Source organism: Mugil cephalus, chromosome 7 (assembly GCF_022458985.1).
Source record: "Mugil cephalus isolate CIBA_MC_2020 chromosome 7, CIBA_Mcephalus_1.1, whole genome shotgun sequence".
In the NCBI taxonomy this organism is placed as follows: Eukaryota; Metazoa; Chordata; class Actinopteri; order Mugiliformes; family Mugilidae; genus Mugil; species Mugil cephalus.
The window spans coordinates 25,902,709-25,957,803 of NC_061776.1; the positions used below are offsets into that span (position 1 = coordinate 25,902,709).

Consider the following 55,095-nt stretch of genomic DNA (forward strand, 5'->3'; position numbering starts at 1 on the left):
GAAATCCTCCTCATCAAAAACATGACTTTGATCTGCGTCCTCATCTGGACTCTCCTCTGCTGCTGCTTCACAGGTAAAGTCCAGAGAATCAAACTCCTCTCCTCTATCAACATCCATCCCTCTGAAATGAGCCCACAAAACCATCAAGCTGCTTTATGTTTTTGTCTCTGTATCCTCAGAGTCCAGAGGCCAGTACACAGTGACTCAGCCTGGAGTAGTGAGGTCTGCTCTGGGAGGATCAGTCACCATCACATGTAGGACTAGTCAGAATGTTTATGGTAGCAACCATTTAGCCTGGTACCAACAGAGAGATGGAGGAGTTCCTAAACTCCTTTTTCACTATGTTGGTAGTCGAGTATCAGGGACACCAAATCGTTTCACAGACGGTGGATCAAACTCTGACTTCACTCTGACCATCAGTGGAGTCCAGACTGAAGATACAGCAGTTTATTACTGTCAGAGTTTTCATGTCAACAGTCAGTGGGTGTTCACACAGTGAAAAACCGTCGTACAAAAACCTCCCTCAGTCTGACTGAACAGAAACTGAAGTGACTGCTGCAGCTGGAAGATACTGTACAGACTGATACAGTTCACTGAACACACAAACCAGACGTTGGTTAAAATTTTCAAACAGTGTCATAAAACACTTTTGTTGTTAGATTCAACATAAGTGACTTCAAATATGTCGTAGACAAAGATGAGTTTTTTTTTCCGATGTGAAATCTGATTGTTTCGATTTAAAAATCCATCAACATCTCATCATTCCCAACATCAGAAAATGACGTTCTATTATATTTCACAAAAACCTCCACCTTCCTGTCAGTCAGTTATTAATCAGATCCAAAAATCAAAGTTGCCTTTCAAACTCTCATTCCAATTTCATACATCCTTTTTAACTGTGTTTGTTAATGAGAAAAATCCTTGGTCATGACCTTTGACTTCAGCTTCATGCTGGATCACAGCTTTCTCACTTTAATCCCATCAAAAGTAAAAATGAAGACACAGATCAACATCATAAATGTTTTTGATCAATAATCATTCAGTCATTATGGGGGTGGTGGGGATTGTAACCTGACTAAGATATGCCCAATGTGTCAAGTCAGTCTGCTCAGGAATGCTGCTTGTGGTGACTGACATTTCTTTTTGAGTGAAGGTGTCAGGAAGAGGAAGGAAGTTGCCGCTGTCCATTGCTGAAACTTCAAGTCCTGATACCACATAAGTTGGGACAGACATTTCCTGATTCAAGGTTCACAGCAGGGTGTGGGTCCTTTTGCCTTTGGCGTTGAGCTGTGACACGAGCTCCTCTGAGCAGGTGGCAGAGGATCCAGGATCTAAGAGAGCATACACTTGGTGGACATGGGTGCCCTGTGCTGCCTTGACTCTGACTGGAACGATGGGAAGCACGCTCTCTTGGTCTCCAGCCCCTATATGACCACATAACTCTGCTGATGCACTGCCTATAACATCAGAAAGCCTTTTTGGCTCTCTAACCGTGCTGGCTGTATTTATATGGTCTTTGGGTTCAAGGTGAAGGGTGCTTGGATGAGCCTTCTTGCATATGTTGCAGGTGAGACATTTTTTACAGTCTTTACTAATGTAACTGCCTATGGAAAGCCATCCAAAGAAAAATGCCCTTAATTTACAAAAAGCTGAGCTTGTCTCTGTGGGTTTTCTTTGCAAAGTCTTTACACAAATCTAAAGTGTGGTTTGAGCTGCAGAAGGGGCAAGAATGCACAGGCTTTGTTTCTTTTATTTTGGGGAAAAAGCCACATTTGTAACAAAGCTGCTGCCAGATGAATTTAAGGCCACCCATGTATTGCAGGTCCTCCATAGCATCGCAACAGCTCCTGAGAAACATGACATAATCCTGCAGGACTTTGGAACCCTCAGATTTCATTTGTGGCTATGATAGAGCCTATTCCAGATAAACACAAAAGATTTCATATTCATTTTTTAAAGTTGTCCTTGAGTAATTCTTGTGCTTTCACATAAAATCTATCTGGTGTCATGTACTCACAGCTCTTGACTAGTTTTTGTGCCTGGCCTTTGGTGAATAAGAAACTGTAATCTGTCCCTGTTGTTATCATTTATACGTTCAATCAGATTCTCAAAGGAGTGAATGCATGATCTGTACTACTTAAAGACTGGAATGTTTCTTTGTGGTAAAGTAGACAACAGTTGTTGCTTCATCACCTTGATTTTCCAACATCTTGCTTATGTGACTTTCCGGTGCTTCTGCACCTAGCACTGGCATTGGAAGTGGGACTATATCAATTTTATCAGAGTCATACAAATTAAATTCAGCCTCCCTCAAATAGTTGATCTAAGCAGTAGGGGCTTCAATTTCTGCTCAATCACGTGTTTCTCCTTTAATTTAGATGCTTTAAATAAGTCCACTCACTCGGTCTCAGCATTAATGAGCAATGATGTAGATGTTTCACTTGAGTCTCTGGATATACCTGAGTGCACATTAGTAAAGTCAAGGTTGGGGTTGTCAGCAGAATCGGGCAGACGGCCTTCCACTAACACAGCAGAAGAAGTGGCCTCAGCTAAGATGGGGGAACTTTTCCTTTTACCTCATCAATAAATTCCTCTCCTGCCATCAACTTACTCATGATGTTCATTCTCAGAGTGATATGAGACATTTTTCCTGATTGTGCCAAATGGAGACGTGCTATTGCTTCATCCATGTTTGCAGTTTCTTGTTCGTTTGTTCCAGATATGATTATCAAAACGAAGTTCAAAAGGCCCCAGAAATATTAATCTTCTTTCGAACAATGCAATATCACTCAGAATGTCAAAAAAGAGTCTGCAGTATTTCAATACGCTCATCTTTTTTACTATCCACCAAAAATCAGGATCTCAGTGCATAAACTCAAAAATCTTCATCCAATTCAATATTATTTCACAACGAAGAAATCATTCAGGATAGTGTCATTTCAAGCATATATTCTGCTTCCTTGGTTCAAGTCGATGCTTCAGGCCGACATTTCCTATTGTCTCCCATATGCACAGTTTCAAAAGTTTCCTGCCAAGAAATCCACAGGTCATCACTGATTATTGTAGTGGCGGCTATTCAAACAGTGGCACCATCACCAACTGTAGAGGGTGGACACTCACAAAGACAAAGACGTAGCAAATAATGGAATACAAATAAACTTAAATGTGGCTCCTACAATTATTGTCAGCAGTGTAACAGCTTCCCGTTCACACAGTGATACGACGTTGTCCAAAAACCTTCAGCTGAAGAGGAACTGATCTGAATCAACAGCTCCTCAGAAACACAAACACAATTATTAACTGATCATTTCAGACCACAATTAAAACAGCTTCAATACTTTAACATCAATACTCTTAATATTCAAGCACTGTGAGCATCTTTTAGTTCAATAAACATTCCCAACAAAATATTTTATTCAGAACAATTCATTAAACAGTCAAACACAATGAAATGGAAATGACAGTTTGTTCATTCTGCTGACAGACACCAAGAGACAAGGACTGAGCTGTTGTTTTTACTGTTAAAATCAATTCTCTCATTTGGTTTAAATTTAAATATCAGAATAGTCTTAAACCACTTAATGCTGATGATATCGTGCTTTTAGATCTAAACCTGAGAAATGGATTATTAATGAATTAATGTAAATATACAGCATCAGAATTATTAATATGAAATAATTTAGGACAAATAACAAGAATCTGCCTCTAAAAGAACAGACAGCTGGATGATTTAACACTGACATGGTCTGAACATGGATTTGAATGAAACCTGATCAAACTTGACCTGATCAAACCTCCTATAAACGTTGACATTTTTCTTTTTACAGTGTCTTCATTGTTGTAACGGATGTTCTTAATTTAAGTTCATGTAAATAAAGACAACTAGTCAAAAGAAGTTTGATATGTTTTTATTGCTTGGAAACGTATGCACTTACAGGATTACATCAAGCAATGAACAAGTGAAGAAAGAGATTAGAAGAAAGAGAGAGAAAGCAGAGAGACAGTGGAAGCAGTCTGAGAGTCCCAGTGAGTCAGGTCCAGGACTGGGAACACTGGTCTCTCCTCAGTGTCTCTGAGACTCTCTGAGTCTGGGAGCTCTGGCTGGCCTCACAGCTCACAGAGACCACCTTGCTCCACTGGTCTGCAGGGAGCCTCAGGGTGCTGCTCCAGCTGTAGTGGCCGTTCCTTCTGCAGCACCCCGGGGCTCCTGCTCTCCTCCCACTTGAGGGTGCTGCTGCCGTCCAGCTTCCAGGACAGACTCCAGTCTGAGGGGAAGCCCTTGTTGGCCAGGCACGTAACGGTGGCCTTCCCCTGCTCCAGCTCATCCACGGAGGGAGGCAGCACCGTCAGGGTGGGGGGGGCATCACCTAGGAGGACAGGGAACACACAGCTGTCAATCAAACAGCAGACACTTGGACACCTTGACTGTGAGAGAGTCCATTTCCTCCTTGAAGAACTTTCTGTCAGATGCTTTTTCTGCTCCACCAGTCACTCACACACACATGGTTTCACTTCCCTTTCACAGAGCTCTCATGAATATCAGCACAGAGACAATCATCATCCAGTTTGACCTCAAATATCTCCAACTACACTGGAAACTAAAGAAGCACATGTCTCAACATTTCCAAGAAAACTTTGTCTTCAACATCATCAACATCTGAACCAAACATGACTTCAATGGATTTAGTGGAAACAAGTAGAGAAAAGCAGCTCACTGCCACAAAATGATCTTCATGAGGAGTTCAATCATTATTTAACAAACTCTTGACATGATTTTAAAGTAAATCTCAACTTAAAACACATTTACAAATCCACATCTTTATCTTCACTCTGTCCAGTTTGACGTGACACAAGTCAAATTGAATCCATCCTAACAACAGTTATTTTGATGTCACATTAGAAACTGATCATAGGAGGAATGAAGTTTGATCCTTTTTACTCTTCAAGGTTTGAAATTTCACTTTGACACAAACATGAGAATCAAACTTCATCAACGCTGATCTGAGTTAGTCTCCATGAGGAGATAGAAACATGAAGACTGAAACTGTTGGAAATAAAAAAGACACATTTAACTCTTCTTCAAACAGTCATGAAAAGGATTTGAAAAGATGAATCTACAATATAGTATTTAGTAAATACAGTAGAAACTTACTTCCAACTTCCAGTCTGGTTCCTCCACCGAACGTGTACCACAGTTATAAAAACTCATTAAGCCGCCGTACAAAAACCTCTGACTGGAGAGAGACACGTCTCTCTGACTCTATCAGACTGAACTAAACCTACAAGCTCTCGACATTCAACTTGACCATTGAAACCACAAATAAGGATTTGTCCTCTGAATCACACTAATGGTTTATATTCATTGATATGAATCTTAAAGAGGTGAAGTTAACTTTGTCTCTTGGTGCAGAAATATAAATAAAACATATCACATGGAAAGATGTTTAGATTTCCTGCCTGATGAATAAAAGTCAAGAAAATAAAAAGAGAATAGTTTGTAAAATAAAACAGCTTCAAATTTGACTTACTTCCAACTTCCAGTCTGGTTCCTCCACCGAACGTCCACCACAGTGATACAAACTCATTGAGCCGCCGTACAAAAACCTCTGACTGGAGAGAGACACGGCTCTCTGACTTTGAAACAAACAAACTCAACTCAGTCATTCACTGTTTGGATCATTTTGTCAGCTGATAAGAAAACTGGAAACAACACAGTGAAACACATTTAATGGATTTATATTTTTATTTACAATTAATTTCATATTAAATTATTTTTTTAAAGTCACATGGAATTTAATTTATTTTGAGACAGAGATTAATTTAAAAACTGATAATATTGTAACTCATTCACATGGAATACATTTGAATAATACACGCACATATTTGAAGACAAAATATAAAATATTGTTCCAGGTCTGATACTTATAACTGACTGATCATCTGACTGACAAATAGGAGGATAATGAGACATTTTAAAGAAAGATACGTTTAAATATAATATAAATTTTTCAACAACTTCCTGATCAATACAACAATGAAGTGATTGATCCATTGATCAACAGCATGATCAGAGTGATCCAAGTCCCTGTTGGAGTCTCTCAGATCATTTCCATACAGAGTCACTTTGCATCAGCAGCACCATGCTCCAGTGCTCTGGGAGACTTTATAGTCCTGAGAGTTCAACACTGGATGACTGACAGCTGTCCTTCATGACAACAGAAGCCACAGAAATCCTCCTCATCAAAAACATGACTTTGATCTGCGTCCCTATCTGGACTCTCCTCTGCTGCTGCTTCACAGGTAAAGTCCAGAGAATCAAACTCCTCTCCTCTATCAACATCCGTCCCTCTGAAATGAAGCCCACAAAACCATCAAGCTGCTTTATGTTTTTGTCTCTGTATCCTCAGAGTCCAGAGGCCAGTACACACTGACTCAGCCTGGAGTAGTGAGCTCTGCTCTGGGAGGATCAGTCACCATCACATGTAGGACCAGTCAGGATATTTATAGCACTTATTTAGCCTGGTACCAACAGAGAGATGGAGGAGTTCCTAAACTTCTCATTTACTACATTAGCACTCGACAATCAGGGATTCCAGATCGATTTTCAGGTAGTGGATCAAACTCTGACTTCACTCTGACCATCAGTGGAGTCCAGACTGAAGATGCAGCAGTTTATTACTGTCAGAGTCTTCACTATCCCAACAGTCAGTATGTGTTCACACAGTGAAAAACCGTCGTACAAAAACCTCCCTCAGTCAGACTGAACAGAAACTGAAGTGACTGCTGCAGCTGGAAGCTACTGTACAGACTGATACAGTTCACTGAACACACAAACCAGACGTTGGTTAAAACTTTAAACAGTATCATGAAACACTTTTGTTGTTAGATTCAACAAAAGTGACTTCAAATATGTCTTAGACATGTGAAATCTGATTGTTTCCATTTAAAAATCCATCAACATCTCATCATTCCCAACATCAGAAAATGACATTCTATTATATTTCACAAAAACCTCCACCTTCCTGTCAGTCAGTTATTAATCTGATCCAAAATCAAAGTTGCCTTTCTAACTCTCATTCCTATTTTATACATCCTTTTTAACTGTGTTTGTTAATGAGAAAAATCCTTGGTCATGAACTTTGACTTCAGCTTCATGCTGGATCACAGCTTTCTCACTTTAATCCCATCAAAAGTAAAAATGAAGATATAGATAAAAATCATCAATGTTTTTGATCAATAATCATTCAGCCATTAATATTAATATCACTGAGAATGATCACAAAGAAAATATTCCAGTAGAAAGTCACTGGATCAGTTTCCCAGCAGACCATCAACATCCTCTACATGTTGTTATGTGAATATGTAAATATGTTGAGTATTAACAGTGAGAGGGAAACAGCATGATATGTGTTGGACAGCTGCAGCTGATTGACCCTGTGTGTTTGGACATGTGTCCTGCCTCTGTCCAGACGTTAAGAGGCCAGTGTTGATCAGAGCATGTCCAGGCTGTCCTTTCAGAACCACTGACACACCAGCAGCACAATGATGATGTCACTGACTCCTCTGCTGGCCACCCTGGGGCTCCTTGTTCAGGGTGAGACTCTCTGCTCAAAACTCTGCTTCAGGATGAAACCAGGTTGAACACAGTGATGGAGAAACTTTGAACCAAGCAGCATTGAGCTTCTTCCATGCGTTCTCCATGTCCAACCAATGATCCTCTTCTGGTTGGACGTTGATCATCTTTCTCCAAGCTGGATTTGTCTCAATATCTCATCTCCTCTACTTCATCTTTTCCAGGTTCATCAGGAGAAATCATCCTGACTCAGTCTCCTGGATCTCAGTCTGTTCTTCCAGGACACTCTGTCTCCATCACATGTAGAACCAGTTCAAGTGTTGGTGCATGTCTCAGCTGGTACCTTCAGAAACCTGGAGAATCTCCTAAACTCTTATTTTATTATTCTACAACTCTTCAGTCTGGAGTTTCAGATCGTTTTAGTGGAAGAGGATCTGGGACTGAATTCACTTTGACCATCAGTTCAGTCTGAAGATTCAGGAGTTTAATATTGTAGTGGAAAAAATTCATTTTGCTTTTTCTTGTAGAACTTTATGTCCAGTTTCCTTTGTCTTACCACGTGGAGAAAGCAGTTGTGCAGTGTCAGACTGATTGATGAATGAAGCCGCAGTTTGTTCTTTTTAGGGTGGTACACCCCATGATGTGGTAAGTACCAAACCTTTCCTGGTGGCTGTGTGAGTTCCTCCTGTGGGATTTCCTCAGCATTGTTGTTCTTGAGTATGTCACTGATGAACGTGACATAGTCCTCTTTGAATGGCTCATCCTTTTTCACTTTCTTTTCTTTATTTCCAGTTTCCTTTGTCTTACCATGTGCAGAAAGCAGTTGTGCAGTGCAATTATTTGTAAAGTCAATAAACACAGAAAATAAAACACATTGTTTGCATAAGTCTAATAACTGGTAGGACCACGCTACAGCCAAACTAGATTGTAGCTCCCCATGCAGCTTCACGGGCTGCAGTCAATGATGGTCTCTGCTGGTCTGCTTTCCCCCCTGATGCATGATGGGCGGCTATTCAAACAGTGGCACCATCACCACCTGTAGAGGGTGGACACTCACAAAGACAAAGACGTAGCAAATAATGGAATACAAATAAACTTAAATGTGGCTCCTACAATTATTGTCAGCAGTGTAACAGCTTCCCGTTCACACAGTGATACGACGTTGTACAAAAACCTTCAGCTGAAGAGAAACTGATCTGAATCAACAGCTCCTCAGAAACACAAACACAATCATTAACTGATCATTTCAGACCACAATTATAACAGCTTCAATATTTTTAACATCAATACTTTTAATATTCAAGCACTGTGAGCATATTTTAGTTCATTAAACATTCCCAACAAAATTTTTTATTCAGAACAGTCAAACACAGAGTTATAATTAATTCTCAATCATTTAATAATGAAACTCATTGTTTGTTGTATCTACTGTCTAGATTTAGTGCAGCGACATGTGACAGCACTTCCACATTCATAATATTCACAGAGATAGATGATTGGATGAGTAGATATTTAATATTTTAACATGTTGTCAACATTAGAACAATCAATGGAAATGACAGTTTGTTCATTCTGCTGACAGACACCAAGAGACACAGACTGTGCTGTTGTTTTTACTGTTAAAATCAATTCTCTCATTTGGTTTAAATTAAAATATCAGAATAGTCTTAAACCACTTGATGCTGATGACATCGTGCTTTTAGATCTAAACCTGAGAAATGGATTATTAATGAATTAATTTAAATATTACTAACAACTAACAGCTGGATGATTTAACACTGACATGGTCTAAACATGGATTTGAATGAAAACTGATCAAACTTGATAGAAATATGATGATAAAAAATGCAACAAAAAAAATCTGCTATAAACGTTGACATTTTTCTTTTTACAGTGTCTTCATTGTTGTAACGGATGTTCTTAATTTAAGTTCATGTGAACAAAGACAACTCGTCAAAAGAAGTTTGATATGTTTTTATTGCTTGGAAACGTATGCACTTACAGGATTACATCAAGCAATGAACAAGTGAAGAAAGAGATTAGAAGAAAGAGAGAGAAAGCAGAGAGACAGTGGAAGCAGTCTGAGAGTCCCAGTGAGTCAAGTCAGGACTGGGAACACTGGTCTCTCCTCAGTGTCTCTGAGACTCTCTGAGTCTGGGAGCTCTGGCTGGCCTCACAGCTCACAGAGACTACCTTGCTCCACTGGTCTGCAGGGAGCCTCAGGGTGCTGCTCCAGCTGTAGTGGCCGTCCTTCTGCAGCACCCCGGGGCTCCTGCTCTCCTCCCACTTGAGGGTGCTGCTGCCGTCCAGCTTCCAGGACAGACTCCAGTCTGAGGGGAAGCCCTTGTTGGCCAGGCACGTAACGGTGGCCTTCCCCTGCTCCAGCTGCTCCACGGAGGGAGGCAGCACCGTCAGGGTGGGGGGGGCATCACCTAGGAGGACAGGGAGCACACAGCTGTCAAACAGCAGACACTTGGACACCTTGACTGTGAGAGAGTCCATTTCCTCCTTGAAGAACTTTCTGTCAGATGCTTTTTCTGCTCCACCAGTCACTCACTCACACATGGTTTCACTTCCCTTCCACAAAGCTCTCATGAATATCAGCACAGAGACAATCATCATCCAGTTTGACCTCAAATATGTCCAACTACACTGGAAACTAAACAAGCACATGTCTCAACATTTCCAAGAAAACTTTGTCTTCAACATCATCAACATCTGAACCAAACATGACTTCAAAGGATTTAGTGGAAACAAGTAGAGAAAAGCAGCTCACTGCCACAAAATGATCTTCATGAGGAGTTCAATCATTATTTAACAAACTCTTGACATGATTTCAAAGTAAATCTCAACTAAAAACACATTTACAAATCCACATCTTTATCTTCACTCTGTCCAGTTTGACGTGACACAAGTCAAATTGAATCCATCCTAACAACAGTTATTTTGATGTCACATTAGAAACTGATCATAGGAGGAATGAAGTTTGATCCTTTCTACTCTTCAAGGTTTGAAATTTCACTTTGACACAAACATGAGAATCAAACTTCATCAAAGCTGATCTGAGTTAGTCTCCATGAGGAGATAGAAACATGAAGACTGAAACTGTTGGAAATGAAAAATACAAATTTGACTCTTCTTCAAACAGTCATGAAAAGGATTTGAAAAGATGAATCTACAATCTAGTATTTAGTAAATACAGTAGAAACTTACTTCCAACTTCCAGTCTGGTTCCTCCACCGAACGTGTACCACAGTGATACAAACTCATTGAGCCGCCGTACAAAAACCTCTGACTGGAGAGAGACACGTCTCTCTGACTCTATCAGACTGAACTAAACCTACAAGCTCTCAACATTCAACTTGACCATTGAAACCGCAAACAAGGATTTGTCCTCTGAATCACACTAATGTTTTATATTCATTGATATGAGTCTTAAAGATATGAAGTTAACTTTGTCTCTTGGTGCAGAAATATAAAAAAAAGATATCACATGGAAAGATGTTTAGATTTCCTGCCTGAACAATAAAAGTCAAGAAAATTAAAAGAGAGAATAGCCTGTAAAATAAAACAGCTTCAAATTTGACTTACTTCCAACTTCCAGTCTGGTTCCTCCACCGAACGTCAACCACAGTGATACAAAGTCATTGAGCCGCCGTACAAAAACCTCTGACTGGAGAGAGACACGTCTCTCTGACTTTGAAACAAACAAACTCAACTCAGTCATTCACTGTTTGGATCATTTTGTCAGCTGATAAGAAAACTGGAAACAACACAGTGAAACACATTTAAAGGATTCATTTATGACATTTATAATTAATATAAAATATATCGCTTTTTTATATATGTTAGATTGATTCATTTTAAAGATAGATATAAAAATTTTAAAAAGATAATAATATGACACATGTACTAATTTATATTAGAAATTCATACATATGAAAGAAAAGTATAAAAGAAGAAAATTAGACGTACAGACATATTGCTCATCAATTAGTTAAATGATGAGCAATACGTCTGTACTTCTAAAATAAAAAACATTTTAAAATAAAAGAGATTAACAAAGTAGACAGTGATATAAGATATGTCCTGAAGAGTAAACCTAAAATCTTTCAACAACTTCCTTATCAATACAACAATGAAGTGATTGATCCATTGATCAACAGCATGATCAGAGTGATCCAAGTCCCTGTTGGAGTCTCTCAGAGCATTTCCATACAGAGTCACTTTGCATCAGCAGCACCATGCTCCAGTGCTCTGGGAGACTTTATAGTCCTGAGAGTTCAACACTGGATGACTGACAGCTGTCCTTCATGACAACAGAAGCCACAGAAATCCTCCTCATCAAAAACATGACTTTGATCTGCGTCCTCATCTGGACTCTCCTCTGCTGCTGCTTCACAGGTAAAGTCCAGAGAATCAAACTCCTCTCCTCTATCAACATCCGTCCCTCTGAAATGAAGCCCACAAAACCATCAAGCTGCTTTATGTTTTTGTCTCTGTATCCTCAGAGTCCAGAGGCCAGTACACAGTGACTCAGCCTGGAGTAGTGAGCTCTGCTCTGGGAGGATCAGTCATTATCACATGTAGGACCAGTCAGAATGTTCATGGTGGCATCTATTTAGCCTGGTACCAACAGAGAGATGGAGGAGTTCCTAAACTCCTTTTTTACTATGTTGGTAGTCGAGTATCAGGGACACCAAATCGTTTTACAGATGGTGGATCAAACTCTGACTTCACTCTGACCATCAGTGGAGTCCAGACTGAAGATGCAGCAGTTTATTACTGTCAGAGTCTTCACTATCCCAACAGTCAGTGGGTGTTCACACAGTGAAAAATCGTCATACAAAAACCTCCCTCAGTCAGACTGAACAGAAACTGAAGTGACTGCTGCAGCTGGAAGCTACTGTACAGACTGATACAGTTCACTGAACACACAAACCAGACGTTGGTTAAAACTTTAAACAGTGTCATAAAACACTTTTGTTGTTAGATTCAACAAAAGTGACTTCAAATATGTCTTAGACATAGATGAGTTTTTTTTTCAGGTGTGAAATCTGATTGTTTCCATTTCAAAATCCCAACATCAGAAAATGACATTCTATTATATTTCACAAAAACCTCCACCTTCCTGTCAGTCAGTTATTAATCAGATCCAAAATCAAATTTGCCTTTCTGACTCTCATTCCTATTTTATACATCCTTTTTAACTGTGTTTGTTAATGAGAAAAATCCTTGGTCATGACCTTTGACCTCAGCTTCATGCTGGATCACAGCTTTCTCACTTTAATCCCATCAAAAGTAATATTGAAGACTCAGATCAACATCATAAATGCTTTTGATCAATAATCATTCAGTCATTAATATTAATATCACTGATAATGATCACAAAGAGAATATTCCAGTAGAAAGTCACTGGATCAGTTTCCCAGCAGACCATCAACATCCTCTACATGTCATTATGTGAATATGTAAATATGTTGAGTATTAACAGTGAGAGGGAAACAGCATGATATGTGTTGGACAGCTGTAGCTGACTGACTCTGTGTGTTTGGACATGTGTCCTGCCTCTCTGCTCCCAGACGTTAAGAGGCCAGTGTTGATCAGAGCATGTCCTGGCTGTCCTTTCAGAGCCACTGACACACCAGCAGCACAATGATGATGTCATTGACTCTACTGCTGGCCACCCTGGGGCTCCTTGTTCAGGGTGAGACTCTCTGCTCAAAACTCTGCTTCAGGATGAAACCAGGTTGAACACAGTGATGGAGAAACTTTGAACCAAGCAGCATTGAGCTTCTTCCATGCGTTCTCCATGTCCAACCAATGATCCTCTTCTGGTTGGACGTTGATCATCTTCCTCCAAGCTGGATTTGTCTCAATAACTCATCTCCTCTTCTTCATCTTTTCCAGGTTCATCAGGAGAAATCATCCTGACTCAGTCTCCTGGATCTCAGTCTGTTCTTCCAGGACACTCTGTCTCCATCACATGTAGAACCAGTTCAAGTGTTGGTACATGTCTCAGCTGGTACCTTCAGGTACCTGTAGAATCTCCTAAACTCTTAGTGTATTATTCTACAGCTCTTCAGTCTGGAGTTTCAGATCGTTTTAGTGGAAGAGGATCTGGGACTGAATTCACTTTGACCATCAGTTCAGTCTGAAGATTCAAGTGTTTATTATTGTAGTGGAAAAAATTCATTTTGGTTTTCTTGTAAAACTTTATTTCCAGTTTCCTTTGTCTTATCACTTTGAGAAAGCAGTTGTGCAGTGTCAGACTCACAGTTTGTGACCAAAAAGAATCCAGTGAGAGCTGATTAGTTGAAGCTGATTTATTGTAACTTCAATAAACACAGAAAATAAAAGACATTGTTTGCATAAGTCTAATAACTGTCAGGACCACGCTGCAGCCAAACTAGATTGTAGCTCCCCATGCAGCTTCACACACTGCAGTCAATGATGGTCTCTGCTGGTCTGCTTTCCCCCTGATGCATGATGGGCGGCTATTCAAACAGTGGCACCATCACCACCTGTAGAGGGTGGACACTCACAAAGACAAAGACATAGCAAATAATGGAATACAAATAAATTTAAATGTGGCTCCTACAATTATTGTCAGCAGTGTAACAGCTTCCCGTTCACACAGTGATACAACGTTGTACAAAAACCTTCAGCTGAAGAGAAACTGATCTGAATCAACAGCTCCTCAGAAACACAAACACAATCATTAACTGATCATTTCAGACCACAATTATAACAGCTTCAATATTTTTAACATCAATACTTTTAATATTCAAGCACTGTAAGCATATTTTAGTTCATTAAACATTCCCAACAGAATATTTTATTCAGAACAATTTATTAAACAGTCAAACGCAATGAAATGGAAATGACAGTTTGTTCATTCTGCTGACAGACACCAAGAGACACAGACTGTGCTGTTGTTTTTACTGTTAAAATCAATTCTCTCATTTTGTTTAAATTAAAATATCAGAATAGTCTTAAACCACTTAATGCTGATGACATCGTGCTTTTAGATCGAAACCTGAGAAATGGATTATTGATTAATTAATTTAAATATACATAATCAGAATTATTGATAAGAAATAATTTAGGACAAATAACAAGAATCTGCCTCTGAAAGAACATACAGCTGGATGATTTAACACTGACATGGTCTGAACATGGATTTGAATGAAAACTGATCAAACTTGATATAAATATGATGATAAAAAATAAAAAAATCTCCTATGAACGTTGACATCTTTCTTCTTAGAGTGTCTTCATTGTTGTAACGGATGTTCTTAATTTAAGTTCATGTGAACAAAGACAACTCGTCAAAAGAAGTTTGATATGTTTTTATTGTTAAGAAACGTATGCACTTACAGGATTACATCAAGCAATGAACAAGTGAAGAAAGAGATTAGAAGAAAGAGAGAGAAAGCAGAGAGACAGTGGAAGCAGTCTGAGAGTCCCAGTGAGTCAGGTCAGGACTGGGAACACTGGTCTCTCCTCAGTGTCTCTGAGACTCTCTGAGTCTGGGAGCTCTGGCTGGCCTCACAGCTCACAGAGACCACCTTGCTCCACTGGTCTGCAGGGAGCCTCAGGGTGCTGCTCCAGCTGTAGTGGCCGTCCTTCTGCAGCACCCCGGGGCTCCTGCTCTCCTCCCACTTGAGGGTGCTGCTGCCGTCCAGCTTCCAGGACAGACTCCAGTCTGAGGGGAAGCCCTTGTTGGCCAGGCACGTAACGGTGGCCTTCCCCTGCTCCAGCTCATCCACGGAGGGAGGCAGCACCGTCAGGGTGGGGGGGGCATCACCTAGGAGGACAGGGAACACACAGCTGTCAATCAAACAGCAGGCACTTGGACACCTTGACTGTAAGAGAGTCCATTTCCTCCTTGAAGAACTTTCTGTCAGATGCTTTTTCTGCTCCACCAGTCACTCACTCACACATGGTTTCACTTCCCTTTCACAAAGCTCTCATGAATATCAGCACAGAGACAATCATCATCCAGTTTGACCTCAAATATGTCCAACTACACTGGAAACTAAACAAGCACATGTCTCAACATTTCCAAGAAAACTTTGTCATCAACATCATCAACATCTGAACCAAACATGACTTCAAAGGATTTAGTGGAAACAAGTAGAGAAAAGTAGCTCACTGCCACAAAATAATCTTCATGTGGAGTTCAATCATTATTTAACAAACTCTTGACATGATTTCAAACTAAATCTCAACTAAAATTACATTTACAAATCCACATCTTTATCTTCACTCTGTCCAGTTTGTCGTGACACAAGTCAAATTGAATCCATCCTAACAACAGTTATTTTGATGTCACATTAGAAACTGATCATTGGAGGAATGAAGTTTGATCCTTTCTACTCTTCAAGATTTGAAATTTCACTTTGACACAAAAATGAGAATCAAACTTCATCAAAGCTGATCTGAGTTAGTCTCCATGAGGAGATAGAAACATGAAAACTGAAACTGTTGGAAATGAAAAAGACACTTTTGACTCTTCTTCAAACAGTCATGAAATGGATTTGAAAAGATGAATCTACAATCTACTATTTAGTAAATACAGTGGAAACTTACTTCCAACTTCCAGTCTGGTTCCTCCACTGAACGTGTACCACAGTTATAAAAACTCATTAAGCCGCCGTACAAAAACCTCTGACTGGAGACAGACACGTCTCTCTGATTCTATCAGACTGAACTAATCCTACAAGCTCTCAACATTCAACTTGACCATTGAAACCACAAACAAGGATTTGTCCTCTGAATCACACTAATGGTTTATATTCATTGATATGAGTCTTAAAGATGTGAAGTTAACTTTGTCTCTTGGTGCAGAAATATAAATAAAACATATCACATGGAAAGATATTTAGTTTTCCTGCCTGATGAACAAACGTCAAGAAAATAAAAAGAGAGAATAGCTTGTAAAATAAAACAGCTTCAAATTTGACTTACTTCCAACTTCCAGTCTGGTTCCTCCACCGAACGTCAACCACAGTGATACAAACTCATTGAGCCGCCGTACAAAAACCTCTGACTGGAGAGAGACACAGCTCTCTGACTTTGAAACAAACAAAATCAACTCAGTCATTCACTGTTTGGATCATTTTGTCAGCTGATAAGAAAACTGGAAACAACACAGTGAAAAACATTTAATGGATTTATATTTTTATTTACAATTAATTTCATATCAAATTATTTTTTTAAAGTCACATTGAATTTCATTTATTTTGAGACAGAGATTAATTTAAACACTGATGATATTGTAACACATGCACATGCAATACATTTTAATAATTCATGCACATATATGAAGAAAAAATATAAAATATTGTTCCAGGTCTGATATTGATAACTGACTGATCACCTGACTGAAAAATTGGAGAGATAAGGAGACATTTTAAAGAAAGATACATTTAAAAATGTAAAATCTTTCAACAACTTCATAATCAATACAACAATGAAGTGATTGATCCATTGATCAACAGCATGATCAGAGCGATCCAAGTCCCTGTTGGAGTCTCTCAGAGCATTTCCATACAGAGTCACTTTGCATCAGCAGCACCATGCTCCAGTGCTCTGGGAGACTTTATAGTCCTGAGAGTTCAACACTGGATGACTGACAGCTGTCCTTCATGACAACAGAAGCCACAGAAATCCTCCTCATCAAAAACATGACTTTGATCTGCGTCCTCATCTGGACTCTCCTCTGCTGCTGCTTCACAGGTAAAGTCCAGAGAATCAAACTCCTCTCCTCTATCAACATCCATCCATCTGAAATGAAGCCCACAAAACCATCAAGCTGCTTTATGTTTTTGTCTCTGTATCCTCAGAGTCCAGAGGCCAGTACACACTGACTCAGCCTGGAGTAGTGAGCTCTGCTCTGGGAGGATCAGTCACCATCACATGTAGGACCAGTCAGAATGTTTATTACAGCAGCTACCACTATTTATCCTGGTACCAACAGAGAGATGGAGGAGTTCCTAAACTCCTTTTTTACTATGTTGGTAATCGAGTATCAGGGACACCAAATCGTTTTACAGACGGTGGATCAAACTCTGACTTCACTCTGACCATCAGTGGAGTCCAGACTGAAGATGCAGCAGTTTATTACTGTCAGAGTCTTCACATTCCCAACAGTCAGTGGGTGTTCACACAGTGAAAAACCGTCGTACAAAAACCTCCCTCAGTCAGACTGAACAGAAACTGAAGTGACTGCTGCAGCTGGAAGCTACTGTACAGACTGATACAGTTCACTGAACACACAAACCAGACGTTGGTTATAAGGTACATACAGATCATACACTGCATTTGTTGAGACAAAATGAATGCAAGTTTCAACAGAAGTGATTTTAAAATATCTCCTAGACATAGATGAACTGTTCATTCAATGAACACTTTTCTCAAATTTGATTGTTTCCATTTTAAAATCCATCAACATCTCAGGCATCATCCCCAACATCATAAAATCAACTTGTTTTATTATATTTTACAAAACCTTCATCTTCCCATCAGTCACTTATTAATCAGATCCAAAGTCAAAGCAGGTTTTCTGCTTCTCTTTCCTATTTTATACATCCTGTATAACAGTGACAGTCAATGAGAACAGCTTGGTGATGACCTTTGACCTCAGCTTCATGCTGCATGAAATCCTGTTAAAAGAAAAGTGAAGACACAAATCAACATCATCAAAGTCTCAGATCAATAGCTATTCTATCATTAATATTCATATGACTGAGAATTATCACAAAGTCTTCCCATAGTTCCAGTGTTAATCTCCACCATCATTTACTTTTCACACATGCAGACATTTGTTTGTGATTATCATGCAAACCGGTAACTCTAAATATACTTTTACTAGCTGTCACCTTAATCATACCTATCTTTAATTAACAGTCTCTGTAAACAAATGCTAAAACCAAACTTCAAAACTCAAATATGTTGATATATGCAATCTAGTCCTGAGAAATATAGCTTCCTGAGTTCCTACACAGAGAGATAAAGACACACAATCAGTGTGAACAACAAAATTAAAAAATGATGTTAACCATATAACTTTTTTATGTACTCATGTATAATTATAACTGAAGGTTCTTGTTTGTTTTGCTGGTGAATAAAGAAAAGACAGAGTGGGGCAGTAAAGGTTACTAAGCTTGGTCATGACCTTTTACCTGAGCTCAGTCTCAACTACATCCAGCATCAATAAAATATCAATTAATATAATGAAAGATGATGCACATGGAAGCAAAAATGAGTCACGTGAAGAAGAGAATATTCTTTTAAACCTCCAGTAACTGTTTTCAGTTCCAGTCTAAGATGATCTGTTAGGACCAGTGCCAGTTGTTCTGAACACCCCTTGAGTATACAGCAAAGTATGTGGTCCGGACCTGCAGCTTTACGTGGGTTTGGGTTTTTGTTTTGTTTTTCAGGATCCAACAGACATGAGCTGGGTCAAGACGAGAGATGGGGATTCAGAAACAGTTCTTTTAAAGAACCGGTTCCCAACTGGTTAAATTCATTGATATCATTAGCCTACATGCTTATTGAATCTTTCTGAGCCTAATCTTTACATCCCGGTCCAGACAGTGGCAGTAATGCACCTAAACATTGTTTAACAACCACCATAAAATAAAAGAAGAAGAAACTTTACTTGGATGCACATCTTTCACATTACATGACAACATGATGGCAGAAAGACTGAAATTGGTGAAAATGTGGCTACACATCTCCAGATGAGACTGTAACAGTGCAACATGCAATTTATGCAGCACCGTAATTTCAAGCAAAGGCAGCAACACCACCAACATGCTGAAGCATTTGGTGATGACACACAGCATTAAATACCAAGAGTACCATGTGTTCATCAACACAGCAGCTATTGCTCAGTCTCAGCAGAGCAGCGCTAGTGAGGATCCAGTGACCAATTTCCTGTTTGTTTTTTTACACAAGCTCTCATCTCTTGTTTAGAAACTCAATCAAATTTTGTTGTCTACACAAAAACATGAACATCCACTTTTCTAGACCACATCTTCATAGGAGGAACTGATAAGGGAATCAATAAAGAATCACATCGATAAGCAGAACCAATAATGGCATCGGTATCAATAAAATCTTACCGATGTCCATCCCTAGACTGGAATCAGAACCACCTCCTCCTGTAGGCTGCTTGAGTTTTATGAAAGCAGCTGTTGAGTTCATTCAGGAAGTCAGTGTCGTCATCGCAGGTTGCAGGGGTGATCTTGTAGCCTGTGACAGATTTGATTCCCTGCCACAGTCTCCTGGTGTCCCTGTGATCCTGAAACTGTTCCTGAATCTTATGTCCATGGGCCCTTTTAGCCAGTCTGATGGTCTTGTTCAACTTGGTCCTGGCCTTTCTGAGACACCAGTGTCTCCAGGAGGAGGCGTCTCTTTCTTTCAGCAGGGGATGTATCTCAGATGTCATCCACAGTTTCTCGTTTGCCCTTACAGTGATGTTTTTTGTGACAGAGAGATCGTCCAGACATTTGTAGATGTAACCAGACACAGTGTCAGCATACACAGTAAATTCTACAGTGTAAATATGCGGTGTCAAAGTACAATGACTCTTTCAGAGTTATTACAACAACAGCTAGAGTAAGATACCGGCCAGTGTTGGTGAAAATATACTTCGTTAAAATACGTCGTGTCAAACGTACTCTGGAAAGCTCCGCCCACCTCCTCCTCGTCTAACGTACATTTCAGGCCGCCATTTTCTTCGTGCCGAAGGACAGCGGTAAGTGTCTCCTTATTAACTTTTAAACGCATTATTTGTCCTTTCAACAGAAGCAGCATTTTAGAATGACTTTATATCATTGTTAACTGTGAACTTCACCTCGTTTTATGTCTTCAAATGGCGAATTTCAGAAGGCTATGTGTAGTGACTGAGTGAACGTCAAGTCCATGTGCGAGCAGCATTACGGTAGCTAACGTTAGCTAATTAACATTAACTAGCAAACACTCAAACTATCAAAAGTTATGTTAACTTTGTTAATACAGTGTGGATGTGTGATTGTGTAGTTCTTTGTGACGTTCAAATATTATAGTGGAATAGCGATGATTGCTTGTGTAGGGAGTTGGCTAAACTAGCTAAAGTTCATGTTAGCTGGACTATCCGTTGCCTTTGCATGAGCGGGTAGACATTAACTCTGGGTACTGAGTAAGCGTTGTATTTTGTATTTCAAAGTTACAGCAGGTGTTACTGACAGACGTTGTCATTTTTAATGTGTTGGTTAAGTTTAACCCGAAACCCCTAAGGGCACGTCGCTATCACGTGACGCTGTTTTGGTTAGTACTAAAAATGTCATAAAAAAATGTCAATATTAACACCAGCACTGATATGTTTCATCACAGTACAGTCAGTAATTAAGTTTATGCGTTTGGTTAGAGTACCTCTTTAAAAGTTGGCCAGGTTTCTAAAACTGTTTTTGATATCAGTATTTATAATACTGTATTTTCCCATGTTATGTAGAATCAGCCAAAGAATCACCTGATGAAGACATGTCTGGAGGACCAACTGTCAGACGAGAGTCTGAGTTCGTTCCGCAGATGACCCCGACTGAAGATGAGTGCAAAGAAGCAATCTCACTGATGAAACATTCAGCTGATGAGGAGACTGTCACGAAGAAAATGAAACTGACGTTTGTCTATCGCCGCAACATGGTCCTTGACTCCCAGCAGTCGCGCAACATACTGTCCGACTTTTCACGTTTTAAAGACGTCAACGGCTTGGTAATTGTCCATCATTATTTTGAGAATATTATGACAGTTGAATAGTTTGTATAAGACGGTAGACAGGCCTTGTAGTCATACTCTAATAACTATCACCCGTTAACTTTGGTTGCCTGTCAGATAATTGAAATTGTCACCCATCACCAGCCCAGGATTTCGTTTTGATGTTTGGAGAGGATACCTCAAGCAAGCTTCTGGAGAGGTGGCCAGTCATGTTCAAGAAGAAGATTATCCAACAATGCAGAAAGCTTCTATCCACAAGTGAGCTTGAAGAACTCTTGCTGGCAGCTGATCCTCCTGTGGATGGCACTGATGTTGATGTTGACTTTGGTAAGATGATTGTTCTTGTTCTTCTTCTGTTGCTCTCATATACTTGGAATATATAATTATCATGTCTAAACATTTACATATCAGCATAATACTTGTAAGAGGACATTACTCAGTATATTGAACAAAACTTCAAAAGCACTGAAGTGTTTGTCTTATGGTTTGAATTGGATAACTTCTTGTGATGATATAAAACTGCTATCTCTCTGTTATTGTTTTAAAAATATATATATTTTAAGTGCTGCTTCCATCGCAGAGCCACTGAATTTTGTTGACAGCCCGCATAACCGAAGTGTGTTGAGATTGAACACACAATTGTTTTACGGGTTGGGACAGTGACCTTTCGTTGGTTTTATTTATACACCTGATTCCACCCTCTGCTCAGGGTCGGAAGAGACCAGGAAAGGTTTCGGCATCCCAAGCAGAGAAGCATTTTGTGGTCTTCAAGAAGGTTTGTATTTTTGGAGGTTATTGAGGAACAAATCTTTTAGAATTGCCTAATAGTTGTAGAATATAGTCATGCACAATAAGACATTAATAAAGTGCTTTTTAATGAGTACTGACAGCCAATATGATGCTAGCCTGTATTCTAATAAGCAACTAGTTGGTGGTGAATATGTCTAACTTAAAGTGTTTTTGTTTTGGTTTTATGTATGACAACTGTCCAATTGTAATCATATCTTCATGTGTTTGTCTTCACAGTCTAGAACAAACATTCAAGAGCATCTCGATGCCATCACCACCAGAGCTCGACCCTTTCTCCTGACTGTTGGAGTTGAGAAGAATGCAATCCACCGGTTCTTCATCATTCTTGACAAGAATGCCATACCTTGCAGGTCAACCTCTTCTCCTTTGATAAACTGTTAAAGGCTCATTTTGTGTTTGGCACATCCTACAACAGCATGCTCCACAACATGTACACTTTCATCCAAACCACAGTGTACAACATTGATGTCAGCAAGGTCAAGGAAAGCCCTTGTGTCTCTGAAGTTAGGGCGAGGTTGCTTCATTAGTGCTCCTCTATCATGCAGTGTTTTGTTTGTCAGGCTGAGTTATCAAATTCAGATGTGCTTGTTAGGCATTTACGATTAGTTCATGGTTACTTACCTGGAAAAAAATCTCAGGCTTAAATGTGCCCAGACTGGATGTGGATGTGTGTTTGGTACGTTTTCTGGTTTTAGGAAACATTTAAACACCAAACACACTGAGTATATTGACCAGGACGTTGACACCGTGTTAATTTGAGCAGCACAGGAGAGGTGGTGACAGCTAATGTAGATGAGACAGCCACAACATCGCTGACAGCTAACAAAGATGAGGTAGCCACAACATCTGAACTGTTGAGAAACTCCAGTAGGAGCACTCTAGATATGTGTGCCTCTGCTGTTGCACAATAAATAGTAAATACAGTAAATAGTTTTGTTTCCTCCGTGGAAGAAGTGTGTTCTGAGATTCAAAGTCAAGCTAAAGATGAAGCTTTACAATGCTTATCTCCACAGGACACAGAAAATAGGAATAAAATAAAACAATCTTTCCAAAAGTTGGAAAACCCATTCACATCCTTAAATTCAGAAACTAAATGAAATAAACACTTCAAAGAAAAATGGGGAATTGTAGAACCTGTTGAAAAGGTGATTGGAACAAGATTTGACAACAGAAGAAACAAAACAACTGGGACATACGATCAGGTCATTGTAACCGATAAATTTTGCATATATTCCTATTTTGGAAACACAAGACAATTTTTAAAAACACAGAACTTTCAGACATGTTCAAGCCCAGTCACATGCCCAAGGAAGGTGTGTATGCAGAACAGCAAATCTTTGGGGTCTAAAAAGGGTATAAACAAATCAGGTGCTATATACTTCACATTAAGGAATTTCCCTCCAGTCTTTAATTCATCATTGATTAATATTCATTTGTGTGCTCTTTTCCATGCACAAGACATCAAGCGTTATGGTTTTAATTTGATACTTGAGCCACTTGTCAGTGATCTTAAAGTACTTGAGACAGAGGGACTTCAAGTTCACATGTTTAACGAAAAAATTCATGGTACCATAGTTCAGGTCACTGGTGATTATCTTGGGTTGCATAGTGTGTTTGGCTTTGTGGAGTCATTTGGGGCTCAGTATTGTTGTCGTTTCTGTCTCCTTGAGAAACATTGTTTTCAAACTGTATTCTGTGAAGATGATCCAGAAGTTGTACTAAGAACTGTCGAGATGCACAAACAACACTGTCAAACTGTACAAACAGATCCTACGCTACCTCATGTATATGGTGTCAAACGCATTTGTGCACTGAATTCACTTCATTATTTCAACACAGCAAACAATTTTTCTGTCGATATAATGCACGATATTTTAGAGGGTGTTGCCCAGTTTGAAGTCAAACTTGTCCTTCATTACATTCAGAACAACTTCCTAAATGTTGAACAAATCACTGGTAGAATTCACGCTTTTGATTATGGTTACAATCAGCAGCGAAACTGCCGCCTAGAGTCAAGTTGCTTGATGGAAGTAATGATTTTCGGCTGAATGCCACACAATCTTGGTGCTTATTACGTAATGTGCCTTTGCTATTTGGTGAATTAATACAGTCAGATGACAAGCACTGGCATCTTCTACTTTTTCTTCTGCAAATTGTTAATATTGTATTTTCACCCATCCTTTCAGAAGGAATGACCATTTACCTCAAACATTTAATCATTGACCATCGTCGGCTCTTCAAGCAGTTATTTCCGGCAATCAGTCCGTTACCAAAACATCACTTCATGATACATTACCCTCGTACTATAAGAAATATCGGCCCAGTTCTGCACATGTGGTGCATGCGTTTTGAAGCTAAACATCATTTTTTTAAGAAACAGTTAAAAAACTTTACAAATGTTACAAAGACATTGGCTAAAAAGCACCAAAGTTGTATGGCATTGTATCAGGAGTCCTTTAGCAAGGAAAGATTAATTTCAGGTCCAGGCAAGATGGTGACACTTCATGAGTTCAAACAAGGTTCAGAGATTGCTTCCAAATTTGGAGCTGTATAGTCTTCCAGTGTGTTTTCTGTGAAGTGGATAAAATATCATGGTACAGAGTACCGCCGTGACTTCATCAACTGTACTGAAGTAGCATTTGAGAAGCCTGTGTTTTGTAAAATCAAAATTATTGCTGTGAAAGATGACACTGTATTGCTCTGTGGAAAACTGATGGAAACAATGTGTTTTGATCACCATTACCATGTCTTTAAGGTCAGGCTGCATCCAGACAGGGTTCTAAAGGAGTTGAACATAAATGAGCTGCGTTACATCAGAACATTTGATGTACAATTGAAGTATGGAACCACAGATTCCTCCTTGTATGTTGTTCCATATTGTCATTTCATGCAGACTTAAGGTCAATGTTTTGAATGTAGGTTTGTATTCTACATGAGCTGCTTTGATGAGTTGATATTTACTATGCCTGACATAGTTGAGAGCTGCTAATAAAGTTCTTAAATGCATTATTTTGTGGAAACTTGTGATTTTTACATGCAAATTGACACTACAAAAGAGTAAATTAGGTGTAAAATTAACACTGCTAAGATTTATTTTCAGAAATAGTGTCAAATTTCATTCACACTATACAGTGTTAGAATTTTACTCTATATGAGCTTGTTTTTCACTGCAAGAGAGTAAATTATCAACACAGTAGTGTGTAATATCAACACTTAGCAGAGTTGTTGTACCCGCCAGTGTTAACTTTTAATAACTCCATGCAGTGTTAATCTGTACTGGAATGGAACTCAATGAGAACTGATTTGACACCATAAAAGAGTCAATGATCAACTCTACCAAGAATAATATTTACACTCTTAAGTGTTATTTAACCTTTGGTGTAAAATCTCAATAACACTATTCAGTGTAAGCGAGTGTGAAATTTTTACTCGATTTAGAGTTAATTTAACTCTGAAATTCTAAACACTACGGTAAGAGTTAATTTAACACTAATTCCGAGTGGGACCAAATACACTCGGAAATTTAACTCTTTAAGTGTCACTTTAACACTGCAAAATTTACTGTGTTCTCCTCAATGTCCATGGTCTGGTCTGTGGTGGTAGCCTCTATGAATACTGACCAGTCAGTGCATTGAAAACATCCCTGCAGTGCTGTCATTACTCTCTCTGACCATACTCTCACCTGTTTGATGGAGGGTTTGTTTCTGGTAAGCAGAGGTGTGTTAGCTGGAGTTATCATGATGGAGGTATGGTCAGATGAGCCGATGTGAGGGTGAGCGCCTACTTTTAATGCTGCTTTGTTATTGGTATAAATGTCATTCAGTGTGTTGGCTCCTCTTGTGGCAAAACTCACATGTTGGAAAAAGTGGACAGAAACATTCTTCATGTTCACTTAGTTCCCAACGACAATGAATACCCCTTCTGTGTGTGAAGTTTGCAGTTTGTTGATATGGTGGTAGAGAGAGTCCAAGGCTGTGTTAACAGCATCAGGAGAAATGTAAAATGCAATGATGTAAACTCATGAAAACTCACTGACATTTTACTGTCAGGAATTCAATATCTGGACTACAATGTCTGACCAAGTCCAGTAAATACACTGAGGAACAGGTATCAAAAAGTAGAAACAGAGGCTGGAATTGCTGGACAATTGACACAAATTTACAGGTAAGAAGATCCGTAGTCGTACAGTCAATGAATAATGATATTTATTTGCAAAAATGAAATAAATGAAATGAGGACCTAAAAATAGAAACAGATGGTTATAAATTTCATAACAAAGTCTTTTTTTATCATACAATGATAAGAATACTAAAATGAGTACTATGCCAACTACTAAAATTAAATATTAACATAAATACTAGACACGGTACAGCCATCAATGATTAAAACAATTTGTACAATATATAGACATCAAGGATAAAACTACAAGCAGTTGAACAGTATGAATGTGAGTCAGAAAGGTAAGAGTTTCCCAGTCCTTTAACCAAATGGTTAGTTATAGTCAGTCCTGATGATACAGCCTGGTTACATTCATCCTGACAAAGCAGCAGTCTGGCACCAAATCCGTCAACAAGATTACTGCTGGAACTGGCCCAGGTACGGGGACTAGCTCTGTGCAGTGGCTCGACCAGGGGAACAGTGAAACGTAAACTCTTCTCCTCTTCAACAGGGGGTTACAAACTCATTTAAACAGGAGTCGTTTCACCAGACAGTAGCTTCACTTATTCCTACACATCAGTCCGACCTGACATCCAGAGGCCCCAGACAAAGAGGCAGTAGTTGTCCACACCTGAGCTTATGAAGGGGGAAAGCTCCTCCCTTACCTAGATGGGCGGGACTTCCCACTCAGGTGTCAGCCCTCACATCTGTGAAAAAGTTCTTGCACTATCTGTTGTTTATGTAGATGCACACCCCTCTGCTGCTTGTTTATTCCACTGAATGTGCTGTTTCTACCAGTACTAGCCCACTAAGCTAATAGCATTGTATGGTAACAAAGGCAGCTGTCTCTCATCTCACCTTATTTTCCATCAATTGGATGTTCACCACCAAGATTAAAGATAATGCAGCAGGGGCTAGCCTTATCCCTCACACTAACCCCTAACTAATCAGAGCTAAATTATAAGGCTATTTTACGCATTGCAATAACAATATCACATCCACTTAATATTTACTTTACTTTCTTGCACTCTGACTGCAGGAACAGGATCCTCAGGTGTCGGAGGACATGTTTTGGAAATGTCTAGTAAAACAAAACAAGACAGTAAAGACAGAAAAAAACACATGTATGGAATTAGCATATCAACAAATGTACAAGAAATAGAGATGGAAGAATATACAGTATATACAAAGGAATAATAGTCAGGTACGATATTGTCCATTAGTTAACTATTACAGAAAGACATGTTTGTCTGTTTATCATATCTGTGTGGAAACTTGTACAACGGATGTGTCTTTTCTCCTTGGAGACAATTAAGTCTAAATAAGACTCAGAGCATTTCCATACAGAGTCACTTTGCATCAGCAGCACCATGCTCCAGTGCTCTGGGAGACTTTATAGTCCTGAGAGTTCAACACTGGATGACTGACAGCTGTCCTTCATGACAACAGAAGCCACAGAAATCCTCCTCATCAAAAACATGACTTTGATCTGCGTCCTCATCTGGACTCTCCTCTGCTGCTGCTTCACAGGTAAAGTCCAGAGAATCAAACTCCTCTCCTCTATCAACATCCGTCCCTCTGAAATTAAGCCCACAAAACCATCAAGCTGCTTTATGTTTTTGTCTCTGTATCCTCAGAGTCCAGAGGTCAGATCACAGTGACTCAGCCTGGAGTAGTGAGGTCTGCTCTGGGAGGATCAGTCACCATCACATGTAGGACCAGTCAGAATGTTCATAATGGCAACTATTTAGCCTGGTACCAACAGAGAGATGGAGGAGTTCCTAAACTTCTCATTTACTACATTAGCACTCGACAATCAGGGATTCCAGATCGATTTTCAGGCAGTGGATCAAACTCTGACTTCACTCTGACCATCAGTGGAGTCCAGACTGAAGATGCAGCAGTTTATTACTGTCAGAGTCTTCACTATCCCAACAGTCAGTGGGTGTTCACACAGTGAAAAACCGTCGTACAAAAACCTCCCTCAGTCAGACTGAACAGAAACTGAAGTGACTGCTGCAGCTGGAAGCTACTGTACAGACTGATACAGTTCACTGAACACACAAACCAGACGTTGGTTAAAACTTCAAACAGTGTCATGAAACACTTTTGTTGTTAGATTCAACAAAAGTGACTTCAAATATCTCTTAGACATGTGAAATCTGATTGTTTCCATTTATAAATCCATCAACATCTCATCATTCGCAACATCAGAAAATGACGTTCTATTATATTTCACAAAAACCTTCACCTTCCTGTCAGTCAGTTATTAATCTGATCCAAAATCAAAGTTGCCTTTCTAACTCTCATTCCTATTTTATACATCCTTTTTAACTGTGTTTGTTAATGAGAAAAATCCTTGGTCATGAACTTTGACTTCAGCTTCATGCTGGATCACAGCTTTCTCACTTTAATCCCATCAAAAGTGAAAATGAAGATATAGATAAAAATCATAAATGTTTTTGATCAATAATCATTCAGCCATTAATATTAATATCACTGAGAATGATCACAAAGAAAATATTCCAGTAGAAAGTCACTGGATCAGTTTCCCAGCAGACCATCAACATTCTCTACATGTCATTATGTGAATATGTAAATATGTTGAGTATTAACAGTGAGAGGGAAACAGCATGATATGTGTTGGACAGCTGCAGCTGATTGACTCTGTGTGTTTGGACATGTGTCCTGCCTCTCTGCTCCCAGACGTTAAGAGGCCAGTGTTGATCAGAGCATGTCCAGGCTGTCCTTTCAGAACCACTGACACACCAGCAGCACAATGATGATGTCACTGACTCTACTGCTGGCCACCCTGGGGCTCCTTGTTCAGGGTGAGACTCTCTGCTCAAAACTCTGCTTCAGGATGAAACCAGGTTGAACACAGTGATGGAGAAACTTTGAACCAAGCAGCATTGAGCTTCTTCCATGCGTTCTCCATGTCCAACCAATGATCCTCTTCTGGTTGGACGTTGATCATCTTTCTCCAAGCTGGATTTGTCTCAATATCTCATCTCCTCTACTTCATCTTTTCCAGGTTCATCAGGAGAAATCATCCTGACTCATTCTCCTGGATCTCAGTCTGTTCTTCCAGGACACTCTGTCTCCATCACATGTAGAACCAGTTCAAGTGTTGGTACATGTCTCAGCTGGTACCTTCAGAAACCTGGAGAATCTCCTAAACTCTTAGTTTATTATTCTACAATTCTTCAGTCTGGAGTTTCAGATCGTTTTAGTGGAAGAGGATCTGGGACTGAATTCACTTTGACCATCAGTTCAGTCTGAAGATTCAGGAGTTTAATATTGTAGTGGAAAAAATTCATTTTGCTTTTTCTTGTAGAACTTTATGTCTAGTTTCCTTTGTCTTACCATGCAGAGAAAGCAGTTGTGCAGTGTCAGACTGATTGATGAATGAAGCCGGAGTTTGTTCTTTTTAGGGTGGTACACCCCATGATGTGGTAAGTACCAAACCTTTCCTGGTGGCTGTGTGAGTTCCTCCTGTGGGATTTCCTCAGCATTGTTGTTCTTGAGTATGTCACTGATGAACGTGACATAGTCCTCTTTGAATTGTTCATCCTTTTTCACTTTCTTTTCTTTATTTCCAGTTTCCTTTGTCTTACCATGTGCAGAAAGCAGTTGTGCAGTGCAATTATTTGTAAAGTCAATAAACACAGAAAATAAAACACATTGTTTGCATAAGTCTAATAACTGGTAGGACCATGCTACAGCCAAACTAGATTGTAGCTCCCCATGCAGCTTCACGCGCTGCAGTCAATGATGGTCTCTGCTGGTCTGCTTTCCCCCTGATGCATGATGGGCGGCTATTCAAACAGTGGCACCATCACCACCTGTAGAGGGTGGACACTCACAAAGACAAAGACGTAGCAAATAATGGAATACAAATAAACTTAAATGTGGCTCCTACAATTATTGTCAGCAGTGTTGTACGACGTTGTACAAAAACCTTCAGCTGAAGAGAAACTGATCTGAATCAACAGCTCCTTAGAAACACAAACACAATCATTAACTGATCATTTCAGACCACAATTATAACAGCTTCAATATTTTTAACATCAATACTTTTAATATTCAAGCACTGTGAGCATATTTTAGTTCATTAAACATTCCCAACAAAATGTTTTATTCAGAACAGTCAAACACAGAGTTATAATTAATTCTCAATCATTTAATAATGAAACTCATTGTTTGTTGTATCTACTGTCTAGATTTAGTGCAGCGACATGTGACAGCACTTCCACATTCATAATATTCATAGAGATAGATGATTGGATGAGTAGATATTTAATATTTTAACATGTTGTCAACATTAGAACAATCAATTGAAATGACAGTTTGTTCATTCTGCTGACAGACACCAAGAGACACAGACTGTGCTGTTGTTTTTACTGTTAAAATCAATTCTCTAATTTGGTTTAAATTAAAATATCAGAATAGTCTTAAACCACTTGATGCTGATGACATCGTGCTTTTAGATCTAAACCTGAGAAATGGATTATTAATGAATTAATTAAAATATTACTAACAACTAACAGCTGGATGATTTAACACTGACATGGTCTGAACATGGATTTGAATGAAAACTGATCAAACTTGATATAAATATAATGATAAAAAATGCAACAAAAAAAATCTGCTATAAACGTTGACATTTTTCTTTTTACAGTGTCTTCATTGTTGTAACGGATGTTCTTAATTTAAGTTCATGTGAACAAAGACAACTAGTCAAAAGAAGTTTGATATGTTTTTATTGTTTGGAAACGTATGCACTTACAGGATTACATCAAGCAATGAACAAGTGAAGAAAGAGATTAGAAGAAAGAGAGAAAAAGCAGAGAGACAGTGGAAGCAGTCTGAGAGTCCCAGTGAGTCAGGTCAGGACTGGGAACACTGGTCTCTCCTCAGTGTCTCTGAGACTCTTTGAGTCTGGGAGCTCTGGCTGGCCTCACAGCTCACAGAGACCACCTTGCTCCACTGGTCTGCAGGGAGCCTCAGGTTGCTGCTCCAGCTGTAGTGGCCGTCCTTCTGCAGCACCCCGGGGCTCCTGCTCTCCTCCCACTTGAGGGTGCTGCTGCCCTGCAGCTTCCAGGACAGAATCCAGTCTGAGGGGAAGCCCTTGTTGGCCAGGCACGTAACGGTGGCCTTCCCCTGCTCCAGCTCATCCACGGAGGGAGGCAGCACCGTCAGGGTGGGGGGGGCATCACCTAGGAGGACAGGGAGCACACAGCTGTCAATCAAACAGCAGACACTTGGACACCTTGACTGTGAGAGAGTCCATTTCCTCCTTGAAGAACTTTCTGTCAGATGCTTTTTCTGCTCCACCAGTCACTCACTCACACATGGTTTCACTTCCCTTTCACAAAGCTCTCATGAATATCAGCACAGAGACAATCATCATCCAGTTTGACCTCAAATATGTCCAACTACACTGGAAACTAAACAAGCACATGTCTCAACATTTCCAAGAAAACTTTGTCTTCAACATCATCAACATCTGAACCAAACATGACTTCAAAGGATTTAGTGGAAACAAGTAGAGAAAAGCAGCTCACTGCCACAAAATGATCTTCGTGTGGAGTTCAATCATTATTTAACAAACTCTTGACATGATTTCAAAGTAAATCTCAACTAAGAACACATTTACAAATCCACATCTTTATCTTCACTCTGTCCAGTTTGACGTGACACAAGTCAAATTGAATCCATCCTAACAACAGTTATTTTGATGTCACATTAGAAACTGATCACAGGAGGAATGAAGTTTGATCCTTTCTACTCTTCAAGGTTTGAAATTTCACTTTGACACAAACATGAGAATCAAACTTCATCAAAGCTGATCTGAGTTAGTCTCCATGAGGAGATAGAAACATGAAGACTGAAACTGTTGGAAATAAAAAAAACACATTTGACTCTTCTTCAAACAGTCATGACAAGGATTTGAAAAGATGAATCTACAATATAGTATTTAGTAAATACAGTAGAAACTTACTTCCAACTTCCAGTCTGGTTCCTCCACCGAACGTGTACCACAGTGATACAAACTCATTAAGGCGCTGTACAAAAACCTCTGACTGGAGAGAGACACGTCTCTCTGACTCTATCAGACTGAACTAAACCTACAAGCTCTCAAAAGTCAACTTGACCATTGAAACCACAAATAAGGATTTGTCCTCTGAATCACACTAATGGTTTATATTCATTGATATGAATCTTAAAGAGGTGAAGTTAACTTTGTCTCTTGGTGCAGAAATATAAAAAAAAAGATATCACATGGAAAGATGTTTAGATTTCCTGCCTGATGAATAAACATCAAGAAAATAAAAAGAGAAAAGCTTGTAAAATAAAACAGCTTCAAATTTGACTTACTTCCAACTTCCAGTCTGGTTCCTCCACCGAACGTGTACCACAGTGATACAAACTCATTGAGCCGCCGTACAAAAACCTCTGACTGGAGAGAGACACGGCTCTCTGACTTTGAAACAAACAAAATCAACTCAGTCATTCACTGTTTGGATCATTTTGTCAGCTGATAAGAAAACTGGAAACAATACAGTGAAACACATTTAATGGATTTATATTTTTATTTACAATTCATTTCATATTAAATTATTTTTAAAAGTCACATGGAATTTAATTTATTTTGAGACAGAGATTAATTTAAACACTGATAGTATTGTAACTCATGCACATGCAATACATTTTAATAATTCATGCACATATATGAAGACAAAATATAAAATATTGTTCCCGGTCTGATACTGATAACTGACTGGTCATCTGACTGACAAATAGGAGGATAATGAGACATTTTAAAGAAAGATAGGTTTAAATATAATATAAATTTTTCAACAACTTCCTGATCAATACAACAATGAAGTGATTGATCCATTGATCAACAGCATGATCAGAGTGATCCAAGTCCCTGTTGGAGTCTCTCAGAGCATTTCCATACAGAGTCACTTTGCATCAGCAGCACCATGCTCCAGTGCTCTGGGAGACTTTATAGTCCTGAGAGTTCAACACTGGATGACTGACAGCTGTCCTTCGTGACAACAGAAGCCACAGAAATCCTCCTCATCAAAAACATGACTTTGATCTGCGTCCTCATCTGGACTCTCCTCTGCTGCTGCTTCACAGGTAAAGTCCAGAGAATCAAACTCCTCTCCTCTATCAACATCCGTACCTCTGAAATGAAGCCCACAAAACCATCAAGCTGCTTTATGTTTTTGTCTCTGTATCCTCAGAGTCCAGAGGTCAGATCACAGTGACTCAGCCTGGAGCAGTGAGCTCTGCTCTGGGAGGATCAGTCACCATCACATGTAGGACCAGTCAGAATGTTTATAATGGCAACTATTTAGCCTGGTACCAACAGAGAGATGGAGGAGTTCCTAAACTCCTTTTTCACTATGTTGGTAGTCGAGTATCAGGGACACCAAATCGTTTTACAGATGGTGGATCAAACTCTGACTTCACTCTGACCATCAGTGGAGTCCAGACTGAAGATGCAGCAGTTTATTACTGTCAGAGTTTTCATGTCATCAACAGTCAGTATGTGTTGACACAGTGAAAAACCGTCGTACAAAAACCTCCCTCAGTCAGACTGAACAGAAACTGAAGTGACTGCTGCAGCTGGAAGCTACTGTACAGACTGATACAGTTCACTGAACACACAAACCAGACGTTGGTTAAAACTTTCAAACAGTGTCATAAAACACTTTTGTTGTTAGATTCAACAAAAGTGACTTCAAATATCTCTTAGACATGTGAAATCTGATTGTGTCCATTTAAAAATCCATCAACATCTCATCATTCCCAACATCAGAAAATGACGTTATATCATATTTCACAAAAACCTCCACCTTCCTGTCAGTCAGTTATTAATCAGATCCAAAATCAAATTTGCCTTTCTGACTCTCATTCCAATTTCATACATCCTTTTTAACTGTGTTTGTTAATGAGAAAAATCCTTGGTCATGACCTTTGACTTCAGCTTCATGCTGGATCACAGCTTTCTCACTTTAATCCCATCAAAAGTAAAAATGAAGACACAGATCAGCATCATAAATATTTTTGATCAATACTCATTCAGTCATTATGGGGATGAGGAGGGGATGGTGGGGATTGTAACCTGACTAAGATATGCCCATTACGTGAAGTCAGTCTGCTCAGGAATGCTGCTTGTGGTGACTGGCATTTCTTTTTGAGTGAAGGTGTCAAGTTGCTGCTGTCCAATGCTGAAACTTCAAATCCTTGGGACAGACATTTCCTGATTCGACGTTCGCAGCAGGGTGTGAGTCCTTTTGCCTTTGACGTTGAGCTGTGACACAAGCTCCTCTGAGCAGGTGGCAGAGGATCCAGGATCTAAGAGAGCATACACTTGGTGGACATGGCTGCCCTGTGCTGCCTTGACTCTGACTGGAACGATGGGAAGCACGCTCTCTTGGTCTCCAGCCCCTATATGACCACATAACTCTGCTGATGCACTGCCTATAACATCAGAAAGCCTTTTTGGCTCTCTAACCGTGCTGGCTGTATTTATATGGTCTTTGGGTTCAAGGTGAAGGGTGCTTGGATGAGCCTTCTTGCATATGTTGCAGGTGAGACATTTTTTACAGTCTTTACTAATGTAACTGCCTATGGAAAGCCATCCAAAGAAAAATGCCCTTAATTTACAAATAGCCGAACTTGTCTCTGTGGGTTTTCTTTGCAAAGTCTTTACACAAATCTAAAGTGTGGTTTGAGCTGCAGAAGGGGCAAGAATGCACAGGCTTTGTTTCTTTTGGGGGAAAAGACACATTTGTAACAAAGCTGCTGCCAGATGAATTTAAGGCCACCCATGTATTGTAGGTCCTCCATAGCGTTGCAACAGCTCCTGAGAAACATGACATAATCCTGCAGGACTTTGGGATCCCCAGATTTCACTTGTGGCTATGATAGAGCCTATTCCAGATAAACACAAAAGATTTCATATTCATTTCCGAAGTTGTCCTTCAGTAATTCTATTGCTCTCTCATAAAAACCATCTGGTGTCATGTACTCACAGCTCTTGACTAGCTTTTGTGCCTGGCGTTTGGTGAATAAGAAACTGTAATCTGTCCCTGTTGTTATCATTTATACGTTCAGTCAGATTCTCAAAGGAGTGAATGAATGATCTGTAATACTTAAGGACTGGAATGTTACCTTGTGGTAAAGTAGACAACAGTTGTTGCTTCATCAGTAACCTGGTTAAATCACCTTGATTTTCCAACATCTTGCTTATGTGACTTTCCGGTGCTTCTGCAAGTAGCACTGGCATTGGAAGTGGGACTATATCAATTTTATCAGAGTCATACAAATTAAATTCAGCCTCCCTCAAATAGTTGATCTAAGCAGTAGCGGCTTCAATTTCTGCTCAATCACGTGTTTCTCCTTTAATTTAGATGCTTTAAATAAATCCACTCGCTCGGCCTCAGCATTAATGTGCAATGATGTAGATGTTTCACTTGAGTCTCTGGATATACCTGAGTGCACATCAGTAAAGTCAAGGTTGGGGTTGTCAGCAGAATCGGGCAGACGGCCTTCCACTTGCACAGCAGAAGAAGTGGCCTCAGCAAAGATGGGGGAACTTTTCCTTTTACCTCATCAATAAATTCCTCTCCTGCCATCAAGTTATTCATGATGTTCATGATGATTCTCAGAGTGGTATGAGGCATTTTTTCTGATTGTGCCAAACGGAGACGTGCTATTGCATCATCCATGTTTGCAGTTTCTTGTTCGTTTGTTCCAGATATGATTATCAAAACGAAGTTCAAAAGGCACCAGATATATTAATCTTCTTTCGAACAATGCAATATCACTCAGAATGTCAAAAAAGAGTCTGCAGTATTTCAATACGCTCATCTTTTTTACTATCCACCAAAAATCAGGATCTCAGTGCATAAACTCAAAAATCTTCATCCAATTCAATATTATTTCACAACGAAGAAATCATTCAGGATAGTGTCGTTTCAAGCATATATTCTGCTTCCTTGGTTCAAGTCGATGCTTCAGGCCGACATTTCCTATTGTCTCCAATACGCACAGTTTCAAAAGTTTCCTGCCAAGGAATCCACAGGTCATCACTGATTATTGTAGTGGCAAAACTTCACTTTGGTTTGTCTTATCACCCTTTATGTCCAGTTTCCTTTGTCTTACCACGTGGAGAAAGCAGTTGTGCAGTGCACTTTTTTGTAAAGTCAATAAACACAGAAAATAAAAGAAATTGTTTACATAAGTCTAACAACTGGTAGGACCACGCTACAACCAAACTAGATTGTAGCTCCCCATGCAGCTTCACGTGCTGCAGTCAATGATGGTCTCTGCTGGTCTGCCTTCCCCCCTGATGCATGATGGGCGGCTATTCAAACAGTGGCACCATCACCACCTGTAGAGGGTGGACACTCACAAAGACAAAGACATAGCAAATAATGGAAAACAAATAAACTTAAATGTGGCTCCTACAATTATTGTCAGCAGTGTAACAGCTTCCCGTTCACACAGTGATACGACGTTGTACAAAAACCTTCAGCTGAAGAGGAACTGATCTGAATCAACAGCTCCTCAGAAACACAAACACAATCATTAACTGATCATTTCTAACAGACCACAATTATAACAGCTTCAATACTTTTAACATCAATACTCTTAATATTCAAGCACTGTGAGCATCTTTTAGTTTAATAAACATTCCCAACAAAATATTTTATTCGGAGCAATTCATTCAAAAGTCAAACACAATCAATGGAAATGACAGTTTGTTCATTCTGCTGACAGACACCAAGAGACACAGACTGTGCTGTTGTTTTACTGTTAAAATCAATTCTCTCATTTGGTTTAAATTAAAATATCAGAATAGTCTTAAACCACTTGATGCTAATGACATCATGCTTTTAGATCTAAACCTCAGAAATGGATTATTAATGAATTAATTTAAATATTACTAACAACTAACAGCTGGATGATTTATCACTGACATGGTCTCAACATGGATTTGAATGAAAACTGATCAAACTTGATATAAATATAATGATAAAAATTACAATAAAAAAATCTCCTATAAACGATATTTTTCTTTTTACATTGTCTTCGTTGTTGTAACGGATGTTCTTAATTTAAGTTTATGTGAACAAAGACAACTCGTCAAAAGAAGTTTGATATGTTTTTATTGTTTGGAAACGTATGCACTTACAGGATTACATCAAGCAATGAACAAGTGAAGAAAGAGATTAGAAGAAAGAGAGAGAAAGCAGAGAGACAGTGGAAGCAGTCTGAGAGTCCCAGTGAGTCAGGTCAGGACTGGGAACACTGGTCTCTCCTCAGTGTCTCTGAGACTCTCTGAGTCTGGGAGCTCTGGCTGGCCTCACAGCTCACAGAGACCACCTTGCTCCACTGGTCTGCAGGGAGCCTCAGGGTGCTGCTCCAGCTGTAGTGGCCGTCCTTCTGCAGCACCCCGGGGCTCCTGCTCTCCTCCCCCTTGAGGGTGCTGCTGCCGTCCAGCTTCCAGGACAGACTCCAGTCTGAGGGGAAGCCCTTGTTGGCCAGGCAAGTAACGGTGGCCTTCCCCTGCTCCAGCTGCTCCATGGAGGGAGGCAGCACCGTCAAGGTGGGGGGCGCATCACCTAGGAGGACAGGGAGCACACAGCTGTCAATCAAACAGCAGACACTTGGACACCTTGACTGTGAGAGAGTCCATTTCCTCCTTGAAGAACTTTCTGTCAGATGCTTTTTCTGCTCCACCAGTCACTCACTCACACATGGTTTCATTTCCCTTTCACAAAGCTCTCATGAATATCAGCACAGAGACAATCATCATCCAGTTTGACCTCAAATATGTCCAACTACACTGGAAACTAAAGAAGCACATGTCTCAACATTTCCAAGAAAACTTTGTCTTCAACATCATCAACATCTGAACCAAACATGACTTCAAAGGATTTAGTGGAAACAAGTAGAGAAAAGCAGCTCACTGCCACAAAATGATCTTCATGAGGAGTTCAATCATTATTTAACAAACTCTTGACATGATTTCAAAGTAAATCTCAACTAAAAACACATTTACAAATCCACATCTTTATCTTCACTCTGTCCAGTTTGACGTGACACAAGTCAAATTGAATCCATCCTAACAACAGTTATTTTGATGTCACATTAGAAACTGATCACAGGAGGAATGAAGTTTGATCCTTTCTACTCTTCAAGGTTTGAAATTTCACTTTGACACAAACATGAGAATCAAACTTCATCAAAGCTGATTTGAGTTAGTTTCCATGAGGAGATTGAAACATGAAAACTGAAACTGTTGGAAATGAAAAAGACACATTTGACTCTTCTTCAAACAGTCATGAAAAGGATTTGAAAAGATGAATCTACAATCTAGTACTTAGAATTAAATACAGTAGAAACTTACTTCCAACTTCCAGTCTGGTTCCTCCACCAAAAGTCCACCATAGTGATACAAACTCATTGAGGCGCCGTACAAAAACCTCTGACTGGAGAGAGACACGTCTCTCTGACTCTATCAGACTGAACTAATCCTACAAGCTCTCAACATTCAACTTGACCACTGAAACCACGAATAAGGATTTGTCCTCTGAATCACACTAATGGTTTATATTCATTGATATGAGTCTTAAAGATGTGAAGTTAACTTTGTCTCTTGGTGCAGAAATATAAGTAGAAAATATCACATGGAAAGATGTTTAGATTTCCTGCCTGAACAATAAAAGTCAAGAAAATTAAAAGAGAGAATAGCTTGTAAAATAAAACAGCTTCAAATTTGACTTACTTCCAACTTCCAGTCTGGTTCCTCCACCAAACGTCCACCACAGTGATACAAACTATTTGAGCCGCCGTACAAAAACCTCTGACTGGAGAGAGACACGGCTCTCTGACTTTGAAATAAACAAACTCAACTCAGTCATTCACTGTTTGGATCATTTTGTCAGCTGATAAGAAAACTGGAAACAACACAGTGAAACGATTAAATTATTTTTTAAAAGTCACATTGAATTTCATTTATTTTGAGACAGAGGTTAATTTAAAAACTGATTATATTGTAACACATGCACATGCAATACATTTTAATAATTCATGCACATATATGAAGACAAAATATAAAATATTGTTCCAGGTCTGATACTGATAACTGACTGATCACCCGACTGAAAAAATAGGAGGATAAGGAGACATTTTAAAGAAAGATACTTTTAAAAATGTTAATGTAAAATCTTTCAACAACTTCCTATCAATACAACAATGAAGTGATTGATCCATTGATCAACAGCATGATCAGAGTGATCCAAGTCCCTGTTGGAGTCACTCAGAGCATTTCCATAGAGTGTTACTTTGCATCAGCAGCACCATGCTCCAGTGCTCTGGGAGACTTTATAGTCCTGAGAGTTCGACACTGGATGACTGACAGCTGTCCTTCATGACAACAGAAGCCACAGAAATCCTCTTCATCAAAAACATGACTTTGATCTGCGTCCTCATCTGGACTCTCCTCTGCTGCTGCTTCACAGGTAAAGTCCAGAGAAACAAACTCCTCTCCTCTATCAACATCCGTCCCTCTGAAATGAAGCCCACAAAACCATCAAGCTGCTTTATGTTTTTGTCTCTGTATCCTCAGAGTCCAGAGGCCAGTACACAGTGACTCAGCCTGGAGTAGTGAGGTCTGCTCTGGGAGGATCAGTCACCATCACATGTAGGACCAGTCAGGATGTTTATGGTGGCAACTTTTTAGCCTGGTACCAACAGAGAGATGGAGGAGTTCCTAAAGTCCTTTTTTACTTTGTTGGTAGTCGTGTATCAGGGACACCAAATCGTTTTACAGAGGGTGGATCAAACTCTGACTTCACTCTGACCATCAGTGGAGTCCAGACTGAAGATGCAGCAGTTTATTACTGTCAGAGTCTTCACTTTCCCAACAGTCAGAATGTGTTCACACAGTGAAAAACCGTCGTACAAAAACCTCCCTCAGTCAGACTGAACAGAAACTGAAGTGATTGCTGCAGCTGGAAGCTACTGTACAGACTGATACAGTTCACTGAGCACACAAACCAGACGTTGGTTAAAACTTTCAAACAGTGTCATAAAACATTTTTGTTGTTAGATTCAACAAAAGTGACTTCAAATATGTCGTAGACAAAGATGAGTTTTTTTTTTCCGACGTGAAATCTGATTGTTTCCATTTAAAAGTCCATCAACATCTCATCATTCCCAACATCAGAAAATGACGTTCTATTATATTTCACAAAAACCTCCACCTTCCTGTCAGTCAGTTATTACTCAGATCCAAAACAAAAGTTGCCTTTCTGACTCATTCCAATTTTATACATCTTTTTAACTGTGTTTGTAAATGAGAAAAATCCTTGGTCATGACCTTTGACTTCAGCTTCATGCTGGATCACAGCTTTCTCACTTCAATCCTATCAAAAGTAAAAATGAAGACACAGATCAACATCATAAATGTTTTTGATCAATACTCATTCATTTGTTTTATTATTATCTATTATTACATTTATAATTAATACAAAATAAACTGCTTTTTATAAAAGTTAGAATTAGAATTTGAAAGATAGATATGAAAACTTAAAAAAGATAATAATATGACACATGTACTAATTTATATTAGAAATTCATACATATGAAAGAAAAATATAAAAGAATAAAATTTAAATAATCTGTCTGTACTTCTAAAATAAAAAACCCTTTAAAATAAAAGACATTAACAAAGAAGACAGTGATATAAGATATGTCCTGAAGAGTAAACCTAAAATCTTTCAACAACTTCCTAATCAATACAACAATGAAGTGATTGATCCATTGATCAACAGCATGATCAAAGTGATCCAAGTCCCTGTTGGAGTCACTCAGAGCATTTCCATAGAGTGTCACTTTTCATCAGCAGCACCATGCTCCAGTGCTCTGGGAGACTTTATAGTCCTGAGAGTTCAACACTGGATGACTGACAGCTGTCCTTCATGACATCAGAAGCCACAGAAATCCTCCTCATCAAAAACATGACTTTGATCTGCGTCCTCATCTGGACTCTCCTCTGCTGCTGCTTCACAGGTAAGTCCAGAGAATCAAACTCCTCTCCTCTATCAACATCCATCCCTCTGAAATGAAGCCCACAAAACCATCAAGCTGCTTTATGTTTTTGTCTCTGTATCCTCAGAGTCCAGAGGCCAGTACACAGTGACTCAGCCTGGAGTAGTGAGGTCTGCTCTAGGAGGATCAGTCACCATCACATGTAGGACCAGTCAGAATGTTTATAATGGCTACTATTTAGCCTGGTACCAACAGAGATATGGAGGAGTTCCTAAACTTCTCATTTACTTCATTAGCACTCGAGTATCAGGGACACCAGATCGTTTTTCAGGCAGTGGATCAAACTCTGACTTCACTCTGACCATCAGTGGAGTCCAGAATGAAGATGATGCAGTTTATTACTGTCAGAGTCTTCACTATCCCAACAGTCAGTGGGTGTTCACACAGTGAAAAACCGTCGTACAAAAACCTCCCTCAGTCAGACTGAGCAGAAACTAAAGTGACTGGTGCAGCTGGAAGCTACTGTACAGACTGATTCGGTTAACTAAACACTAACACACTTACGTATTCATCTTTTAATTATCTCAAACCATCAAATTTCACTTTTTAAAATGTCTTCTTTCCTAACATGGCCTCACAGAGACAAAGGTCTCGCAATGAACAAGGAGAAATGTACAATTGCAAAAACACATGAAGAAAGTGCTGTGATTATGTACTTGTATGTAAAGTCTGTACAACAGGTATGTTCACGCTCATCATCAGAATCTCCTCACTATAACAATAATTTAGTTTGGTCCTTTTAAAGCAGATATTTAAGATTATCTTCATGATCATAATCTCAGATTACATGACTGATTCTTTCTTCTTCTGTGGTGATGCTCTACAGCCACAGACAAATATTGGACTAGAGCAAAAGGTTAGAACAGCAGAAATAATCACAGAGCACTTCCACTCACACTACTAAGTTCATCAGGAGGTAACGTTATAACTTCAGCCACCTAGAGAACTCCTCTCTGATGGAAGCAGGGTCAGACACATGATTCATACAACTCAAGGTGTGATGTGAAATGAAGGATGTTACATGATAACATTTTAAGGGAATTAGCTCAGACTTTTTAATAGAGCTACAATAGAGCATTACAATAGTTTCTCCTCTTTATAGGCCTAAAACAGAAAAGAACACACTCTGGAAATATTTTAGAAAAGGATAAAAGGTCAATTTATTCAGTTTTTAGACACACACACACTGGAGGACATCAATAAGTCTGCCTCATCTGGGGAGACAGTGATGTAGAGTTGAGTATCATCAGCGTAACAGTAAATATTGCTGCCATGTCTCTCAATGTCACTGGAAAAAAGTCATCACATATCATAGTGAAACACTTTCAGGACAGCCTCCAGTCTGAGGGGAAGCCCTCGTTGGCCAGGCACGTGAGCATGGCCTTCCCCTGCTGCAGCTCCTCCACAGAGGAAGGCAGCACCCTCAGGGTGGGGGGGAACTCTACCCACTGCAGATACAGAGAGAGAGAAACTGGGAGTTTGGATGAAGCTGGTCTTCAGTCTTTCATTTCCCTCTCTGAGTTCGGTAACCATGGCAACAGACTTGCATCACTGCTGAACCACAGCAACAGACAGGTTTCAGGACAAAAGAAGAAACTTTTAAAAGTAGTATTTTGTTCCTCTGATGTCTTCATGTTTCATCTACAAACTACTACTTTGACACTTTCAACACATTTGACTTCATGTGAGAAAATGTCAGATTTCTATTATTTTACAAAATCTTAACAGTTTCAAACAGAAAACACGTAGATGGTGTGTGTTTCCTTTGCAACTTCACCTTAAACATTGCTAACAACTGAATCACAGATAAAAACTCATGAATGAATCCAACTCAGACATGTTGTTTACATAGAACAGGGAGCTTTGAACAGATTGTGACCTACAGAATGTGAGCAATGAAAATCTTTGAGAAAGAGCCAATAAATTAAAACATATTAAAATTGAATTTCTTTTGAGACAAAATGTTAATATGAATGATATATCAAATATAAACGATTTAAGTTTGTCTGAAAACATAATGTCACTCATTCAAGAATCACTGAAATTATATTAAATTACAACGAGCAGATAAAATGTTTTAGAAATGTCTACAGTTGTGAAATCAACTGTATCATCATGCAATACATTTTAATTCATGCACATATATGAAGACAAAATATATTGTTCCAGGTCAGAAAGCTGATAACTGACTGATCACCTGATTGAAAAAAAGGAGGATAAGGAGACATGAGGATAAGGAGACATTTTAAAGAAAGATACGGCTCCTTAGGAACTGGAACGTGGATGATCGGAGCACACAGCTCCTCAGGAACTGGAACGTGGACTGCCGGAGCAAACAGCTCCTCAGGATTGGGGAGGTGGGACACTGCGGGCGGCCGGGTACGAGGCGCAGGCACTGGGAACACTGCGGGCAGCCGGATGCAAGGTGCAGGCACTGGAGGCGCTGCGGGCGGCCGGGTACGAGGCGCAGGCACTGCAGCACTGCGGGTGACCATATCCGGGGCGCAGGCACTGGAGGCGCTGCGGGCAGCCGGGTACGAGGTGCAGGCACTGCAGCTCTGCAGGCGGCCGGGTATGGGGCACAGGCACTGCAGCGCTGCTGGCGACCACATCCGCGGCACAGGCACTGGAGGCGCTGCAGGCAGCCGGGTATGAGGCGCAGGCATGGGGACTGTGGGGGCCCTCGCGTTGTGGACAGGAGCAGAAGCATCCAGGACCTTACGGACCTGCCCACAGGTCTGCCGCCCTGGCAGCCATGAGGGCCGTGCCTTCCAGTTGGGGCCCTCTTGGCCAGGTGAGTGCCCCCAAAAAGGGACTGGTACTCAGGAGTGAGCCAGGGCTTATACTCAAACATAAGTTCTTGATGAAAAATAAAGTCTGCTGGGTCCATGCTTGTTATGTCATTCTGTCAGGGTTGGGTAGGAGGTGAGGACCCAGATGCAGGACTATAGGTGAGGCAGACAGGGAATTCAAACAAAATATATTTAATGATTAACAAAAATCGCTGTGCAAGGCAGGAAAATACAAAATACAAATATCAAAACAAATCATCAACATGGCATGGAACGATGCGACAAGAAACAAAGGGAAGGCAGGGCTATATATACACAAGAGGGCTGAAGGATGACAAGACACAGGTGAGACGCATGAGGACAATCAAGCCAGGTGAAACCAATGAACAATCAAGAGACAAGGAGGCACAAGACAGGAAATCCACAACCTTGACACAATCTCCAGTCAACACATGTAGCTATTGCTAAGTCCCAACAGAGCAGTGCTAGTGAGGATCCACTGACCAATGTCCTGTTTGTTTTCTTACACAATCTCTCATCTCTCGTTTAGAAACTCAATTAAATTTTAGTTGTTTACGCAAATACACAAATGTCCATTTTTTCTAGACCAAACTTCACAAGAGGAATTGATGAGGGAATCAATAAAAAATCAGACTGATAAGCAGAATCAATAATGGCATTGGTATCAATAAAATCTTATCAATGTCCATCCCTAGACTGGAATCAGAACCACCTCCTCCTGGAGTGGGGTGACCTTAGCTTCTTGAGTTTTATTGAAGTAGCTGTTGAGTTCATTCAGGAAGTCACTGTCATCATCTCAGTTTGCAGGGGTGATCTTGTAGCCTGTGACAGATTTGATTCCCTGCCACAGTCTCCTGGTGTCCCTGTGATCCTGAAACTATCCCTGAATTTTATGTCCATGGGCCCTTTTAGCTAGTCTGATGGTCTTGTCCAACTTGGTCCTGGCTGAGGCACCAGTGTCTCCAGGAGGAGGCGTCTCTTTCTTTCAGCAGGGGACATAACTCGGATGTCATCCACAGTTTCTCGTTTGCCCTTACAGTGATGTTTTTTGTGACGGTGTCATCCTCCAGACATTTGTAGATGTAACCAGATACAGTGTCAGCATACTCCTCAATGTCCATGGTCTGGTCTGTGGTGGTAGCTTTTCTGAATAGTGACCAGTCAGTACATTGAAAATATCCCTGCAGTGCTGTCATTACTCTCTCTGACCATACTCTCACCTGTTTGATGGAGGGTTTGTTTCTGGAGCAGAGATGTGTTAGTTGGAGTTAGCATGATGGAAACGTGACCAGATGAGCCGATGTGAGGGCTAGGGGCTACTTTTAATGCTGCTTTCATATTGGTATAAATATGATTCAGTGTGTTGGCTCCTCTTGTGGAAAAACTAACATGTTGGAAAAAGTGGACGAGAACATTCTTCATGTTCACTTAATTAGTCCCTAGCGACAATGAATACCCCTTCTGGATGTGAAGTTTGCAGTTTATTGACATGGTGGTAGAGAAAGTCCAAGGCTGTCTTAACAGCATCAGGAGAGATGTAAAAAGCAATTATGTAAACTAATGAAAACTCACATTGAAAGTAGAAAGACTGACATTTTACTGTCAGGAATTCAATATCTGGAAAACAGTGTGAAAAAGTTTTTGCACCGTCTGTTGTTTATGTAGATGCACACCCCACTGAATGTGCTGTTTCTAGCAGCCCAGTGGCGGGTTAGCCCACTAAGCTAATAGCATCATTTGTTATTGTCTCATTCAGCCACGTCACAGTGTAAACAAAGGCACAGCTGTCTCCCACTTCACCTTATTATCCATCAATTGAATGCTTGTCACCAAAATGTAGGAGAACATTTAATTTCTTCCCTGATCCACCAGGAGGGGTCACTTCATCGGACAGTCCATGATGGACAGGACTGTTGTTGTTTCCCTTGCAGATTTCTGAGACAATACAACAAAGCCATAAAACAAGCTTTTAAGCACATTCCCGTGCCAGCGAACAAGGATTTAATACTTTTCACCAACAGGCACCAGAGATAAGAATGACCAGACTTCTCGGTGCCTGGACCACCTGGAGATAAAGATCATAAATAAATTAAGAACTGCATGATCTCTCTCTGACTAGAACTACAAACTACTAAATGTACGCTTGTAACCAAAATTACAATGTTTAATCTATACTCAGCTCGTGATTTGTGTCAATTTGTAGTTTTGTTCAGTTTTCTGGCTCGAAATTTGGCAAAGTTAGATGAAAGTATTTTTAATCATAAGTCTCTTCCATGGAGCCATACTGCCATCCAGAGGCTAGTTAAAGAAATGTCTTTGGAATGTAATTTTAACAAGTATTACTGTTATAGCTTTTTACAGTGATGGGAGTAATGGCGTTAAAATAAATGGCGTTACTAACAGCGTTACTTTTTTAAGTAACAGGGTAATCTAACTAATTACTATTTCCATCATTATAACGCCGTTTCCGTTACTGAAAATTAAATGGGGCACGTTACTTCGTTCTCAGCCACGGGAGGGGTGTAGGGGCGAAACAACCGCATAGATGATGATGATTGGCTAAGGTGGAGTAGACTTTCACGATAAGCCAGTCGCAGACAGTGTTCAGTTTATACACAAATCACACCCACACCCAACTAGCAGAGGTGAGCGGCAGCAATGCTGAATGTGGAGGAAAAGTTGCGGGCTGTCACTGGTTGGACCTGGTCGACCCGGGTTTTTCGGTCTGACGTTGTTGTATCTGCCTGTTACATTCTGACCAGAGGCCAGCTCAAAAACAAGTTTTGATCTACTCCCATAAAGACTGTTCTCTGAAGGGCAGAGATTGTTGTTTCTTTTTTCTTTTTTTCAAACAAATCAAATGTGCTGTTACACGATCGTTAATGGAAGTGCATAGGCGAACGGCGACTGTGCGTATGTGTTTATATCCAGCTTGTATAGCGATATCTCCCACTTTAACGATCATGGCAGCGCTCTGCATCCGAGAAAAGGGGGGATTTGGAGGCAGATATCGGGCCTTGTACAGGACACAGTGATTTATTCTAATATCAGCAGCCTTTTGAAAGAGTGGGGGTTTGACGGGTCCAACGTCAATTTTGCTGCAGGATTCGGCACTTTGAGATTCGAAAAAAATTGTTATTTATTATATCGGTCTCCTATACAGGATCGCTAGAAATGTCCGCCTTTATTGAATGCCGTCAAATATTATTTTAATATCGTTTTTATTTATATTATTATTATTATTGTAGAAATGTCATTCCTTAGTCCATGACCCCTGACCTCTGACCCCACCCACCCACCTGTCGTAAAGCATTGACTGTATGTACTAGTCGTAAAGCGGCTTTTCTGTCCTTTCTCTGCTGAGCCCTCTCCAGGGAAGGTAGGTTGTCTCTCTGTCCTGCTAGTGTTTTGTGAACTAATGCCTTACTTTGCTTACATGAAGCACATCGTTTACACATTAAAGCAATGATTTCGAATGGTTTCAATCATTAAACGCAAGAATATGAAAAAAATCTCATTTGTTAATTAAAAATAGCTGTGTCTGGTAACTTTCGTGTAGCTACTTTAAGCCATCTACGGGTAATCTGCGCTGTCTGCATGATATGCGGTAACACAATGTCTCATTATGCTGCTTTAAACAAAAAAACGTGATCTGCTTATGTGTTTTCAATCAAACCTTTCTGCATAAAAACAAACCCAGCTAGAGCACTAAAGATTTGCTTCTGTTCTTCTTGTAGTTGCTGTCAAACCATCTCCTGACCTCTGACCCTGAATCACCTCACCAACCCAACGGCACTTTTAAGAGCCACATCTCTAGGACCACGCCGTGCCACTTTTGTGGCCTGTTTCATGTGTTACATGTGTTTGTGTGATGTGCTCAGAGCATTGATAATCATTCTGATTATGTGTGTTGGTTTAAATGAAAATAAAGTGAACTAAATGCATTCCTTTTGTCTTTACTGTCCAGGCTCTCATTTCATTGTGTGTTTGTTTATAATAGTCTTATATCCACAACACCTCATTTGCACTAATTTACCTAAAGCTGACAAATAACACCTATGATATTAACATTGTGCATATGGGGTAAAGATGCCAGACTCGGTACTTAGTTCATTGCACCTTTCGATTACTCATAGTAACTTCTAAATCTGTTAATAATAGTGTCATATTCTTGTCACTTTACTTAGCGCTGACACATAGCACTTATGATATTGCATAGATGTTTATAACTGTGTGCTGCAGGGAGATGTATACATTATTATAACTTTATTACATATACTTATAACTACAGATATAAAGCACTATAGGCAAAGTCAAAACTCATTGTGCATCACTATGCACATTTAGCAAAGCAAAGTAGTTATGATGCATCATAAATTTAACGAGTGACTAAGCAGATATGACATATTTATAATGCACTATACAGATTAAAATTATAATCATTCATAACCAGTTGTCATAATGCATCATGAAGTTGGTTATGACGACTTGTGAATATGTATAGATGTAATAATGACCATTATAATGCTTTATAGAACCTTATAAAACATTATGAGTGCATTCATAGGGCATTATAAATACAACCTTCATAGAAAGTGTTACCTACTTAATTTAAGAAATTAGGTTCCGTTTGTGTCCTCATTTTCATTCATATTTCTCACTTTCGTTAAACTCATTTATTTCGGTATTCATTTCCATTACTCTGTTATATTATTCATCATATTGTTTATTATTCACTATTCACCATTGTAAATAAACCACATATTTCACTTAAGTCGTTGTCAGAAGGTCCTTGTGAGCTGGAAACAGATGATCCCTGAACTGAGAGCTGCCTCCTCAGATATGATGAGACCAATTATTTACTAATTATTAATATTGATCCAGTATTAATTGATTAATTCTCACATTGTATTCCAAATCTGTGGGTGGTGCCCCATTTTGAGAGTGTAGTTATTACACTTAATTGATTACAGTTTTTCTCAGTTGCTTTGGTACATTTCTCAAATCATCCTCGAAATTTGCAAAACAGTAAGTGCATTTCTCAAAAAAATTTGTACAAATAGCAAAACACCATGGATTACATGCAAAAGCCACTCTCTTGCTCAAAATCCTTAGTTCGTCTCTTAAAAAGTACATATCTGTGTCAACTAGCATGTCAATGCCATCAGAATAACAAGTCCTTGTGTCATGGTGTACGGATAAGACAGTCAAATTGCTTAGTCATGTTGTGAATATAACAGTGTACTCTGGAGGGATGTTCTGATGTAAACTATGGCTAAAGTTTTGATGACAATTATTGTAAATTGTCAGTTACACCTTAGTGTATGTGGGAGTTGCAAGAGACTGGACAAGATTCGCATTTACAGTTTTATTGTTTGTACTGTAATTTGTTGACAGACCATGTCATTTTGATACAGAAAGGAAAAGACAGCACTGCATAGCACAAAGGAAAATCTCCTTAGGGAAAACTGTATATGCAGTGCTGTAGGAATTACAGTCCAGTTGTCCTACAACTCCTGACATTCCTGTCTGTCTGGCCACAAATTCGCATCCACATCACAACGAATATGTGATGTGGCAGCGTGGAAAGAATCTTTTAGAGTGTCTTATCCAGCCTCTGCAGGCATCTGCTGTGATGTCATCAAACGCTGCATCCATAGTAGCTACAAGGGTCATCTGTGTATGTGGCTGACGATCATATACTTTTCATCTCCATGCTGAGAAAAATTCCTCAATGGGATTAAGGAAAGGGGAGTAGGGTGGGAGGAACTTTATCAGCATCCTGTTGTGGGTGCAAACCATTGTCTATTGTTAGATTACATACCTGTTCTGTTGACGAAAAGTCTGAATGATTGAGGACACAGTTTTTCCCCCAACATTTGGCTGCACCCTTTGACCAGCCTCAGCCATTGTAAGCCCATGATTGAAAACATGTTCTACAAGTGTGGCTCTTATCTCATCAGGAACGCACATATATCCTCTTCTGCCTCTTCCTCGGTTTTGCCTCCCAACTCCTTCGCCACGTAGTCTCACTCCTCTTCCTCTTCTCTCTGGCTGTTGACCGGTCCAATTCTTTATCCTTCCATTGTCAGAAATTGTAGCATTGTGTTGTGCTCCGCCTATACAGTACTTGCCAGTAAATTTATTCTTTAGAGAAAGTCAAGATTCATCTGGAAGCAATTTACCAATTCAGGACAGATTTAGAAAAAAAGTCTAATGGAAATGTATAGAAATATGCTTGACATATGACAACGTGTTCAACCATTTTGCATGTAAAGATTTATGCTATGAACTAATGCCTAAATGTTGTGGGGGGTGAGACTATTCAGAGACCCATTATAATACATTTTGATCAACATGACATAAGCAATTGATAATGTAGGAAACAGAAGAGAATTGTACATAATCATTTACGTGGATGTACCAAATCATTTGCAACTTGCTCAAAGAAATGAGAAACTGCTTTTTTGATGTGCGCAAGTGACACAATGATGTGAAGATTGAACAGGTAGTTTTGAGAATTTCAATTCTGATCTGAGAAATGTACCAAAGCGACTGAGAAAAACTGCAATGGCTTATTTCCCCTACAAAGATTAAAGGAAGTGGCATGCGACAGGGGGTAGCCTTAGCCTTCACACTAACCCCGCTGTGGGTGCCCTTGACTAATCAGAGCTAAATTATAAGGCTATTTTACATATTGCAATAATACCACATTACACATCCACTTAATATTCACTTTACTTTCTTGCACTCTGACTGCAGGAACAGGATCCTCAGGTGTAGGAGGGCATGTTTTGGAAATATCTAGTAAAATAAAACTAGTGTGTCAGGCCGAGACTCGAAGCAGGACTCAGATACAGAGATATTAAGTAACAAAAAGGCTTTTATTGAATTCACCGGAGAACTCAGAGTGATAAACAAATGGCTATAAAAACCTAGACACTAACTCTGAATACTGAGACACAAAAAACTCTCCAGGAGGAGGAAAAAACTCTAATCAAAAGAAACATATCGAGAAACACAAAACGCTCCGAATTAGAGATGAGACGTTTGATACGGAGACTCCGAGCCTGTTTCACTCTGTTGAAGCAGACTGATTCGAAACGCTGTTTGGAGGCTTGTATCAAATCTCCGTAATCACGTGACCGATGACGTTTGAAGCTTCATACGTCACAACGAAACACCGGAAGTGAGGTGGCTGATTCGAATCTTTGGCGCTGCTTCACTCATTATAAGGAGACGCGAAATGCCCGTGTTGCTGCTATAATTGCAGCTGACCACTAGATGTCACCGGTAGGGTCTTTGATGCTTTGAAGCTTCGAATCTTTTTTCGGTACAATCAGGAAGAAGCCTCAAAAGCTTCACAAGGCTTCATCTGCCCATCTCTACTCCGAATGGAGGAAAACCGAAGGACTATGAATCTAAACTATGGAAAGAATTAACAAACAAAAAAATCACTCTTCGAGAGGTATAAACGGCTTACTTGGGCAGCTACTATGGCTGTGGACATGGAACAAGGCTCTGGTGCAGGACAAGGACGATGACACTCTGGCACAAGACAAAGGGAACACAGACTACTTAAACACATGGAGGGAAATAGGGGACAGGTGGAAACACTTAGGACAATCAGACTGAGACACATGAGAAAGGGCAAGTGACCTGAAACGAGAGGAGAATTACTTTTCAAAATAAAACAGGAAATGACAGGACAAAACAAACCTAAGACAAGACACCCTCACCACGGTGTGACAGAACCCCCCCTCCTAGGACCGGCTACCAGACGGTCCAGGCTGTCCAGGATGGTCGCGGTCGAAGTCAGCAATAAGAGAGCAATAAGAGTTGCGAACAACCAGCAGCCGTTTAACCTTGTAGACCGGACCCCCGTCTATCATCTCAGGAGGAGGAGGGAGCGGGAGGGGCGGAACCAAGGAACTCTCCTTGGCCGGCTTGACCTGACTAACATGGAAGATGGGGTAAACACAGAGGGAGCGAGGCAGGCGGAGCCGGACAGCTGCAGGACCGATGACCTTGGTAATGGTGAAGGGGCCCACAAATCGCAGTGCCAGTTTCTTGGAGGGGACCCGGAGGTGAAGATTCTTGGCAGAAAGCCACACCCTTTGACTTGGCTGGTAGGCAGGTGCGGTCCGCCGCTTTCTTGGTCCGGTCCCATTGGCGGATAAGCACCTGCCGTGCAGCAGCCCAGATGTGTCGGCAGCGGCAGATCATTGCGTGGGCGGATGGGACCGTGACTTCAAGCTCCTGGGCAGCGAACACAGGAGGTTCATAACCATAAACACACTTGAAGGGTTAAGCTGGTTAAGGCGTTCGGTCTGGCCGTTAGCCTCCGGGTGGTAGCCCGAGGTCAGACTGGCCTTAGCTCCGATGAGCCGGCAAAATTCCCTCCAGATCCGTGACACGAACTGGGGCCCCCGGTCCGAGACGATGTCCTTGGGAAACCCGTGAATCTTGAAAACATGGTCAATCATAATTTCAGCTGTTTCCTTGGCTGAAGGCAGTTTAGGCAGGGCAATAAATCTGACCATTTTAGAGAATCTATCCACCACAGTGAGGACTTTGGTGTTACCTTGAGAGACCGGGAGCCCCGTGACGAAATCCATCGATATGTCGGCCCATGGTCTGGAGGGGATGGGCAGTGGTTGCAGAAGTCCCATACGTGACCCGGAGGACATCTTGTTCCTCGCACAGACCGAACAAGCCTCGACGTACTCCCGGACCTCCGATTCCATGGATGGCCACCAGAACCTCCGAGAGATGGCGAACACCGTCCACCGAACTCCCGGATGACAGGAAGGCAGCGAGGAATGGGCCCAATGAATCACCTGTGGGCGCAAATCGACAGGGACAAACAATCGATTCTCGGGGCACCCACTAGGTGGCGGAGCCTCACCATTAGCTTGTTTAACCTCATTTTCTATCTGCCAAATCACCGCTCCAACCACACAGGTCAGTGGGAGGATAGGCTCTGGTTCTTTGGCTACAGGCTCAGGGTCGTATAGAAGTGACAGGGCGTCAGGCTTGACGTTTCGGGACCCCGGCCTGTAAGAAAGAGAAAAAGAAAAGAGGTTAAAGAACAGCGCCCACCTGGCCTGGCGAGAATTGAGTCTCTTAGTATATCAACAAATGTACAAGAAACAGAGATGGAAGAATATACAGTATATACAAAGGAATAATAGTCAGGTACAATATTGTCCATTAGTTAATATTACAGAAAGACATGTTTGTCTGTTTATCATATCTGTGTGGAAACTTGTACAACGGATGTGTGTTTTCCCCTTGGAGGCAATTAAGTCTAAATAATAGTCAGATCATTTCCATAGAAAGTCACTTTGCATCAGCAGCACCATGCTCCAGTGCTCTGGGAGACTTTATAGTCCTGAGAGTTCAACACTGGATGACTGACAGCTGTCCTTCATGACAACAGAAGCCACAGAAATCCTCCTCATCAAAACATGACTTTGATCTGCGTCCTCATCTGGACTCTCCTCTGCTGCTGCTTCACAGGTAAAGTCCAGAGAATCAAACTCCTCTCCTCTATCAACATCCGTCCCTCTGAAATGAAGCCCACAAAACTATCAAGCTGCTTTATGTTTTTATCTCTGTATCCTCAGAGTCCAGAGGCCAGTACACAGTGACTCAGCCTGGAGTAGTGAGCTCTGCTCTTGGAGGATCAGTCACCATCACATGTAGGGCCAGTCAGGATGTTTATAGCAACTATTTAGCCTGGTACCAACAGAGAGATGGAGGAGTTCATAAACTCCTTTTTTACTATGTTGGTAGTCGTGTATCAGGGATACCAAAACGTTTTACAGACGGTGGATCAAACTCTGACTTCACTCTGACCATCAGTGGAGTCCAGACTGAAGATGCAGCAGTTTATTACTGTCAGAGTTTTCACTATCCCAACAGAAACTGAAGTGACTGCTGCAACTGGAAGCTACTGTACAGACTGATACAGTTCACTGAACACACAGATTGTTTTCTAATTTTATGAAAGTCATGAACCAGTTTGACATGAAGTATAATTTTTCCACCTTTATTTTTCCAGTGTACAACTTCTCTTCTTTTGTGACACCTGCAGACTCTCATAGTTTTGTCACTTCATCAAAAGTAAAATAAAGACACACAGGTAAGTTCCTTTGAAGTAATCATGGATAGATCAAAGCTTTCCTCAGATAAAAGATTGACATGGGGTGGTAGAAAGGGCACATTATACCACTACCTATGGGACACAAATCCAGGCCTTTTGGAGTGAAGTGAGATAGATATGCACATGCCACAGTTACAAAACTATTAATGGACACCAAACTGTGTATTTGTCATATTTTCCCTGGAAAATATGTATAAAATAAGTATAAGATTGGTAATATGTGAGGACTGGTAGAAGATTTGACATGAACAGGAATGCCGCGTCGACTCGGGTTTTTCGCTCTGATGCTAATATATCTGCCTGTTATATTCTGAATCTATGGCCTGACAGACCGTCTCATTGTAGAAGCTTCGGTTCAAAAACAAGTTCTGGTCTACTCCCATGAAGACTGATCTCTGAAGGGCAGAGATTTTTGTTCATTATTTTCAATCAAACAAATCAAATATGCTGTTACACGATCGCTAATGGAAGTGCATAGGTGAACGGCGGCTGTGTTTATATACAGCTTGCACAGTGATCTCCCACACTTTAACGATCTTGGCAGCACTCTGCATCCGAGGAAATGAGAAGATTTGGCGGCAGATATCGGGCTCTGTACAGGACACAGTGATTTATTCTAATATCAGCAGCCTTTTGAAAGCTGCTAAAATAACACGGCATGT

At 40.1% G+C, this 55,095-nt stretch overlaps 1 long non-coding RNA gene, 1 pseudogene and 11 gene segments (V, D, J or C); 8 read left to right on the plus strand and 5 right to left on the minus strand.

Moving 5' to 3' along the window:
• Positions 1-4,031: 4,031 nt before the first annotated feature.
• LOC125010681 lies at positions 4,032-5,571 on the minus strand (annotated as a pseudogene).
• A 650-nt stretch (positions 5,572-6,221) lies between these two features.
• LOC125011256 lies at positions 6,222-6,792 on the plus strand. The segment is given in 2 exon segments: positions 6,222-6,300; positions 6,408-6,792. Coding segments are annotated over 2 exon segments (372 nt in total).
• Positions 6,793-9,532: 2,740 nt separating this feature from the next.
• On the minus strand, positions 9,533-11,554 carry LOC125010682. The segment is given in 3 exon segments: positions 9,533-10,005; positions 10,787-10,907; positions 11,549-11,554. Coding segments are annotated over 3 exon segments (456 nt in total).
• A 371-nt stretch (positions 11,555-11,925) lies between these two features.
• LOC125010685 lies at positions 11,926-12,407 on the plus strand. The segment is given in 2 exon segments: positions 11,926-11,977; positions 12,085-12,407. Coding segments are annotated over 2 exon segments (375 nt in total).
• Positions 12,408-14,910: 2,503 nt separating this feature from the next.
• On the minus strand, positions 14,911-16,990 carry LOC125010686. The segment is given in 3 exon segments: positions 14,911-15,383; positions 16,547-16,596; positions 16,959-16,990. Coding segments are annotated over 3 exon segments (411 nt in total).
• Positions 16,991-17,260: 270 nt separating this feature from the next.
• LOC125011257 lies at positions 17,261-18,164 on the plus strand. The segment is given in 2 exon segments: positions 17,261-17,317; positions 17,425-18,164. Coding segments are annotated over 2 exon segments (381 nt in total).
• A 2,843-nt stretch (positions 18,165-21,007) lies between these two features.
• On the plus strand, positions 21,008-22,700 carry LOC125011260. The gene is made up of 3 exons (XR_007113152.1): positions 21,008-21,337; positions 21,485-21,667; positions 22,367-22,700. It is a non-coding gene; the product is annotated as an uncharacterized LOC125011260 (long non-coding RNA).
• A 5,083-nt stretch (positions 22,701-27,783) lies between these two features.
• LOC125011258 lies at positions 27,784-28,307 on the plus strand. The segment is given in 2 exon segments: positions 27,784-27,838; positions 27,946-28,307. Coding segments are annotated over 2 exon segments (375 nt in total).
• Positions 28,308-31,054: 2,747 nt separating this feature from the next.
• LOC125011255 lies at positions 31,055-32,856 on the minus strand. The segment is given in 2 exon segments: positions 31,055-31,527; positions 32,690-32,856. Coding segments are annotated over 2 exon segments (465 nt in total).
• A 548-nt stretch (positions 32,857-33,404) lies between these two features.
• Positions 33,405-33,890, plus strand: LOC125010687. The segment is given in 2 exon segments: positions 33,405-33,460; positions 33,568-33,890. Coding segments are annotated over 2 exon segments (375 nt in total).
• Positions 33,891-37,486: 3,596 nt separating this feature from the next.
• LOC125011259 lies at positions 37,487-39,172 on the minus strand. The segment is given in 2 exon segments: positions 37,487-37,959; positions 39,126-39,172. A coding segment is annotated over 1 exon segment (291 nt).
• Positions 39,173-39,805: 633 nt separating this feature from the next.
• On the plus strand, positions 39,806-40,291 carry LOC125010688. The segment is given in 2 exon segments: positions 39,806-39,861; positions 39,969-40,291. Coding segments are annotated over 2 exon segments (375 nt in total).
• A 1,069-nt stretch (positions 40,292-41,360) lies between these two features.
• Positions 41,361-41,842, plus strand: LOC125010689. The segment is given in 2 exon segments: positions 41,361-41,413; positions 41,520-41,842. Coding segments are annotated over 2 exon segments (375 nt in total).
• Positions 41,843-55,095: the final 13,253 nt, after the last annotated feature.